A 72089-nucleotide genomic window follows, 5' to 3' on the forward strand; every position below is an offset into this window, starting at 1 on the left:
GATAGGTTGGCACAGATACAATTCTCAATGACATTTTTCCCACAGTAACGGAGCCGGGAAGCGAGAATAGGAATGGGTACAGCGAGAAGGGCATTTCGGGCCACAATGAAGACACCAGCCTTGGCCACAAACTGGTCAGTGATAATGGATGGGTACCGCAGAGGGTGGCAGATGGCCACATAGCGGTCATAGGCCATGACCATGAAAGTGCAGGACTCCATGGAGAGGAAACTGTTCATGATGAACATCTGGAGGAAGCAGGCAGAGAAGCTGATGGCCCTGAAGTCAAACCACAAGATGGCCAAGACCTTGGGGATCACGGTGAGGCAGAGCACGATGTCCAGCAGGGAGAGGAGGCAGAGCAGGTAGTACATGGGCTCGTGCAGAGAGGCCTCCATCCGGATGATGACCAGGAGAGTGGCGTTGGCCCCCATGGCCAGGAGGAAGAGGAGGCTGAGGGGCAGGGAGAGCCAGTGCTGCCAAGTCTGGTAGTTAGGGAAGCAGATGAGGAGGAATTCAGAGACTGGAACAGCAGAACTGTTGCTGAGCAATACCATGAGTTGAATCTTGACCTGAAAAGCCTTCACTTGACACTTTGTGTAGGCAGATACAAGAGGTAATTTTAAAAATTTCTTTCAAAAGTATCCCTTTCCCTTCCTCTTCAGGAAGCTAATGATATGTAGGAGACTTCCTAAAGGTAGAGTGCTAGGACTTGACAGATAATGCTGTAGTCTAGGATGAAAAATGAATCAGTGAAAAAACTGAGATGATTCGATAAAAGGACAATGACAGTGAGTAAGTTCATTACACATTATATTAAGAAGATACAACAAATTAGGCTAGTGTGGTACCAGCATAAGAAAACATTAGAAATACAACCTAGTTTCTGCAATAACCTAATATATTATGAAGAAGGCATTAAACTCTTGATAGGTGAGAAATTTCTTTAATAGGTTCTTTTGAGACAAGTGTTTACATGCTGGTGGGGTGGGGTGGACATCTAATTTGGGCCTCACCTTCTACGTGCACCAATACAATTTGAGATGGATAACTTTATTGGACACTTGCCCTAAGAAGAAAATAGAATGTATGCTTCTTAAGTCAGCTCTTTGCTAAACCCCAGTCCTTTATGAATGCAGCTACTCATTTTGCAGGACCTGCCCCTGAGCATCCCGGTGCTCATTGAGAGAGCCTATTACAACAGAAAAGGCTGCTTTTACCATGAATTTATCATCACCAACTTTAAATAGGTCTACAATTTTGAGTACCAACCTCCAAAGCTTCCCTGATCAACTTTCTCCTTTTACCAAGTCCTTTTCAAGCCTTCACCATTCTTTTAAAACCTAAAAACTACTTCTCCTGGAGGCGACAACAACTACTACCTTGTGGAGAAAACAGAAGGGGTCCAGTATGATTTTCTTCAAATTCCCAAGGTAAAACTTACAAATCTACCTCCTCATTCTCCCTTTTTTTTTTTGTTTCCTTCCATATTTTAATGGAGAATCAGTCCAGCCTCAAAATGTCAAACTTTTCAAACTACATTGGATCCTATTCTGCCCAGCCTTTATTCACACTATCAGCTGTCGATTCTACTTACCTAATTTTGAGCCCTATTTCCTCCTTTATTTGATCTGCTTTCAAATGTTCTTGTGTCTCTCATTTAAGAAAAAAGAAGCCTCTTTCTTACTCTGCCCTCCAGCTATTTTTCTAACTCTTTCCTGCCCTGCCCACCCAAACTTTTCAAAACTATTCCTATATTCACTATCTCCATTTCCTCACCTCAAATCCATTCCACAACTCACTTTGATTTGCTTCCATCTCCATTAATTCCACAAAACAGCTCTTGAAAAATCACACATCGCCTACCTGCTGTTGAATCTGGTGGAAATAGTTGAACAGTTAAATAGTCAAATCCTCCTCACCATAACACTCTTTGGTTTAATTTGCATCATAATCTCCTGGTTTAGCCCATACCTCTTGGCCTTTCCCCATTTTTTTTTTTTTTTTACATGTTCATTATCCACTATCTTAATGTTAATTTCAAAGTTTAGCCTTTGGTCTCTTTGCTTTTCTTCTCTCCCCTGTTCTCTTTTGTTCTCTTCTTTCTTTCTCTTCTTTTCTTTTGTCTATATTCTCCAACAGTTACTTTCTCTATGCCTATAATTACTAAATTATCTCTTAACTTGACCTTCTCAACAGCCTACTTGACATACCAACTTAAATCTCTCAAAAGATATTCAAAATTCCCAAATTCGAAATTAACTCATGAACTTTTCCCCAAACCTGGTCTTTTACCAAATGTCTCCTATCTTACCAAATAATACAAGTGTCTGTCCTGTTTGAGAAGTCAAAACCTAAAAACCATCATGAATATATCCTTCATTCTCCCCACCCATAATAAACCCCCCAATTTTCCCTTTTAATTATCTCTTTAATCCATCCACTTTTCCATCTCTACTATCACTATCCAAAACTAAAGTACCATTATCTCATGAGTATAAATTTTGAAATTGCCTGCTAATATATTCTAGGTCTCTTTATAAACCATTGTGTACATGGAAACCAGAGAAATATTGTTAATGTAAATTTGATCTTGTCACTCACCTACTTAAGATATATCAATGCCTTCTCATTACTAATATAATAAAAAGAAAACCCTTTATTTGAACTTTATTAGACTATAATTCCACAAAAGAATAAACTATGCCTGTGTTTTTCATCACTATATATATAGTTCTTGATAAGGGTTCATAGCCAACTGAATAAATTATTTAATAAATGAATAAATGCAAGGTCATATATAGCATGGTTCTTCCTTGTTTTCAAGCTTCATCTCACACGTCTCTATTCCTTACACCCTGAGCTAAAGTCACACTGTTCTTCTTCCAGATTTTCAATACGGCATGCACTTGTTGCTTCCACCTCACTTGGAAAGCTGTGCATCCTATGGCTCTACACAGCATCCACCTACTTTCCATTCATCCTTCAAATCTCAATTCAAATACTCCCATCTCTGAGACACTTTCTCTAGCCCCCTTCAGACAAGATCAAGTCATCCTATTTTATGTTCTCATAATACTTTATCCTACCCTCACAGTTTGCAATTTTATGTTTGTGTGATCATTTGATTAAATACCTCCCTCCTGCCCCCACTAGACAGTTCATTAAATAGGAAGTAGGGAACATGCTCACATCTGACACAATGCCTGACATGAAGTGGTGGCCAACAATGTTTGCAGAATGGATTATTAGGTTTAAAAACAGATGGTTGGGGGGGTACACAAAAGGAAATTTTCTAACAGTTTGAGAAGGAAAGGGGAAGCTTCCTCAGTTTGCTAACACCTTGATTGAGTATTGATAGAGGCAGGGGATTTATACTCACAAAAACCATGGATCATTTGTCTCAGGCATATAAACAGACCATGTACAGGATGGAGACGAATCTGAGAGAAAGTTTGGAGGGAAACTCTATTAATTAACATGGCTAAAGCCAAAAGAACAAGGGTGGGAAGGCAGAAAAGGGACTTCATAAATTAAAAAGCCAGATCATAAAGGACCTTTCCTAAGGAACAGATTTTGGAATTAATCTTATAGGTAAAGAGAGAACAGAGAAATATTTCCATTAGGGGAGACATAATTACATATGTGGTACAGGAAGATCATTCTGGTGCAAGGCTATGGATAAATTTTGGGTAAGGTGAAAGAGCAGGAACAGGAAGAATAGAAATTGTGATAGCTCAGAGGTTCAAGCTAGGAAAATGGGGAGAAGGAGCATATTCCAAATGGTAATGTAAACAGAACTTAGTGACAGATTAGTTATGAAAGAAAGGATAAGCAAGAAACCCAGAACAGCACCCTCTTTTCTGGCTTGAATATATGTGTAGATTCACCAAAATGTAAAACACAGACAAATGAGTAAATTTAGTGTGTTTTGAGATATATAGAGGCTAAAGCATTTGTATTCTCCACATAGAGATTTATCCTAGGCTGTTAGAAATGAGTTTGACTACATTAAAAAAGGCCATGGTTTAAGAAACAAATTCAGAAAGCATCAGCACACAGCCAATATGGTTAAAAAAGCACAGGGCTGAGATTAGAACTCTGGAAACTACCAACATTGAAAAGGGTAGAAAGAGGGAAAAAAACAGACACAAATGGAGAAGCTGGAAAAGTGCGAAGAAAATCAGAGGAATATGGTAACCTAGGGAAAAAACAGACACAAATGGAGAAGCTGGAAAAGTGCAAAGAAAATCAGAGGAATATGGTAACCTAGGGAAAAAAACTGGGAGGTGGGGGGCGGATTTTCAAGGGATGTATGACAACTTGTCAGTTAAGTGGAGATTTAATAATATGAGAGCAATGAATATTCACTGAAGTTAAAATAAGGTTGCCATTAGTGACCTGGGCAAGAGCAATTCACTGGACTTGTGGCGGTAGAAACCAGAATGGAGTGGAAGAGTTAATAAGTGAAGAAGTAGGGGTAGGAAGGTTGATTAAGGAGTTAAACAGCTTCATTTAAAGCTTGTAAGTGAAGAAAAGGCAGTTTAGGAATAAAAGATACTGCAACAGGCTTAAATGTTTAGGGAAAGAGAAGTATAATTGAAGTAGTTCGTTCATTGAGGAAGGAATTTTTTTCTTATTAGAATATTTTCTGTAACCCTCAGCACATATCTGTAGTACCTCTGTACCTCCCTCAACCCACCACAGAAATATCTGAGGTCACATAAAGTGCTTTTCCATTTTTATACACCTGTATTCTCTAACATTTCCTGGTCATTCTTCGATCTAGGTCCAGTATAGCCTGTGCTCCCCCCTTGGCCCTGGAACTTACAGAGGAGGCAAAAGGATGTGTTCTTATGATGCATCAGCTGTAGTGGTAACCATACTAGGTCTTTAGTAAATCTTCAGAGTTTTATGAGCACCATTACCTCATTTCTCTCCTTTGCTCAGGGCCAGAGGGAAAAGAAGGTGACTTAGGAAGCAGAGAATTGGGAGATGAGTTGCTGAGTCCTTTGGGAATGCTGGAGTTATGGCGCTTCTGCAGGTAGAGAGTTAAGATGTGCGGGATGAACTGAGTTTAGGACTTGCCTGAAATCTAGAAGATGATGCTCTAGTGCATAAGCCTGACACAAAACATGGATGAAAATGCAGGAAAGCAAACTATAGAGCAACCTCTTCTAAATTAATAATCCCAATGTTTTGAGATTTGTCTGTGTGATCTAAACTACTTAAGTTCTTTAAATATTTTTTCTCACAGAATCATCTCTCAGGTATGAAGGAGTAACTTTTTGGGGTAGGAACTATTTTCTCCACTGTAGGGATCAGAAAGATGGTGTCTTCTCCAGAGTCACACAGTTACCCTGCATCTTTAGCCATATCTATGTGATTCCAGGTCTGTGTTCTAAATCACTATTCTCTCCTGTCCAATATACTGATGATAGTGATTATAGGGTATTTACATGCTAAACAAATCCTAGCAAATTGAGTTCAGCAAACTGTTTATGTCATTTTAGAAACTGAAAAATATGTTCTTCTCCCAAAGAATGCAAGAAGAGTTCAATACAAGGAGATCTGTTAATAAAAATTCATCACATCAAGATTTTGGATAAGAGCAGATGAGTAAAATCATTCATATCAGATGCAGATTTAAGTCCCAAATCTGCTATTTGCTATTTGTGTGACCTACTCATTTAAAAATATCTGCTAATTACCTACTAGGTTCCATATAGTGTTAGATACCATATAAAATAGAGACTAAGACAAACATGGTTCCTGTCCTTATCAAGATTTCATTCTTGTTATGTGGTCCTGAAATGAAGAGAGGCCTCTCTAAGCCTACTGATATTAAATAATTTCTAAACTATATTAATTTCTAAACTATATATAAAAGAAGCATGACACAAAAATAGCATATGGACTGCTACATAAAATAATTATATGATGCTATACAAAGAAAATATATAAGTATATATTCAAATTGTCCTAAGCACTTTCTCTGATCATAACAGAATGAAGTTAGCAATTAATAATCACCAAAGAACCAGAGTTTGCACAAATATATGGAGATTAAACAACCCACTCTTAAATAATCAGTGGGTCAAGGAAAGAATTGCTAGAGAAATCAGTAAATATCTGGACATGAATGATAATGAGATACAACATATCTAAAATTTATGGGATTTGGCAAAGGCAGTGCTGAGAGGGAAATGTATTGCTCTAAATGACTATATTAAAAAGCAAAAATGGGCAAAAGTTGAGGATTTAACTGCTTACCTGGAAAATTTAAAGAAAGAATGCCAGACTAAAACAGAAATAAACTAGAGAGCAATAAAACAATGGAAAGATCACAAAACTAAAAGTTGGTTCTTTGAGAAAATTAATAAAGTTGATGGTCCCCTAGCTAGACTAACAAAGAAGAAAAGAGAGAGGACACAAACAAATGAAATCAGAAATGAGAGTTATGAGAAAGAAGTCCTTTAATCTTGTATAGATTATTGTAATGCCTGGAAACATCCTAGAGTATATTAACCAGATAATCAAAAAGTATCGGCAAAGTCCCCTGAAGGAGGGGAGAAAGACTATGGAACTATTAAACCTTCCCATCAAGGAATCCCCTGATACTGTGTCAAACTTTAGGGAAACCCAAATCAATAAGCCATGTCCTCGATCATGAGACTTACTCTTGTGAAGCTTATGTAGGTAGCATAGAAACTTAGACTACCTATAGGCATGCCTAAGAGTTACTTCTGGAGGACCTCTGTTGCTGCTCAGATGTGGCCTCTGTCTCTCTAAGCCCAACTCTACAAGTGAAATCATCGCCCACCCCCCTACGCGGGGCATGACATCCATGAAAGTCACCCTGATGACATGGAAGAGGACTCCCAAGGATGAATCCAGACCTGGCACAGTGGGATCAACAATTACATTCTGACCAAATGGGGGGAAAGAAGCGCAATTAATAAAGTATCAGTGGCAGAGAGAATTCAAATAGAGTCAAGAGGCTATTCTGGAGGTTGGTCTTATTCAAGCTTCAGGTAGACCTTGCTGTCTATTATAACCTGCCAACCCACAACCAGGAGCATTCCAGCCAATCCTAAAGAACACCTAGGGCAATTTATAAGATTCCTCAAGGGTTCTAGGTATTAGAGTAACTTTCCGGAAACCTACAACCTCCAGATGGGTCCCTGGATCAGATAAGTCCTGAAATTTAGCCCAGTCTCTCCAGAATATCAGATAGTTCCATCTCCCTACCCCATATTAGTGCACATCTTCAAACAGAATTGACATAGCCCAAACAACCCCAATGAGAGGTATGGAAAGATCAAAGGTGATGATGAAATTATACATAGAAGACAGGACTTAACAAATGAATATGAATGCTGAATCATTAAATTGATATCTCTTTTAGTCTCCAGTATTTTAGAACAGCTAGAAGTACAAACCTAAAAGTGTAAAATTGTAACCTATGTCAAAATCTGAAATATATTCTACAATTAATTGTGGTGCTGTGCTTGGACATTTATAGCTTTTTTATATATATGTTATTGTTCACAAAAAAAGAAGGAAAAAATAGATTGTCATGATAAAAAGTACTTAAGCCCTCTAGTCTCTTATATTCTGGGGCAGCAAAAAGGAAAAATATGAGAGGATTGTACTGTAGCCCATGATAAACTCTGGGATCTATCCTGTGGCCACTTTTTGATGAGTGCTTTGAAAACTATTGCTTTTTGTTTCTTTGATTTGTATATATGTTATACTACACAATAAAAAAGTTAAAAATGGATAAGAAATAAATAATAGGGGTAATAAAGAACAAAGAAATAAAAAATAGGAGGAAGGGATAAAGGGTATGATATGTATAAGATTTTTCTTTTTTCTTTCTTTTGCTGGAGAGATGCAGATACTGTAGGATTCCATTATTATGACTCTGATAAAGCCACCAGTGTTTTGGAGCAGCTAGATGGAAAAATCCGAGTTAGAGGTATGGTAGCCCACAACAAACTCTGGAATTGTTCTGTAGCTGCTTGTTGAAGTGTGCTTTGAAAATTTTGCTTTTTTTTCTTTCTTTTCTTTGTGCATATATATATATATATATATATATATATATATATATATATATGTGTGTGTGTGTTATATTTTACAAGTAAAAACTGATTTTAAAAAATATATAGGTAGTTATAGTAACATTTGATAAAATAAATTCCAGAAATCAAAAATTAGAAAATATTTAGCAACATAGCTCAATACTATAGCAAAAGCACTATTTGTAATAACTTTTTACTTGATATTTTGAGAACACACACTGTTTTGATAGTTGGTCAAATGGTATTTAGGATACTATTTAATATTTAGAGTTAAAGTAACTCTGATATTACAGATTTTATTCTTCCTTGTTCTAATTTTAAATTGGTTTATCAAACATATTGCACAAACAGATTTTTACAATGATTACTTAGACTTTTTTTTGCTATGCCTATGGAAAAGCTGACTAAGATATCCATTTTAGGCGGTTAAGATTTTCATATGTTAATTATAAAAATAATTGTATCTTCATATTTTCATGAAAATATTTAGTAACATAGGTCATTACTATAGCAATGCAGATATTTGTAAGAACTTTTTCCTTGATATTTTAAGAATATTCACATTCACAGTTTTGATAGCTGATCAAATGGTATCCAAATTAGTTTTGAATACTTAGAATTTAAGAACTTTGCAGTCTGAATATGTAGATTTTTCCTTGTTACTTTAATTTTAATTGGTTTATGAAGCTTACTTCACAAACACAGGCTTTACAATGATTATATGGATACTTTATTTAAATATGCCTATGGTTAAGCTAACTTAAATATCCATTTTGTGTGTGTGTGGTTCTAATAAAAATAGAAGGCATTGGGAGAACACAAGGAAGAACTCAAAAGTTTGAAAAAATGAATCACTGAACTCACAAGAATGAAAGGCACAATAGAAGAGATGAAAAACAATGGATCCTACAGCAGTAGATTTGAAGAGGTAGAAGAAAGAATTAATGAACTAGAAGGCAGGACATCTGAAATATGACACGCAGAAGAAAATATAGGAAAAAGGATGAAAAAATATAAACAATGTCTCAGGGAATTGAATGACAACATGGAGCACAATAATATACATGTTGTGGGTGTCCTTGAAGGAGAAGAGAGGGGAAAAACTAATGGAGGAAATTATCACCGAAAATTTCCCATTGCTTATGAAAGATATAAAATTACAAATTTAACAAGTGCAGCACAACCCAAACAGAATAAATCAAAATAGACAAACTCCAAGACACTTATTAATTTGACACTTTCTCAAATGTCAAAGACAGAGAGAATTTTGAAAGCAGCAAGAGAAAAGCAATCCATCGCATACAAGGGAAGCTCACTAAGACTATGTATGGATTTCTCAGCAGAAACCATGGAGGTGAGAAGGCAGTGGTATGATAAATTTAAGATACTGAAAGAGAAAAACTGACAACCAAGAATTCTATACCAAGAAAAACTGTCCTTCAAAAATGAGAGAGAGATTAAGATATTTTCAGGCAGCCACTGAGAGAATTTGTGACTAAGGAGACCAGTTCTACAAGAAATGCTAAAAGGAGCACTACAGGTAGACAGGAAAGGACAAGAGAGAGAGCGGTCTGGGAAAGTGTGTAGAAATGAAGACTATAGTATTGGTAAAAGCAGAAAAATAATATTAGATTTATGAAATTTTTAAAAAAATGATAGAAGAAAGTAATGCCTTTACATTACATGTAACAGTAATTGCATTAAATGTTAAAGGATTAAATTCCCCAATCAAAAGATATAGACAGGCAGAATGGATCAAAAAATAGGACTCATATGTATGCTATCTACAAGATTCACTTTAGATGCAAGGACAAAATGAGGTTGAAAGTGAAAGGTTGGAAAAATATATTTCATGCAAATAACAATAAGAAAAGAGCAGGAGCATCTGTTCTATTATCTGACAAATTAGACTTCAAATGCAAAATAATTAAAGGAGACAAAGGACATATATATTAATAAAAGGAACAATTCAACAAGAAGACATAACTATCATAAATTTTTGTGCACCAAGTCAGAGTGTTCCAAAATGCATGAGGTAGACATTGACAACATTGAAGGTAGAAGTAGACACCTCTACCATAATAGTTGGAGATGTTAATTCCCCAGTGTCATCAATGAATAGAACATCTATACAGAGAATCAATAATGAAACAGAGATTTTGAATAATATGATAAATGAACTAGACTTAACAGACATTTACAGAACATCACTCCCCACAACAGCAGGATACACATTTTTCTAAAGTTCTCATGGATCATTTGCAAGGATAGGCCATACGCTGGGTCACAAAGCAAGCCTCAATAAATTTTAAAACTTTCCCAGATCATAATGGAATGAGGTTTGGAAATCAATAATAGGCAGAGAACCAGAAAAATCACAAATGTATAGTGCCTAAACAATACACTCTTAAACAACCAGTGGGTCAAGGAAGAAATTACAACAGAAATCAGTAAATATCTCAAGACAAAAATGAAAATGACAACACAACATATCAAAATTTATGAGATGGAGCAAAGGCAGTGCTGAGAGGGAAATTTGCTGTCTTAAGTGCCAATATAAAAGAAAAAAGAAGAGAAAGCAAAAATTGAAGAATTAACTGTTCACTGGAAGATCTAGAGAAAGAACAGAAAACTAACACCAAGGCAAACAGAAAGAAGGAAATAATGAAGATTAGAGCAGAAATAAATGAAATTGAGAATATAAAACAATAGAAGAAATCAACAAACCAGAAGTTGGTTCTTTGAAAAAATCAGTAAAATCAATGGACCTTTAGCTAGGCAACAACAAAAAAATAATAGAGAAAAGATGTAAATAAATAAAATCTGAAATGGAATAAAGGATATAACCACTGACCCTGAAAAAATAAAGGAGGGAATGCATGGATATTATAACAAACTCTATGCTAATAAGCTAGACAACATAGATAAAATGAACTACTTCCTTGAACAGCATGAACAACCAGCATTGACTCAAAAAAATAGAAATAGATGACCTCAACAAAACAATCACAAATAAAGAGATTGGATCCGTCATCAAGAGGCTCCCAAAAAAGAAAACTCCAGGACCAGATGACTTCACATGTGAATTCTACCAAGCAATCAGGAAAGAATTAGTACCAATCCTGCTAAAAATTCTTCAAAAAAATTGGAAGGAAGCTACCTAATTCATTCTATGAAGTCAACATCACCATAATACCAAAGCCAAACAAAGATATTACAAGAAAAGAAAATTATAGACCAATCTCTTTAATGAATATAGATGCAAACATCCTCAAAAAATGACTTGCAAATCAAATCCAGCAGCACATTAAAAGAATTATACACCATGACCAGGTGGGATTTATTCCAGGTATTCAATGCTGGTTCAACATACAAAAAATCAACTAATGTAAAACACCATATCAATAAGTCAAAGTAGAAAAATCACATGACAATCTCAATTGATGCAGAAAAGATATCTGACAAAAGTCAGCATCTGTTCTTGATGAAAACACTTCAAAGGATAGAAATAAAAAAGAAGTAGCATGATAAAGGGAATATATGAAAACCCCACAGCTAACATCATCCTCAATGGGGAAAGATTGAAAGTTTTCCTAGGATCAGGAACAAGACAAGGATGCTCACTGTCACCATTATTTTCAGTACTGTGCAGGAAGTTCTAATCAGAGAAATTAGACAAGGAAAAAGAAATAAAAGGCATCCAAATTGGAAGGAAGAGGTAAAGCTCTCACTTTCTGCAGATGATATGATACTATATGTGGAAAATCCTGAAAAATCTACAGCAAAGCTACTAGAGCTAATAAATAAATACAACAAAGTGGCAGGGTTCAAGATTAGCATTCAAAAATCAGTAGTGTCTCTATACACTAGTAATGAGCAATCTCAGGTGGAAATCAAGAAAAAAATACATTTACAATAGCAACCAAGAGAACTTAAAATTTAAAAATAAATTTAACTAGGGATTTAAAACACCTATGCACAGAAAACTATAAGAAGTTGCTAAATGGAATACCTAAATAAGTGGAAGAGAATGCCATGTTCATGGTTTGGAAGACTGAGTATAGTCAAGATGTCAATTCTACCCAAATCGATTTATAGATTCAACACAATATTAATTAAAATTCCAACAACTTACTTTGCAGAAATAGAAAAACCAATGACCAAATTTATTTGAGAGGTCAGGATGTACTGAATAGCTAAAAGAATCTTGAGAAAAAAAATGAAGTGGGAGGTCTCACACAGCTTGGCTGTAAAGCATATTATAAAGTTACAGTGGTCAGAACAGCAGGGTTTTGCCATAAGATAGATATACTGACCAATGGAATAGACTTGAGTGTTCAGAAACAGACCATCTCATCTATGAGCAATTGCTCTTTGATAAGGCAGTCAAGCCAAAAATAGTGGGACAGAGCAGCAACTTTAATAAATGGTGTTTGAAGAACTAGATGTCCATATGCAAAAGAATGAAAGAGGATCCGTATCTTACTGCTTACACAAAAATTAACTCAAAATGGATCCAAGACCTAAACATTAGAGCTAAGACCATGAAACACTTTTTAGAAGAACATGTAGGGAAATATCTTGTAAATCTTATGATAGGAGGTGGTTTCTAGATCTTACAGCCAAAGTATAAACAATGAAAACAGAAATAGATAAATGGGATCTCCTCAAAATAAAACACTTCTGTGCATCAAAGTACTTTAGTCAGGAAAGTAAAAAGCAGCAATGGGAGACAATACTTGGAAACCACATATCAGATAAGGGTTTAGTGCCCAGAATATATAAAGAGATTCTAAACTCAACAACAAAAAGACAAATAACTCAATTTAAAAAATGGTAAAAGACATGAACAGACACTTTTTAGAAGAGGACATACAAATGACTAAAAGGCATATGAAAAGATACCGGCTATTAGGGAAATGCAAATCAGAACCACAATGAGATATCACCGCACACCAGTAAAAAGGCCACTATAAAAGAAAAACAAAAACAGAAAATGATAAGTGTGGAGAGAATGTGGAGAAAAAGGTACACTTATCCACTGTTGCTGGGAATGTAAAATGGTGCAATCTCTCTGGAAGGCAGTTTGGTGGCTCCTCAGAAAGCTAAGTATAGAACTGCCATATGATCCAGCAATCCCATTTCTAGATATATATTCAGAGGAACTGCAGGCAAGGACATAAATGGACCTTTGCATACCAATGTTTATGGCAGCATTATTTATGATTGCCGAGAGACAGAAACAGTCCAAATGTTCATCAATGGACACATGGCTGAACAAACTGAGGTAAATATATACACTGGAATATTAAGCAGTGATAAGACAGAATAAAGTCATGAAACATATAACAATGTGAATGAACCTTGAGGACATTATGGTGAGTGAAATAGCCAGAAACCAAAGCACAATTACTGTATGGTCTTATTAATATGAACTAACATTAATGAGTGAACTTTAAGTATTAAAGAACACAGATTATCAAGACATAGAAAGAGGGTAGAGATTGAGCATTTGGTGCCAAAGGATTACAGAATGTGAAACAGGACTGATCTTAAAAGTTGAGAAAAGATAGCACAATACTATCTGATGGCAGCACAATAATATAAGTGCACTGAATGAAGTTGAATGTGAGTATGGTTGAGGGAGAAGGCTGGGGGTACATATGACACCAGAAGGAAGATAGAAGATAAAAACTGAGACAGTAGACCTTAGGAATGTCTAGAGTGGACAATCATGGTGAGTAAATGTACATATACAAAAACGTATCTATATGGGGGTGAATAAATGAATGTCAGCATTGCAAAGTATTGAAAATGGGAAGGTATAAAGGAAAAAATACAATCAACGCAAGCTAGGGTTTATAGTCAACAGTAACATTGTAATATGTTCCCATGAATATAACAGGCATTTTGCCAAAACTAAATGTCAACAAATGGGTGATATGGGGAAGAGTATGGATTCTTTGCAGAAGAAAATGGAATATTTTCAAATAGATTATGGTGGTGAAGGCATAGCTATTTAGTTAGTTGGATTGTATGATGTGAAAATAAGACTCTTTTAAAAAGACAGAGACAAGCAAACAATAGAGAAAATGTGGGGAAAAAGATGTACCTATTCACTGGTAGTGGGGAGGCTGAGAGGTGTAGCCCCTCTGGAGGGCAGTGGGCTGGTTTCAGAGGAAGTTAGGAGTAGGGTTGCTTATGACCTAGCAACCTCGTTGCTAGCCACATAACTGGAGGAACTGAGTGTGCAGACAGGAATGGGCATTTGCACACTGGTGTTTATGGCATCACTGTTTGCAATTTGTAATGAATGCAGGTGGCCTAAGTGTACAATGACTGAGGAAAGAAAGGTGGAACTGTGGTGTATACATACAATGGACTACTGAGCAGGTGCAAGAAAGAATAAAGTTGTGAGGTATGCAACTACGTGAATGAAACTTGAGGACAGTGTGCTGAATGAGATGTCAAAAACAAAAAGAAATGTTATCATGCCTCACTCATATGGCCTAATTATAATATACAAACTCAAAGAACTGAAGTCGAGAGTATGGGTTTTCAGGTCAGGGCCTATTGTAAAGGGTCCTAGATTGGAAGCTCTTACAGTAGTCGCGTCCATTGTGGAGTTGTACTATTATTTCTAAATTTGAGATACTGAGATTTTGGTGTACAACGTGGTCATTCCCAGAAACTTTGGGTACTTATGTGACAGCTGAGACTCAGAGTTAGAACTCTGAAACCATGAACAGTATTACCCCATATGTCAACTGTTGAAAACATTGAATGAGTGATCAAATATGACTAGAAATATTGAAGTAGGGGAAACTCTGATCCACCCAAGAAAGCACATGAGCCTCTGAAAAGTGGACAATACTTTATTGCCAGCAGGCCCAGAGGATTCTCCGTCCAAAGTCTGAACCCTGAATATTCTTTATTTCTAGATTATATAGGCTAGTGAGCAAGGTAGGAGTTACTAAGGGAATGGGTGCTAAACACTGGAAAATTACAAGAGACAGAACTTGCAGGGTGGGAGTTACTCTCTGGCCTTTAGCTGTACTATTTTGTCCAACATAAAGGCAGCTCCTGGACAGGACAAGAAACAGGCCTGGCAGCCTCCCTGATTGCATACTGATATCTTCAGACATGCTTGAGTAAGCCTGGATGTGATTTACAGCACTGCAGACAGTAAACTTCCTTTGAAAAAGCTTATATTTACATACCTTTATGATGCATAAATTAATAGAGTGATGCAGACAAATACATAAAGTAATACGCATAAATGCATAAAGTGATACACATAAATTCATAAAGTTATACAACAATAAAACTTAAGTGATACACCTAAATTCATAAAGTTATACAATAATACCAAAGTTAAACTTGTTAACTGCCTCAATATGAATGAAAGTGATCTGGATAGGATGGGGGTAAATCAGAATACATGGTAAAGGATGATATGGTCACTATTTTAAAAGGTCAACTTTTGTGTGAGCCCAAAGGAGAGATGTTTATTTGGTGGAAAATTTATATTTGGGGTAATATATTATATAATTTAACTTGTATGGTCAGTTCATTGGGCTACCATAATTAGGAATCGAATAAGGCGTGAGATCTTATTGGTTTGTACAGGTTAGTGTGATGCACCAATATATCCCAGAGTAATTTAGGCAGAAAATGAAAAACTATTTACAAAGTCCCCTTGAAGGACTGGGGAGAAAGGAGGAAATATTCAACTTCCTTATCTGGGGAATTCATGATATTCTAGCAAGTGGTGGGGGACAACCTATTCAATAGGCTGAGCCCTCAATCATGGGCTCAGCCCTATGAAACTTATTCCTGAAAGGTGAAGTTAAGCCTACTTATAATTATGCCTAAGAGTCACCTCCAGAGAACCTTTTTTATTGCTCAGATTTGGCCTCTCTCTCTCTCAGCCAACTTGGCAGGTGAATTTACTGCCCTAACCCCATGTAGAACATGACTCCCAGGGGTGTAATTCATCCTGGGACAGGACCCCCAGAATGAGCCAGGACCTGGCATCATGGGATTGAGAAAGCCTTCTTGACTGAAGGGGGAAGAGAGAAATGAAATGAAATAAAGTTTCAGTGACTGAGAGATTTCAAATAGAGTCAAAAGGTTCTCCTGGAGATTATTTTTTTGCATTGTATAGATATCCCTTATGGTGCACTGGAATGGCTGGGGGGAAGCACCTGAAACTGTTGAACTATATTCCGGTAGCCTTGATTCTTGAAAGTGATTGTATACTATATACCTTTTACAACATGACCATGTGATTGTGAAAACCTTGTGTCTGATGCTCCTTTTATCCAGAGAATGGAGAGATGAGTAAAAAAATAAGGAAAAATAAATAAACGAATAATAGGGGGATAAGAGATAAAAACAAAATTGGGTAGATTGCAATACTAGTGGTCAATAAGAGGGAGTAGTAAGGAGTATGGATGTATGAGTTGTTTCTTTTTTCTATTTCTTTTTCTGGGGTGATGCAAATGTTCTAAAAATGATAAGGGTGATGAATACACAACTTTGTAATGATATTGAGCCATTGATTGTATATTGTATGTGTGTGAAGATTTCTCACCAAAATATAGTAAAATAAGTGAATTAATTAATTAATTAATATACTGTCATTTTCAAATACAAATAATGAAATTTTACATATCATTTAAAGTCTAGAAAATTCCCACTCATCATAAATAACTAGTATAAATAGTCTGTTGTGTATTTTCCATATATACCTTTCTGTGTTATCTATATATTAAAATTATGAGTGTATATATTTTTGGTAAATGGTATTATCCCATATCAATTTCACTCATATATATAAGTCTCTTACAAACTCATTATTCTATCTCATTCATGTGCATTACACCCAGCTGTTTCATTTTATTATCTGGTTGAGTATGACTTGAATCCTTTGTAACACAATTTTATTGAGATATTTTTATATTCCATAGACTCCACCCAAAGTGCACAATCAATGGTCTTTAGTTTAATCACAGAGTTGTACATTCACCACCACAATCAATTACCAAACATTTTCATTACTCTGAAAATAAAAATCCATACCCCTTAGCAGTCACTTTTCAATCCCTCTATGCTTCCCCAGCCATACATATCTATTCTAATTCTGTTTCCATAAATTTATTTATATTTACATTTTATGTGAATGGATTCATATAATATATAGCACTTTGGTTCTGATTTCTTTCATTTAGCACAATGTGTTTTATTCAATATTGCTTTCAATGTGGGGTTGTAGGTTTACAGAAAAGTCATGTAAAAAATACAATGTTCACACATACCCCCCTATTTTTGACACTTGCATTAATGTGGTATCTTCGCTACTACTGATGAAAGAATATTAAAATATCACTGTTAACTATAGCCCATAGTTTACGTTAGATGCATTTTCCCATGTGGTATTATGGGAAATCCCTACTATTAATACCTTGTAATAGACTTATAAATTTGTTATAATTCATGAAAGAACATTCTTATTTGTAATACTAACTTTCCTCATCTACAACAGAGCTCACTATCTTACACAGTTCTGTGTTTTCTTTTCTAACTTTTCTTCTAATAATTTACACCACCCATAATGTCTCCTTTCAACCATCTTCACCACCATAATTCATCACTGTTAATTACACTTATGACAGTATGCTATTATCACCACTATCCATTTACAAACATTTACAATCAACCTAAGTAGAAGTTCTTCACAAATTAAGCACCAGGTCCACTTTCGCTATTCCCATTCTATCACCTTGTCTAGTTTGGAACTTTTATGTACCACAGAAAAGCCATGTTTTTTTTTCTAATCAAATCTTGCAGGGGGGAGGAACACACCTATTTCATAGGTTGGGAACTTTTGATTGGATCATTTCCATGGAGATTGAAACACCCAATTGTAGTTGTGACCTTTGATTAGATGGAGATGTGACTCCACTAATTCAAGGTAGGTCTAAATTACTGGAATCTTTTAAAAGGGAAGACATTTTGGAGAAGGCTGAGTCAGATATTTGGAGAAGTTTGAAGTGCCAACAAGAGAGCAAATGCCTAGACATGAACATTTGGAGATATACTCCCATCAGACATTATCATGTGCATTCCCATGAGATGGTAAGTGTCATGGTTAGGGACATGTGTCAACGCGGCCAAGTTGTGGTAGCTGTTTATCTAATTGTGTAAGTACTGGCCTGTCTGTTGCAATGAGGAATTTCATAGGATTAGGTCATGATCACGTCAGCTGCATCCACAACTGATTCCATTTGTAATCAGCCAAAGGGGAGTGTCTTCTACAATTAGTGTTGCTAAATCTAATCACGGGAAGCCTTTTAAGGATGACTGAGAGGAGACAGGCCCCATTCCTGCTTCAGCTGGTGATCCTCTCCTGCAGAGTTCATCCAGACCCTCCATCAGAGTTATCGGCCTCACAGCCTGAGCCGGTGGATTTGGACTCTGCATTCCTGCAGTCACTTGAGACGCTTTTATGAATTTTATATTTGCAAGTGTTCCCTGTTGATTCTGTTTATCTAGAGAACCCTAACTAATACAGTAAGCAACCTAGAACCCAGAGATTTTCCCCAGAGAAACTAAGTGAAGGCCCACAGATGCTTAGAGAGGAAGCCACTGGAATCAGGAGCTGGAAGCAACACAATCAGGAACAAAGACCAGCAACTGCCAGCCATGTGCCTTCCCATGTGACAGACAATGGCCTTTCTTCAGAGACAAGTTATCTTTCTCTTGATGCCTTAGTATGCTGGTTTGAATTTTTGGACCCCATAAAAGCCATATCCCTTAATTCTCATTCAGTATTGCTGGGTGGGAGTTTTTAAATTGTTCCCATGGAGATGTGACTCACCTGATTGTGGGTATTAATTTTTGATTAGAGGGAGATGTGACTCCACCCATTGCAGGTGGGCTTTGACTGGAATCCTTTAAAAGAGAAAATTTTTTGGAGAAAGCCCCTTTCTAGAGCCACAAAAATGACAAGAGCCAAAGCCCACATTGCCAGAAACCTTTGGAGATGAAGAAGGAGTACATCCCTGGGGGAGCTTCAGGAAACAAGTGGCCTGGAGAGAAAGCTAGCAGACGTCACCATGTTTACCATGTGCCTTTCCAGTTGAGACAGAAAGCTGAACTTCATCAGCCTTTCTTGAGTGAAGGTAACCTCTTGTTCTGCCTTAATTTGGACACTTTTATTGACTTGCTTTAATTGGGACATTTTCACAGCCATAGAAGAGTATACCAGCAATTTTACGAATTCCCCTTTTTAAAAGCCATTCTGTTTCTGGGATATTGCATTCTGGCAGTTAGCAAACTAGAACAGATTAGGACATTTTTGAAGGCTTAGAACTGTAAACTTGCAACTTAACAAATCTCCTTTAGAAAAACCAATCCAGCGCAGGCCACTGTGGCTTAGCAGGCAGAGTTCTCACCTGCCATACTGGAGACTCAGGTTCAGTTCTTGGTGCCTGTCCATGCAAAAATAAATAAATAAATAATAAAATTTTTTTTAAAAATACAACCAATCCATTTCTGATATTTTGCATTCCAGCATCATCAGCAAGCTAAAATACCCCGAGTAACCTATATTCTAGATTCTAACTCTATGAGTTTGCTTATTTAAACCAGTTCATCTCAGTGAGAAAATAATATATCTATCCTTGTGTGTCTGGCTTGTTACACTCAACGTAATGCCCTCAAAGTTCATCCATGTTATCACATGTCAGGACTTCATTCCCTCTTACAGCTGAGTAATATTTCATTATATGTATATGACATATTTTTTAAATCCATCCATGACATTTTTGGCAATTGGGAATAATGATCTATGAATATTGGAGTGCAAATCTCTTTTCAAGTCGCTGCTTTAAGTTCTTCTGGGTATATACCTAGCAGCAGGATAGCCAGATCATATAGCAATTCTATACTTAGCTTCCCAAGGATCTGTCAAACTGTCTTCCACAGTTTTGCACTCCAACCAACAGTGATTGAGTGCTCCTATTTCTACACATACTTGCCAAAACTTGTAGTTTTCTGTTTTTCTTTTTTCAATACTCATTATCCTATTGGTGTGAAATGATATCTCACTATGGTTTTGACTGCATTTTCCTTATAGCTAGTGATGTAAAGCATTTTTTTTCATGTGCTTTTTAATCATTTGTGTTTTCTCTTTGGAAAAATGCCTATTCAAGCCTTCTGACAATTTTTTTTTGAATTAGGTTGTTTGCCTTCCTGTTGTTGAGTTGTAAAATTTATTTATGTATTCTGGATATTAAACTTTTATCAGATATGTGGTTTCCAAATATATTTTCTCATTGAATAGATTATCTTCATTTTCTTGACAAAGTCCTTTGAAGCAAAAAAAGTTTTAATTTTGATGATGTCCCTTTTATCTGTTTCTTCTTCTTAAATGTGTTTGTTTTTATGAACCTTTGATCTTCCATATACACTTTAGCATTACTTTTACAAATGTTCCTCTAAAAAACTTACTGGGATTTTCCTTGAAATTGCATTGAATTTATCAGTTAATTTGGAAGGAACTAATATTATTAAAATGTTACTATATACATTCCATATATTGTTTATCTCCATTTTACTTACATACTTTAAGCATAAATTTAAAATAGTATCCATTAGGATCTAATGTATTCATTATGATGCCAATCTAGATATTAGATTTTTACCTATTGTAAACAATATTTTAATTTCTAATATTGTGCTGATTTGAAGCTGTTGTGTACCTCTGAAAAACCATGTTCTTTCAATCATAATCTACACTTCTGGGGGCAGACCTATTGTTTAGGGTAGAAGCTTTGTTTAGAGTGTTTCCATGGAGATGTGATGCACCCAAATGTGGGTGGGACCTTTTTGATTAAGTGGTTTCCATGAAGATATATCTCTGCCCATTGAAAGTGTGCCTTAATCTGCTTACCGGAATCCTTTAAGAGGGAACCATTTTGGAAAAAGCTCAGAGCTGACACTGACAGAGACATTTGAAGATGCAGAAAGAAAATACCCCTGGGGAAGCTCTTTGAAACCAGAAGACAAAGGACCAGAAGATGCCATCTACATGTCTTCCCAGATGATAGAGGTGTTCAGGATGCCATTGATACTTTTTCAGTCAAGCTATTTTTCTCTGTATGTCTCTTAGTTTGGCCATTTTTATGACCTGAGAACTGCAAACTTGTAACTTAATAAATTCATTTTATAAAAGCCAAACAATTTCTGGTGTATTGCATTTCTGGAAGCATTAACAAACTAAAGCAGATTTTGGTAACCAGGAGTGGGGTGCTGTGGTTTGCAAATACCAAACTTGTTGGAATGGCTTTTTAAATGGATAAGGGGAAGATTCTGGAAACGTTGTGAGGAACTTGATAGAGAAGGCCTAGAATGCTTTGAAGAGACTGTTGGTAGAGATGTAGACTCTAAGGATACCTCTGATAAGGGCTTAGACAAAAGTCATGCATTACTAGAAAAAAAAGTAATCTTTATTTTATAGTGGAAAAGAATTTGGCAAAATTGACTACTGGTATTGGATGGCAAACAGAATTTAAAAGACAAAAACTTCAATGTTTAGCTGAAGAGATTTCCAAATTAAATGTAGAAAGTGTGGACTGACTTATCCTTGCAGCTTATATCCAAACAGAAATTGATGGCCTGGAAAATTCTGGGCTTCCAGAAATGGAGACCCCAGTGTTTAGGGCTCCACATGAGGATTTAACTAAATGTGGAATTAGACAGCCATGTCAGGGAAAAAGCCAGAATTGGAAATGAAGTTATTCAGAAAGGATTTATGAGAGGTCCTATTATCTGATGGGTGTGATCCATGCATACTGCATGGAAAACAAACACCTTTCTTAAGAGACTTTTATAAACAGAACCACTGTAAATCTGGACTAAAAAGGACAGAAAAGGGACAGATTGATGAAAAAATTACTTCAAAGGCAGAACTGTGAAAATTAAGGTCTGAAGTCAAGAAATCTCAGGAAAGGAGAACAGACCCATATATGCACTTGGAGAGGATGAGTTGTCCCAAAGGTAGAGGGCAGGCTTTTCACCTCAATGTTCAGGAGTAGCTATGGTGCCTCAAAACACAGAGAGAGTGTGTTATATTCCTTGTGGATTGTGGAGAGCCTCGGTGTTGCCCCACTGTTATGCGGGGGGTGAGCATGTACCCCAAAGATAGCAGAGAGACCAGATGCTGCCCCAATGCTTGGAGAGGGTGGAACTAAGAAAAAGGCTAAGTTCCCAAAGGTTGCAACCCTCACTCCAACATTTAGCGAGAACAAGACCACTGCATATGCCCTTGGAAAGGGTTGACCACAATCTAAAGCCCCAAGGATTAATGACACTCAGATTTTAAATCTAATGGAAATTGTCCTACAGGTTATTGGACCATTTGGGGTGGTGACCCCTGTTTTCTTTCCAATCTCCCCTACAGTAATGGGATCATTTATCCTATGTCTGTTCCTCCTTTGTATATTGGCAAGAGATAACTTATTCTGAGTTTTACAGAGCCAGAGCCAGAAGAGAATTTTGCCTTAGGACAAAACATGCCTGTAACTGACCTTAATAAGATTTTGCACTGGTTTTGAAATGGTCTATTGTGATGGAATGACTGCATTTTGTATATGGAAAGAACACATATTTGGGGGTCCAGAAAGTGGAGTGTGTTGGTTTGAGGCTGTTGTGTAAGCCAGAAAAAAACACGTTCTTTCAATCCTGATCTATATTTGTGGAGGCAGACCTACTGTTTAGTGTAGAAGCTTTGGTTAGATTGTTTCTGTGGAGATGATCCACCCAATTGTGGTTGGGACCTTTTGATCAGGTGATTCCCATGGAGATGTGTCTCTGCCTATTCCAGGTGGACCTTAATCCACTAACTGGAGTCCTTTAAGAGGGAATCATTTTGGAAAAACCTCAGAACCAACACAGACAGAGGTGTTTGGAGATGCAGAAAGAAAATACCCCCAGGGAAGCTGCTTGAAACCAGAAGCTAAAGGACCAGCAAATGCCAGCCACCTCTCTTCCCAGATCAGCCATTCTTGAGTCAAGGTATCGTTCTCTGGATGTTTTAGTTTGGATATTTTATGTCCTTAGAACTATAAAAGTATAACTTAATAAATTCCATTTATAAAAGCCAATCCATTTCTGGTATATTGCATTTCTGCCAGCATGAACAAACTAAAACAAATATCTTAGGTGGTTTTGCTGGTATAAAATAAGCTATTGATTTTTTTAACTTGATCTTATCTCTGGACATTGTGATGGTTAGTTTTACCACTAATTATGGTTAGTGTTCATTTAGCTTGCTATAGTACCCTGTTATTTAATTAAATACTGTTCAAAGTTTTGCTGTAAAGACATTTTAAAGATACTTTAGCATCTACAATCAGTTGACTTTCAGTGAAAGAGATTATCCTCAATAATATGGTGGGCCTCATTCAATCAGTTGAAAAGCCTTAGAGAGAAAAACTGAGGTTTCCCTGAAAATGAAGAAATTTTGCCTCAAGACTGCTGCTTCAGCTCCTACCTGATAATTTCCAATTTCCTTTTCTGCCCTATGAATTTTAGTCTTCCCTGCACTATAATCTTGTAAGCTAATTCCTTGAAATTAAGTATTTCTTTTTCTCCCCACTCCTCACCCTAATTTATCATTAATTCGAAAGCTATTTATTCTTTTTAATGATCACATTATTTATAAATGACGATAGTTTAATATCCTGTATTCTGATACTTAAAACTCTTCTTTCTTTTCCTTGTCTTATTGTGTTGGCCAGTTCCTCCACTTGAAGGTTAAACAGTTTGTCCATTATGATAACTATGAGATATTTGATGGATATTCATTACCAACAAAAGAAATTTCCCATAGTTATCAGAAAGTTTCTTTAAAATCACAAATAAATACAAAATTTTATCAATTTTTCTCTATTTCTATAGGTAATCATGTCATTTTTCTGCATTATTCCATTTATATTTCTGGTATTAAAATTGTCATACCTCCCTGGCATGAAATTTAAATCATCAAAATGTATCATTTGTTCCATTTTACTGTTGGAGTCCACCAACAAATGTTTTATAGAGATACGCATGTTCATAAATGAAATGGGGCAATATTTTCTATGCTGCCATTATCTGGTTTTAAAGAACAGAGTAATACCCAAGTAAATTGGTGAAATTCTTTTTATAATATCCTGAAGAATGTATACAAGATAAAGATGATCTATTTCTTGAAATTTTCATAGAATTCACTAAATAACCTATAGTGTCTTGGAGCTTTTGTGGAAAAGGTCTTTAGTTAATATTTCAGTATTTTAATAGTTTTTGTATATTTTAATTTTCTATTACTTTAGTTACCAATATTTTCAATATTTACAGAAACCAATTATCCATTTCATCCATGTTTTCAAAATTATCATCAAAATTGTTCAAAACATTGTACATAATTTTGTTTTTCTTATCTTTCAGAGTCTATTGGTTGCCTATCCGATACCCATTGCTATCTCACTATCACTGCCCTGATTTATTTCAGGTATTTATCCCCTCATGTCCTTGTGGAAGGAGTTTGTTCTCAACCCCAAAGATCTTATCACAACAATTCCAGGACTGGATACTACACACCACCTGGAATTCCCCTTCAGTATCTCGCTAAGGGAATCCAATCACTGTTCTCACCCACAAAAGAGAAGTTTATGAAATATTCCCTGAAGAACCAAAGACTGGAGATGGCAGAACCCACCAAAGTCTTGGCATGCTAGCTTCCAACTGTAGTGATCTACAACTCTCCACTCCTACCTACTCCACACATCCAACTGATAATCAGGTTATGTCCAACTTTTAAAGAAATTCTTTTAAAATCTTTTTTTTAAACACTTTTTTGTGCTTTGACATTAAAGAAATCAGGGGACTCCCTCATCTCCCCACCTTTCACCAAACTTGTGATAAACTATAGTCCCATATAGCATATCTCTCTTCATTCATAATTTACAATTTTCTATTCACGAGACATTTCATAGAATGAAGAACAGTGTATTTGAGAAAAGCAAGGAATTAGTACTCTATACATTTCAAATGTCTTTAATTCACTGAAACCAGTGTTTAAGGATTTTTTAACAGAGTGGCCCTTAATTTTGCCCTATGGAATTTTGCAAATAGGAACTGTATCATTCCCTGGCTGAGGTTCTTCAATAAGCCAAAAACCTCAGTTTCCCACGACCAAAGTAAATAATGACATCACTGTCTGCCAACTGCACCCACATATTATGTTTCCTCACTCAAATCCCCGTATACAGTACTTATAATCCCTTAATGTGGGGTTCCTGGATGCACATCCAGGCCATTTATGGCATGGCTTGAATAAACAGAAGGTCCCCTATAGCACTCCAGTCAGTTTCACCATTTTCCACAATACAACATTTCCCACTCCCCAACTCTTCCTCCACTTGGGCGCTCAGTGTCTGGTCTGGGCCTTTATATCAAGAGATTGAAGGAGTGTGAGATAGAAAAGAAGGCTTCTGCAAGGCATAGACTAACACTATTATGAATATTATTTTTTGTGACAGAGATCTGCACAGTGAAGGTTAGAAAAGGCAGTGATTTTTTTGGGTTCTGTGCTTCTATCAGTTCTTTCTGACTCTGAAAAGGGAAGGTCTAGAGAAAAGACACCAATGAGCAACAGCACATTTGCAAAAACAACAAAAAAGTACATGGCCTGAGGGCGGGCCACAGTGGCTCAGCAGGCAGGAATGCTTGCCTGTGATGCTAGAGGACCCTGATTCGATTTCCGTGTGCCTGCTCATGTAAAAAAAAAAAAAAAAAGAGGTACATGGCCTGAAAAGAAGAGGTCGGGTTTGAACTATACCTGAGGGAGCAGTGCTGTGTCACAGAAAAACTCCAGAGTCAGAGAGTCCAGGACTTGAATGGATTCCCCACCACTCAACAAATGTGACTTTGGTCAATATAACCTCCTTCATTTTGATTTCTAAAATATTAAGTGGAATAATAGTTATTGTCTGGCATAATTGTGGTGAAGATAAAATAATAAAAATTCGTAAATGTCTAGAATCAAACTCAGTTTTTAAGAATGTTAGTTACCTGAAACAGAGAAAAGAAATTGGGTTAGGCCCAAAGAAATCCATCTAAGCATTACTTTACTATCTGGAATCACAGACCCTGAATTAGAACTAGAAGAAGGAGTAATATGGACTCATTGGAGAGTCCTTTCTGTGTATTCAAAGTCTCCTCTGCAGCAACCTGTGAAACCCCAGGTTTAACTCTTTCCTTTGAAATCCATAAACAATGGGATTCAAGGTGGGGGGATGAGGTGATGAAGGACATTGAGCAGGATGAGAATGTCCACAGGAACCCTCTTTCTGGTCACATTTGTCAGCACCACAACCAGCAGGGTGGGTGCTGAGGGAGAGGATGAAGTAGAAGATGCACGTTCTCAAGGCCTTGTCGGCAACCCCCTCTGACTTGAGTCTAACTACAGGTCCTAGGATGAAGGTGCAAGGGGGGAAGACGAAGATGAAATCTGAGCTCAGCAAGATCCAATCAGCCACATATTGGTAGATTCTGTTAAGTGTGAAACTGTCACAGGAGAGCCTGGACACAGATAGGTTGGCACAGATGCAATTCCCAGTGATATTTTTCCCACAGTTATGGAGCCTGGCAGTGAGAACACGAATGGGTACAGCGAGAAGGGCATTTCAGACCACAATGAAGACACCAGCCTTGGCCACAAACTGGTCAGTGATAATGGATGGGTACCGCAGAGGGTGGCAGATGGCCACATAGCGGTCATAGGCCATGACCATGAAAGTGCAGGACTCCATGGAGAGGAAACTGTTCATGATGATCATCTGGAGGAAGGAGGCAGAGAAGCTGATGGCCCTGAAGTCAAACTGGAGGCGACCAAGACCTTGGGGATCACGGTGAGGCAGAGCACGATGTCCAGCAGGGAGAGAAGGCTGAGCAGGTAGTACATGGGCTCGTGCAGAGAGGTCTCCAGCCGGATGATGACCAGGAGAGTGGCTTCGGCCCCCACCCCAGAAGGAAAAGGAGGCTGAGGAGCAGGGACAGCCAGAGCTGCCAAGTCTGATAGTTTGGGAAGCAGACGAGGAGGAATTCAGTAAATGCGTCTGTGGAGTAGTTGCTGGGTAATATCATGAGAACAATCCTATGCTGAGGAGATTTCACCTGGATTTATATATACTAGGGTACAGGTATTACGTTAATAGAAAACAAAGCCACCAAAGTGTTAACTGATACTTACTCATCCAAAAATTGATGCGATGTAGATGACTTATTTTAGATGAAGGGTAAATTCAATGACTGTAAATATGAAAGGGGAGGGGGCACTTCGCAAATTATTTCTAAATAATTTGGAAAATTCATGAGGTAGACAATCTGAGGGGGTTAGAAGAAAAATAATAAGGAGAACTAACCTCAATGAGACATACTATAAAACTGTAAAAAATATGCCAAGTGATACTGATATGAGACACTGACAACAAATTGACTAAGTATAGATCCCATAGACCAAAAGCACTCACTAGCTCAACAATAATCAAATATTAGTAAAGGTGTCATAAAAATCATATTCAACAGTATTCAAGACTTTTCAATAAATATTGTTAACAATTTGTTAGAGAGTAGTAAAAAAAATACTACGTTTTCTCACTCTTAATCATACTTAAAAATAAATTTGAAACGGGAGATTTTATATCTCCCAACTCCTTTTATAAACTGGAAGCAAATAAAAGTAAGCTGATTATATAGAGAAAGGGTTCCACAGAATCCCCTATCATTCTGACTCATTGTGTTTCTAGCACAACCTACCTGAACATAATTAACCCAAATTATTTCAAGTGCAGTTAAGTGTTCCTATAGAAAGTTATGCTCCATGGCAGTTTTTCATGAAATTTATGACCAACAGACTTGAATGAGCCCTTAGTATGCAGGTGTATTATAATATGCTTTTCTAGTTAATTTATTATACCACCATCTGCAAGAAAATTTGCAAAATTTTAAAATCCTTCTCAAATGATGACTTCGCTAACTGCCTGAAAAAACAAGCTGAGAGCACCAGAAGGCAATTTCTTCAATTTCCATAATAGACTCATAAACCCATCAACATCCCTGCATTGCCCACCTCTTTCCATTTTGTAGATTAGCTCTTTCTCCTAAAACATTCCCTCCATCTCTCACTTCCATTCCATCCACATTGACCTGCCCAAGAACCTCACAATATACTATTTATTAAACACTTCCTCTCGATATCCTTTCCATGGAAATTTGAAATGTTCAAGTCTCTCATATGTTATTGAATTTCTTCCTCTATTCTTTATCCTCAGCTATAAATTCCCTCAGCTAAGTTTTTCACAACCATACCAAATACCTTCTTCCACTCTCTCCCAGTCTCTCTTTCTCTCTCTCTCTCTCTCACTCTCTCTCTCTCTCATACACACACACACACACACACACACACACACACACACACACACACACGAGACCAGAAGAGGTAAAGAGACTAGAGAGGGCATCTAAAAGAGAGACAGGTGGCTTCATTAGTCCAGACGAGAAGTGATCAGAGTGTGAATAAATGTTGTGGCTCTGAGGATGGATGGGGGAACTATTTTCGAGGTAAAATGTTCCGGCACAGACAGAGAATGAGTAGTTGCATAGAAGAGAGGATAAAGACTTCCAGAAGTACATTGTTTCTTCTTGTTCAAATGACCAAGTAAATGTCACAAAAGAGTCCACTGGATTTTAAAAGGTTTGGTGTATGTTAAGGGTACATAGATGATGGATCCAGCTTTGATATATTGAGTTAATAAAGTTTGATAATTTTATCAAATATATATATATAAGAAGGCACTGTTGGATAAAGGGGTTTGAATTCACTTGAAACCTCATGGCTAAAGAAGGAGAATTAGAAATCATCAGCATATCAGGTGGAGTTCAAATCATAGGACTTAAGAAATTTACTTGAGAAAATGTATATTAAGAGATGAAGAAGCATACAATAGAACCCTAAGAAACACCAACCCTTAATCTTAGGACCTGAACTGGTAAACACACTATAAAAAGAACTAAATGAATTACCAGAGATGCAGTAGAAAATCAAATGGAATTTTATGTGCCAAGATGGAGAATTTCAACTATGTAGGAAAAGAAATTATAGAATGCGTTTGGCTATTAAGAAATCATTAGTGACCTCTAGCAAAAAAAGTTCCTTGAGAAAAGAAGCAGAATGAAATAGAAAAAGAAGACACCATGATGTGAGTAAGTGGAGACAAGGGTTACTGATTATTGTGCCAGAAGTTTTCAGTTTAGCAAATAGCTCTACATGAGAGAGAAATAGAACATGGAAGAGGGAGAGATCCATGTGTTTACAGGAGGGATTTTGTTGGGGTTTTTTTCACATAGAGGAAATTTTAATGTGTAATATAAGGGGAAAGTGATATTTTAAAAAGAATAATAGTGAAGAAGACAAAAGGAGATATTAAAGTGACAGATTCTTGGGGAAAACAATTATTATTAATGTTTGAATATCGTTAAGCGTCACTGTCTAACTTTCCTCTCTCTTTTTCCAACCTACTTTAAAATCTTTGAATGTATTTTCCATCTTATTATCCCATACTGTGTTTACACTGCCTAATGATCCATAGATACTTAATAAATACTTATGGGATAAATAGTTCAACTTAAGGTTTTTAAATTTTAGTTAAAAGAGTCAAAAAATAAAAGTGAAATGAAAAATAGTAACCAAAAATTCTAAGTGAACTGTTGTGGGAATTGGGGCAAGCTACAAGAAGAAGCTCAAACTATGATGGGAAGAGAAAGAGCTCTGGGCCAGAGATAGTGATTGGTGATGGCATTAAGTTCTTTTATAGAGCTTAGGATATAAAGCCATTCCATTTAAGGGTTCTCCAGCACACACACACACACACAAAAAAACCTTACTTTTGATGGGTGGGAAACCTAATGGGTGTTTTGCCTTCATTCATACACTAGCACCAAATGATCTTGCAGTTCCTTCTATATGAAAGAGAAGTACCATGGACATTTTACAATATCCCATTGTAGACCCAAACCCTGCATTATTCTTATTTCTTGCCCTCTATTTTTTCTCTTATCCTGTCTTATTCTGCCTTCCTTTGAACATCCATCCCTTAATTCTTTATTCTGTTTCCTTCTTCTTATGTGTAACTTCTATCCATGATTATGCTCTATAAACCCCAGCCTCCGATTCACTCTCCACCTTGTCCTCCTTACTTCCTCATCTTGTAGAGACATATTCTAATTAAACTTATCCTTCTGCTACACTCTAAACTATAAACACTCAGGATACCATCTCACCTTTACTTACCTAACATAAAAGATAACAGAGGATGGGATAAAAACAGAAGGGGTTGAGAGAAAAAGCAGACAGATGCCTAAACGCATCATCAGATGGAAATAATGACAGGAATTTGAGTAGATATTTCAATCCATTTAGTTCATAAAAGGTATTGGAAACTTACTCTATAATAACAAGCAGAGGAATGAGAAGAAAAGTGATGACTGGCCTATTCTGTTTTGCTCTGGTTCAACCATAACTAGAATATGGTGCCAGGTTTGGTGTACCTTGATTTAAAACTTTATCATCTGACAAAGGTATTCAAGATAAAGAAAAGTTAAATTGGAAATGCTAGGAATATATATATATTTTACCCAAGTTATGCTCCCAGATATGTGACTGACTTTAAGGGCAAGAGATATAAATGGAGTCACCAGAAGACAGTTACAGAGGAGTATTTCCTCATTGGCTATCAATCCTATCATTTAATCCTATCTTGTTAAGGCCATCGTACTGGACCATTATGGGCATATGTTGCAAATTGCCTCATCAGCTCTTTTCTTGAGCTTCATGGACCAGGTGCCTGGTGTCACATTAAACTCAAAGCACTCTCTCTGTCCCGTAACCACACTCTCTTGCTGGGATCCCTAGACTGATTTTCTTACATTCCAGGTGTATTTCAATCACATACTTACTTAAAGTTTGTAGCCAAAGAACACATGGCATCCCTTGGAATGAATGAAATAAGATTGCTGAAACCTTTGAAGATAAGTCCATTCCAGAAAGAACTCAAGATTTCTGAATGTTCATGCATCTATACCACCACTCATGGCCTTCTTTCCTCTTTTGTTATGAGAGACCTAACACAGGAATAAGAAACTTTCCTGTACTGAGTTTTCTGGTAATCCAGCTGCTCCTGGCCCAGCCCAGCCTTGCTCCCTTCTCTTTATCTGAAATTCACAGAGGATGCAAAAGAATAGGTCCTACTTGTTGAGTCAACTGCCTGCAGACAGCAACCAAAGTTGGAACTGCTTCCTTGGCTCTGGTGAAAAAAAATATAGAGGATTTTATTTATCTGCAGCAATTTCCTCACACTCTTCCCCACATCTCCAAATGAGCCAGGAGCAGTGATGGCAGGGGATCCTGAAACCTGGCAGCTGATGGGTTGGATCTCCTGGGATCCCTCATTTACTGGGTGCCAACAATTGAAATATGGCGGACAGAATTTGAAACTAAATTGAAATTCAAATCTGAATCTATCTGCCTGAATATGCAGACCATCCTCTATAGCATTACTTACTCTACTTTCAATATCCTGTAATGATGTTTTATTGATAAATTTTCTTATTTTGAATCTTTCTAGAATTTCTTAACAAAAATACATTATTTTCTTGTTTATACAGTCTGCTGAATTCGATTTTGTGACTTGATTTCTGTGTGAACTGGGGCAGTTAATTTACCCCAAAAAATGTCAGTTATACAATAAATATTTATTTTTTATCAATTATATGTCTGCAACTGGGTCAGTCACCTAGCATAAAACTTGAATAAATTATTCATGGTCTCTCTCCATCAAGATTACATTATAGTAATAGTATCACATTATCTTATCAATGGCTTTGCATAGTTCACAAAATACAACCAAATATCTTAATACTTAAGACTGTACATGAACTGGACTATACACTTAACACACCCATGTTAGTTTGGGTCATCAACATTGTGTCTAACACAGTGTTCAAAATGTAGTTCCCTGAACACATGTTTGCCTAATTAATAAATTCAAGGGTAATTACAATATAAAATCTGGCTCCTTCCTACCTCTCCATATTATCTGCAATCACTTTTCTGTGTGGGTAATTTTTCCAGATACAGTCATTCTTTTTTTTTTTTTAAAGGAAAGACAGAGAGAAGGAAGGAAGGATGGAAGGAAGGAAGGGAGGAAGGAAGGGAAACATCTTTAAACATTTTCTTGTTTTATTGTATTTTGTTTTTTTGTTTTGTTACATGGGCTGGGGCCGGGAATCGAACCGAGGTCCTCCGGCATAGCAGGCAAGCACTTTGCCCGCTGAGCCACCGCGGCCCGCCCAGATACAGTCATTCTTGATCGGCGCTTTAGGATTTGTGATCATGACCGTAATGTGAAATGAGTCATGTACATTGTATGATTTTTTTCCTGTACTTCTTAGGTAAAGCCATAGAAAGGTAAATAGTTAGGCTCAAATCAATGTGCTATCTGTTCCCTGTTTGTCCCCAACAAAAAAGTGATATTATTTTGTACCCTGTTACAAACTTTTTACACATCATAAAGGATTATTCTGTGTATGTGCAATTTATTATTAAAGAGAACTTGTTTTGCTCTTTGAGATGAGTTTAATGAAGAAGCAAAAGGTTTCAATTTTCAGCATGAGAGGTTTCCCAGAAAATTAGTTTAAGAAAATTGAAATGAAAGAAAAATTGTGCAATTTCATTTTGTTTTCTGAGCACATCAGTGCTTTACATTTACCTGTATTGGGGACTGTTCTAGTTGCTTTACATTTACCTGTATTGGGGACTGTTCTAGTTTGCTAGCTGCCAGAATGTAATATACTAGAAACAGAATGGCTTTTAAACAGGGGAATTTAATAAATTGCTAATTTACCATTCTAAGGCTGAGAAAATGTCCCAATTAAAGCAAGCCTATAGATATATCCAATCTAAGGCATCCAGGGAAAGATACCCTGGTTCAAGAAGGCTGATGAGTTCAGGGTCTCTCTCTCAAGTGAGAAGGCACATGGTGAAAATTTCTCTCTCATCTGGAAACGCATGTGCCAAACACAGTGTCATCTGCTAGCTTTCCCTCCTGGCTTCCCTTCACAAAACTTCCCAGGAGGCATTTTCCTTCAACATCTCCAAAGGTCTCTAGCTGATGGACTCTCTGATTCTTGTGGCTATGTCATTCTGCTCTCTCAGAAATCTCTCACTTTCTCCAAAATGTTTCCTCTTTTATAGGATTCCAGTGAACTAATCAAGAACCACCCAAATGAGTGGAGACATGCTTCCACCCAATCCAGCTTAACAGCCACTCTTGATTAAATCACATCTCCAGAGAGATGATCTAATCACAATTTCAAACATACAATACTGAATAGGGATTAGAAGAAATGGCTGCCTTTATAAAATGGGATTAGGATTAAAACATGGCTTTTCTAGGGGACATACATTATTTCAAACCAGCACAGGGACTGTTTTCCTATTTTCAGACTTAGAAGATCAGCAGCTGTTGCAGTTGCTGATTCTGTTAGAATATGAAACTAAATAAAACATGAAATGCAAAATCTTAAAAATCATCCATATCCAATGTGCTAGGCAGTATGCTGGGTATTTGGAATTGAAAAGTGAATGAAGCACATATGATACCAGCCTTTCTAGAGCATACAATCTTGCATGGAACATGTATACAATACAATATCACAAATAATTATTAAAATAAATTGAATCATTATGACTCAAGAAAATATTATTTACTCACTCTTACCATAAATCCCCAATAAATGATTAAAAATAATGAAATTGAGAATAATTCAATAACAGTACCAAAATATGTGTAAGTATGCAAGGATTGGACCAGAAATTGTGAGAAATTTCTGGAATTCATAAGTCAGATTGGATTGGGTTGATAGAGAACAGAATGAAGAAACCTGCAAACCAGTCAAGGTATGACATGTGGATGGTAGGGATTTTTTTTTAGGGACAGAAGATTTGGGAAAATTGAAGCTTGGTGCAGAGGTGGAAATAATCTTATTAAGAGATCCAAGGAATACCCCAAGCTTAGAATCAATACAAACCATTGCAGAAATGGAAAAACCACAATATTCAATTTAGGAGTCAATTATTCTTATACTGCCAGAGCAGCTGAGGCAATTTAATATTCTGTGCACACAAGTTAGCTCCCCATGTAAAATGAAGGCTATGTTTCCATATCTTCAAACCTTGTCATTGCAGCAGGGCCAGAGAGAAACAGAGGCAACTCCAAGGAAACTTCGCTTCTCCAAGTCAAACATAGAGGCAAAGAATGGAAAGGGAGCTCCACCAATAAGCTCAATATATTATAGCATCTCCAGATCCCAGTATAAAAGCTTTTCTATTTCAGCAAAAAGAGGAGGGAAAACTGCTCACTTATTCATTCTCCTCCCAACAGCCTGAAGGGAATTCTACCTGCATGCACATCCCTGCACAGTGGCCCACAGAGTCCTTCAGTCAGGCTCAGCAGCAATGACCTTCACAGTCTCGGAGGTAACTCACACCACTGCCCACATGGAGTAATACTCACCTATAAACAGGGAGATAAGAGAAAGAATCTATAAACAATTGAGGACAATGAACATCATGTAAAGGAAGTACCAGGCTAAAGAAAAAAAAATAATAATCCCTTACAGAAAAGAATAAAATTAGAAAATAAAAAGACATTTATAAAATTCTACAGGTTTTGCCCCACATTCCAGAAAACTTTACACCCACAAGATAAGAAGAGGCTGCAATTTTAAGCCGTCTTGGAGGACAAGAAAAGTATATTAGAATTAAATTCAAAGTATTTGAAATAAAATATTATTTAGAGAAGGCTCAATTAGAATAGATTAAACTGAAAACAAAAAGTTTCAATCCTTACCATTTTGCACTTATTTGTCCAGACAAAGCACTTCTACTAAAGCACACAAAAAGCATTAATCCAAAGTGCTAACTAACATTTAGCTGAGTAGCTGTACCATTTTAAATATTGAAATGTTTTCATAAAACTGATAAATCTTTAACAGTTGATGGCTGATAAAGGAAAAACAGAGAAGGCACAATAAACAACACTAGCAATGAAAGAGAGGACATACGATGAGACAGTGGAAACCAAAATATAATTTTAAAATTATATAAAAAACTTCACGATAGTTAGTTTGAGGTAGAGTAAAATAAATACATTATAAGGACAAGCAAAACTGAAAATCTTAACAAAAGATATTCTGTAAAATATGCTCTGTCAGAGGATATTTGTTTCATTTGGAATATTTAAGATTTTTTTAAAAACATACCTTTTAGAACACAGGTCACTCTACTACAACAAAGAAACAAAAGAAGGTAGTAGTTTAAAACAGACACAAGTTTATTTTTGACTCAGATTTCAATGTCAGGAACATACGGTTTTCTATATTGCTACTCTCCCATCTTCAACACACGTTTCCACCTTGTGATCCAAAACAGCTGCTCCAGATTCAACAAACACACCCACATTTGAAGCACCAGCAAGTGAAGTAAATGGAAGAGAACACACTACCTCCTTTAAAGGCACGGCCCCAAACTTGCATGTATCATTTTACTCACATCCCATTAACCAGAACCTAGGCACATACCCAAATCTAGCTGCAAAAGAGATTGGAAAAGGTAATCTTCAGGTGAATTTGCATATGTCATTATTATTACTGTTAGAAAGGGGGAAAAGGCCACATCACAGTTAGAAGTCTGGCATGAGATGTAATGTTGAGCCAAGAACATAGCAAAATTATGACTAAAGCTAAAAATAATTGATCACAGAACTGTACTAGTAATAATCGCATAATAATATGAAGTTTAAGAAAAAGATAGTATTAAAATGCATGAACATAACATAAGTTAGGATCTGATTTATCAGAGTTGACATATTCTAAAGACATAATTATTCAGGAAGTTAGTAAACACAATAATTAGATTTATATTTGATAATTTAAGTATCTGCATTAAGGTTTCTAGGGTCACTTGTAAAAGAATATAATAAAGTGTATAATTTTCAAATGGGAGAATTTTAAACCTAAAACAAAAAATAAGAAACACAAGAAAAATGGGCAAATAGGAAGTTATAAATAAATCCAAACTTACCAGTAATTACAATAAATATAAGTAACCTAAATGTTCCAGATAAAAGACAAATATTATCAGAATATAAAAATAAATCAAGCTATGTGTTATTTACAAGAGTGCAAGAGAGAAATCTAAACTATTAGGTCACAAAAAGGTTGAAAATCAAAAGATAGGGAAAATATGAGGCAAGTATTAATCAAAAAAAGTAACAAATTAGACTTTAGGCAAAAAGCGCTTCTTGTGAAAGAGAAACTATCTAAAAATAAATATGGAATTCACCAGGACAACATAAAGCATCTATAAAGCACTGCACCCAAAATTTAAGAATATGCATTATTTGCAAGCATAAACACCAATGGTTTACTAAAATTGACTACACTTTGACCCATAAACAAAATCTACAAAGAAGTCCACACATTGGTATGTTTTAAACAGTGTTCTATGACGGGAATGTCATTGAATTAAAAGTAACAAAAATGTACCTAGAAAACCTCCATGCTTTTGTAAATAACTCCTGAGCTAATAAAGAATTACAGAAAAAAAAATTAGAAAGTAAAACTAAATAATAGCAGAAAAAATCTAAGTATCAACTCTATCCAATATATCCAGTTAAAGCATTGTTTAGAATAATATATATATTTATAAGTATATATTAGAGGATAAGAAAACATTAAACGTAGAAGCTAGACAAACAGAAGTAAGAATAGAAAGAAGGAATAAAGAGCAAAAATAAATACAATGGAAAACAAAATCATATTATAAGTCAATACAGAGAAAATTTAGAGTTTGAAAAAACTAAAAAGAGAAAACTGTCAAGTTTGAGCAGAAAGAGAAAGGGAATAAAATTTTAGAAAGGATAAAGTGGGGATAAATATAAGATGCACTGTAGAAATTAAAAATAATAATAGGATATTAAAAGTAACTTTAAAAGAATCAATTTTAAAATTCACCTGAAATGGAAAGAAGAACTAAAAATATGCAACATACTAAAACTTTGTTACTCTAAGATCAAGGAAATTGTTTTCGAATGGGAGGAATATAACATAGCCTTGCCTTCCCAAACCACTTACAGTAGATTGTGCACTAGACACAGAACGAAGTTCATAGGTATTTGTAATTCCTCTTGCTATAAGAGCATCTCCTACCCGTCTAACCCACCCATGTTTCAGTCAAATTCAGAATCTGTTACAGTTAAGAGCAAAACTTACAAAGAAAAGAGAAAAAGTAGAAGCCCAACCATTCTTTTGATCCTTTCTACCGATAGAGAATCCCAAGATGGGGTGCTCTCTACCTCTGCAACCTACCTCAAAGTAGCAAAGATGTGATTTCTTCCAGGACTGTATAAAAATTCTTGCTTTATAAGAACACAAAAGAATTAAGCAAGATTGTAGTACAATATACAGGATGAAATACACCACTTGTGAGAGAGCTTGGAACTGGAGCCAGGTCCTATTAGCCAAAATGGGGATCTGTTGATATATCTCTATATCCAACATTCGAAATTGGCAAACTAATTTCACATTTCTTAAAAAAAAATATTCATCACATAAAATTAGCAAATTTTATTATTGGTAGAGGTTGTTAATTACTTTTGTTGTCAAGTTAAAACAAAAAGAAATGCATGTATTCAATACTTGGCTTTATTCTTACTTTATCCTAAGCAAAAATGTAAATAAATAAATCCAGGCCTATATATATAATTCTTCCTTGAAAACAGAGATCATATATTATTATTCCTAGAACTCATTACACCTGCCCTACTTAAATTTATTTTACATAAATGAATAGCAATCACAAGTTGCAATAAAAGATATTCTCTCATATTGTGGTTCCCTCAACTGTTTTCAGAAAGACACCACTACCTAGGAGCAGAGTGATCTGAAGCTCAGAATAATAACTTGGAGGGCTTCAAAACATATTAAGACTGAAATAAAGTGAAGACCTAGACTCTTTATTCCCATTTCAGATTATTCTACATGGTTAGTCACAGAGTGAGGGCAAGAAAAATGGCATATCCAGACCTTTCATCTATTTCTCCCATCCCCAAGTGTCTCTGGTACAAGGAGTTGGAAAATGTTGGATTCAGGAACAAAATAAAGGACGGGGAAAATATTCACAAATCTAACTAGCCAGGTATATAGTAGGTTGTGGAGCCAAGTGCCCATAGCTGTCCTTTGCCACAGGACTACTATGACCAGGACACTTCACTGTGGAAGGCTTTTATCTATATAACCTAGACCATCCACAGGCTCCTGGCTGTGTGCCTGGCAGGAATGCATGAAGAAGAGAATTCAGATACATTTAGATTTACTCTTTTATGTAGAGCACCTTGAGAACCCGCTGGCGGATCTGCCGAGTCTTCACTCCATAGACAAGAGGATTGAGAGCAGATGGCACCAGGAGGTAGAGTGTGGCCAGAAGAACATGGACATGATGGGGCACATGGTGGCCAAAGCGGTGAGTAAGGAAGGAGAACATTCCAGGGACATAAAAGATCAGAATAACACAAACATGGGACCCACACGTGCTAAAGGCTTTAAGTCGGGCCTCACCCCCTGGTACCTTTAGGACTGCTTGGAGGATGAGGGCATAGGAAATACCAATGGCCAGGACATCCAGCCCAACCACAAGCAGGGCCACAGCCAGCCCATAAGCTCGGTTCACCATGGCATCTGAGCAGGCAAGTTTCACCACAGCCATGTGCTCACAGTAGGCATGGCCTATGATGGTGGCCCGGCAGAAGATGAGGCGCTGCAGCAGGATGGGGAAGGGGGTGAGGAGAAGTAATCCACGCACCAGCACTGCCACTCCAATGCGCCCTATGATCCCCGGATGCAGAATGGTGGAATGGTGCAGAGGGCGGCAAATGGCTACATAGCGATCCAGAGCCATGGCCACAAGCACACCTGACTCCATTGAGGAAAAAGCATGAATGAAGAACATTTGGATCAGGCAGAGCATGTACCCAATCTCATGGGCATGAACCAGGAGCACTGCAAGGAGTTTGGGTGCAGTGGAGGAGGTGAGGACCAGGTCAATGACGGCTAGCATGGCCAGGAAGTGGTACATAGGCTGGTGCAAGGATGAGTCAGTCCATATGATGAAGAGGATGGTGAAATTGCCCACTACGGCAAGAAGGTAAAGGATACCCAGGGGCAAAGCTATCCAGTGCTGACTTTCTTCCAACCCTGGAATACCTACCAGGAAAAAAGAAGGCTGGTGTAGATTCCAGGTGGAATTGCTAAGGGCCATCACCAGTGCTTAGAATAGGTAGAGGGAAAACAAGCCAAAGTCATGATTTTCCCATCCCTGATGAGATCTCACATTGTCCAGAGCTAGGTATCATCTTCTTGAGAAGAATATAGAGGCTTAAATCATAGCACAGAGAATAAAGTTAGATAAAAGAAAGAGAATCTCCTTTTCTTAGGAATAATTTATTTAAAGGCAAGACATCCACATATCTGAATTAGGACAGGTCTAGTTTTATCTACAGATAAGAGTAAATATATGCTGCATTTAGAGATATTTAAACCTTACAATGCAGTTATACATATGTTGGAATGTCAACTCCAACAGATTCTCCTTATTAACCTCTTGGCATTACTAAATACTATATAAATCCATCTGTCATTTTTTAAATTAGTTTCCCTCAATTCCTGTGATATGACATTACTGTGCAATTATTCCTCCTCGGTCCCCAATCTCAGCACCTCACTCCTTGTAGGATATTCCCCACTGGGCTATCTGTCACATGTTATTGATTCCTGGGTTCCATTTTCGTCTCTCATCTCTATTCTGTACATTATCTCTGATTGAGTTGATCCATTCCCATAGTTTTAACTCTTGATGTACTTTCTTTTCTTCCAAATCTATGTGTCTAAGTAAAATAGGGTTCTGAAACACAAGTCCACTTTCCCATTTTCCTCCTGAGCTACTATAACCCAGTCAACGTATTCAAGACTGAATTAACTCACCTACCCTCCCCAAATTTGTCCCATCTCCCATTTCCCATATTTTTGTGAATTTCACCACTACCTAACAAACCCAATCTAGAAAGTTCACAACTATCCTTGATGCATCTTACTTCTCATCCCTCTTACCAATTCACCAATACTTATTGACTTTTTTTAGTCTCCTCTATGCCCACTCCTCCCTCTATGCCCACTACTCCTTCATATCCTGTGCCTTAGTTCAAAATTCCCAAGTGCTCTCACAAGGATTGTTTCATTATATTTTTCTGTCTTTCCTATTAATTCCTTCACAGTCCACTCTCCACCTTAATGTTAGAGGAATTTTCCTAAAATTCAGGTGTCATCATATAACTCCTATGGTTACAGCTTTCAGTGAATTTAATCAGTAGCATAAGTTCATATAAGGCTTTTTAAGGCTATTTTTTGTCTTTGCCTGCTATATTATACTTAGCATACTTTCATGTTCATGTCTTATTATTTTACAGTCAGCATACTCACATGCTTTGCTTTAGCCATTCTAATATTCTTGGAATAAGAGAAATACACCATCCGATTTTATATATACCTCTATATATTCTTTTCTCCTCCTCTTTTTTGTTCAGAAAAGCACCCTTTTTAAAAAACTTTATACTGTAGCAACATATTACTGGAACTGGTCCTTTTCATCTTCAAGACTTAGAATAATCCACTTCTCCTATCTTTCATGGGATTCAATGACTGAAGTAGGACCACACTGATTGCATTAGGAGCACTTTATTTTATGATCTTCCTTAGTTTGTCCACAACTTTCTGCTTTATATCAATTATAGAAAGCCTTTCAGTATTCTGATGGTTTGTTTCAAGAGAATGGACCATATCACATTAAACTGTGTAATTATAAGCAAGCAGGGTGGAAGCTAAAACAATGCAGTGGAAAAACACAAGCAGTGAAGTCATACAGACTTGGGTTTAAATTCCCGCTCTTTCATATTCTAGAAATGAAATATGCATGTTACTGAAACTCTCTGAGCCTTGATTTCATCATCTGATAATAGAATAAATACTACCAATCCAACTGGTTATTGTAAAGATTAAAATATTTAAGGTAAAGTTTATTTAGATAAAATGTTGATATATAAGTTATTTGTTAATCATAGCTGTCATTAGCATTAACATTAATTAAAAAATGACTGAATATGAAATAATGGGCTTTGTTCATTTTTGCTTTATCTCCAGCTCTGGTTCTCTGTTTTATCCCATGTCATACTAAATAAATAATAAATGTTCTATTTCATCTTCCCTACATGATTCACTCCTTGAGCATTAAAAAAAAAAGGCTTAAATTGGATATGCTTATAAATGTGTGTATATATTTAAAGACATAGACTCGGAAATAATTTTATTTTGTACGTGAGTGGGGGGTGTGTGTGAATGTATATGTAAAGATAAAGAGAGTCAGGAGTGTCTCAGTTCTTGTGAATTATACATCTATAGATCATTCAGAGTGTCTGTTTCATAAACCAATGATGACTACAAGAACTCCCCAAAACTCTGAACATGGTAGTACAATCTCCAAAATGCACAGTGCACATATATACCCAGTCTTTGTTTTTTCCTCCAGATTCCAATCCACTGATAACCTCAAGTGAGAGTGATATATTCTAGTGAGACCTCCAGGGAGATCCTATAAACGTAGAGAAACTCACATTACAGTGAAATTTCAAATGGTGAGAAAGTTAATTCTCTTTCTTCATTATCCCCCTTCTGCCGCAAGCTTTAGGCCACTTGTCAATTTTAGGGGCTGAGGAGTAAGAGAACACCTGTGTAACGGGGGAGAGCCACGTGTGGCTTTGGTAGGAGCAGTGGCAACGGAGCAGTGGGAACTCAACCCACACTCTGGTAGGTAAAGGAAAGAAGCAGAGACATGTATAAAGAAGAAGAGTATAACCTGCCGCTTTTCTGTTTTGAGTGGTTTGTGAGTGTGCAGTAAAAGCCTAAAGCTGCTTATTAAGAATTAACTGTTAAAGTAAACAAGAGGTCGCCCAGTAGCTTTTCTGGGAAAAGTAGATCAAGTTTTATTCCCAAGAACCTACTAGTAAAGATGTATTTAGCTATCTTTGGCCAGGAAGCAGACAAACTTTAGGAAAGAATTGATGTTCAACTCTTTCTCATTCATGCAGATTTGACTCAAGCAATATTTTTTGTGAATTTGTCTGCCAATTAAATAAGGCAGTATGGCATGTCTCTCCTTTTCTTCTCTACCAAAGCCCTTTTTCCTGCCCTATCATTACATTGGTTACCTCGCACTTTAAAACTTTTTAATGCTTCAGTCCTATAGAGTAGGGACTGTGCCTTGCTTATTGTTTATTGCTGTAATTTCAGGGCAAAGTACACTGCCTGAAATCTAATTGGTACTCACTAATGTTTGCTGAATAAATAAACATCAATATGATTAAATTAAAGAATTGATAAATTAGTGGGTAAGGGTCTTAAGGAACCAAGAATCACTGGAACTGGACAAGGCTAGGAATGAACCTAGAGGAGAAGCAAGACAGCAGACAATGGGTGTCTATCAGAGATGTAATGAGCCTCAATATTAATTGCCTTAAGTGATGCTCTGGATACCTCATGGCTGCTGACTCTCTCCATTGTTAGAAATTATGACAGAAACCTAGGTGTCTGTTTGCAATAACTGATCACTTCTGTCACTGCCTTTATGAGGCAGGGACTGCTCTGTGGCACATAGCTTCTCCTCCTCTTCTTAATCTCCTTCTTAATAGTGTATAATGGTAAAAAAAAAAAAAAGGCGGGGGGAGAGACAGGGGCACAGGGAGAGATAGTAGAGGATGCGTAAATAGTGTGTCCATGATAATGACCTTGTAGGAGAGGGAGAAACAGAAATAAAGCATCAGATGCAGAGCCCCATCTGAGACACATGATCGATGAACTATGCCAGGCATGGGGACACGGTTCTTTTGGTCTCTGGATTCTCTGTGAGGATGGCATGCTTTAAAGTCCTGAGTTAGACTTGAGGAAGATTCAGCAATGTGGAAAAAAAATTGCAAAATGAGAAAGTTGCCACACACAGAAAGGTTACACAATGCCCCTCCCCATTCAGCTCCAGAACAGCCCCAGTCCCCAGTTCAGTCTCCATAATGACCTTCTGCCCCAGCTTGGTAGTAACAGTGATGAAGAGGGTGTTTTATTCATAAGGGCTGCATAGCAGTTTTTGAAGCCAAAGAGGAAATCAAGCACATCACTTAAGGTCTGCACAATTGAACTTTTCCCAGGATATGAACACAAATACCGGCTCAGGCACAACTTGGGAAAAGGTGGTAAATCAGCTGTATCTAAATGGGCCACATGTGATAATGAGGCTGTCAATTTGGGGTCATGCTAAATGCCCCAGTGAATGCTGCAAGCAAACTCAGAAGGTTCAATGGGATTGGTAGGTACCTGTAAGGTCACAGGTAAGTTTGAAGCAATGTGTGATCTAAATGATGAAAGGAACAAGGAAGAGAAGTTTTGAAAACTCAGACCTGAAGACACCAGCTACTCAGTCATAGGGAGAAAGCTCAAGACCATGAAGAGGGGTTAAACTAGAGATATTGGGAGACTTGAACCTACATTAACCAGACTAAGAAAGAAATAACCCTTGATACAGGCCAAAGTCAGATCTCAACAGTCTTCCCCAAACTCTAAATCCCAAGCCTAACCTCATTTCCACACCTGAAATTCCATGAATCAACTTGTAGCTGGTTCTATATTCTTCACGCTGTAAGGCAAGTCCATTCCTGATACTTGTTCAAGGCACTGTTAGTGTCTGTGAACAAAGCACTGGGTAGGCAGGTCATTATTATCAATTGAAGGTCCCAGAGGATTCACAGGCACACCTGAACAGAGATGAAGTTAGCCTCCAGATTGACTAGAGGTACATAAAGCTGAAGAGACTGCCCCCAGGGATGGGAGTGGAGCAAGAAAGGCAGAGCAGGGAGTGGCACTAGAACCCGTCCAGGTAACCCACATCTGCCCAGTACTAATCATCAGCCCTAAGCCTGTACATCCTGGTGGCTGTGCTAAGAATCTTCATGCTTTCACACTGCTCTGGAGTTCAGACTTTTTCTTCCAAAACAATCTTAAGCCCCAACAAAATCTTTAATTGATGCTGTAGTTTGATGTGCTAATTCCTCCAGGAGCTAGGAGTATTGGCTGCTGGAGGTTCAAAACTGATTCACTCTCCTTTGGTGTAAGGCAACTGCCTCACTCAAGGTTACATTATCTCCCAGCTATACCTACTGGCAGTGATGGGTAAACATAGGAATAGGATTGAACCTGACTCTCTTAGTTCTGTCTGGGAAAAAACTGAGGACCATCGCAGCTCAACAGCTCCTCAAGCAATCAGCTGAGTTCTCTAGGGCAACTCCATCACAGTTTAACCTCTTCTTCTACCCAATCCAGTTTTCCTCACTCACTGAGGGGTGTTGTTCCCAACTACATTTCCTAATATATATTCTATATGTAAATATCTGTCTCAGAATCTGTTTCTGGAGATCATAACATAAGACAAATACCTGCCTCAAATAAGCAGAGCACTCTGCTTCTACACTAGAAGATTGTGACTGCTTTGAGGATACCTACCCAGGTCATGGTGAGTACAGGACCAACAAGACCTCTCAGAGTTCATTCAAGCAAGTGTGCAATGAGATGAGGTGAGGCCTCCACTTCCATACACCCCATCATCAAACAGGCCCTTTCTTTGGGGGCTGAGGAGTAAGAGAACACCTGTGCAATGGTGGAGAGCCACCTGCCTACAGGTGTCAACAGAAGTTACCATTCCACCCCCAGTAGCCATAATCTCCTTGGCAACAAAGCTTCAAGTGCAACAGGACTTTCACTTATCCAATCAATAAAAATTTCATTCACAACTGATAGGAAACCTCTTTTATTCATGCATTTAATACATATTACTTAAATATTTACCAATTCCAAGTATTCTACAAGGTGCTGGATTAATTAATTAACAATTAATATGATAAAATGGTCCTTGCCTACATGAATCACAAGATGATATATATTAAGGACATGATCACACACATATTAATAGTGACTTATGAGTGTCATAAATTAAAATTACAGAGTTTTAAAAGTATACAATAGGAAAACTTGCTAATTTGTAGAGTTTAGGAAAATACTCCCTAATTCAAATTAGTGAACAGAAGGATTGGTAGAAAATGAAGGGAGGTTTGGGGGCAGGCTAAGAATACAAAAGCCTTTAGGCAAGGGAAATCTTGATATTTTCAAAAACCTGAAAGGAGGTAAGCTTGGAGGTAATATTTTACTCAGGGGAAGAACCTGGAGGTATAAGCAAGAACTGGAGCCTGTAGGACCTATTAGGTCATATTTAAGATATTAAGGGCAGTGGTCATGAAGGATTTTAAGCAGAGAATTGAAACATCATTACATTCTTGTTATAAATATATCATGCTAGGAGAATAAATTGGAAGGAGTTAACAGATGATCAGTAACCTTAAGAAGACAAAGGCAGTGATAGCCACAGAGATTCAAAGATATGACACAGGATCAGATACATAAAGTAGGGATCTTTAGGGATGAAGGAATCAAGAATCTGAAAGGCCAGAGTGTTCATGGATCATCTATACAAAGACTGAAGCCTCTTACCAGGTATGCTGGCAGCCTAAAATAAGAGATGAAGATTTGACCAAGTCATGATTTTAATGAAGGAAATTAACCAGGAGAGACAAAAGTAACTGAAAGTGGTAGAGGATGACATGTATGAATAGACTGAGCTTCAGAGAAGCACCAGCCCATGCTTGTGTTCTGCTCATCTATTTGTTTTAACAGGAAAGATCTGGAAATTGCATTTAGGAACAAGCTCAATGAATGCTCCCTAAAGCAGAGGTAAAAGAAGAATGCAAAAAAAACGGTTCCCACTTAAGAGGAAGCGTAACGTTTTCTTCCTAAGTAAAGGGGGAATACTGATAGCACAATATTGATTTCATGACCATTAAATAAGAGAGTGTATGTGCAAAGGTTTTACCATAGGAACACAAGGCAAAAAGGAGTAAGAGCTGAACACATAGGGGCTGCTCTTTTTATCAAGATTTCCCACAAATACTACCTATCAGACTAAGATTATTCAAAAACTAGTTTGCCTAAAGCATTTAGAGGCCTCGAAACTCATTAGAAATAACCATTACTCAGCCTTCCACCCATATAAGTAATCGTTCTCTGGAATCCTGAGTCATTTCCCCATCTCCTGCACATCTTTGCTTCCCTTCTGCCATTGAGCAGAGACAAAGGTAAGATAGAGCCCCACTTTCAGTTCCTAATTTAAAGAGGTATATTCTTACTAATAATATTAATAAAATTGGATGGAATAGTAATGACATCGAATATCAACATTTAAAAGGAAAAAAATGGGATTGTGTCTTATGGCTTAAGGCAGAAGCCACTAAAACAGCAAAATTGGAATGGGCCCCCAAAAGTCTAGCATGGGGCCCATTCACCCACCAGTCCAGGCCCATGTTCTTCTGAACCTTGGTCATCCATTTCACCCCTTTAGCCCAACCAGATCCATGTGTCGCCTCTGGCACTCAAACCCCAGTGGAATTAATGCTCTTTTCTTCTACAGCCCTTTGTGACTTAGAACCAATTTTTACCACAGCACTGTCACAGTTTCTCATAATACCTAAATTTTCAAACTGATCTCCCCATTAAACTTAGAGCTCCAGTAATTCCAGAGCCTTGTAAATACTCAAAATATGGGGAAAATATTGAAGAGAAAAAGGAAAGCAAATGTGAAAAAGAAGACAGATGCTATTTTTCTTTCTGTTTGTTCAATACTTACATACAGCATTAGGTCTGCCTTGTTATAGTAATCATGCCAATGCTTCTGCACTGTGTCTAAAAATTGTATTTGAAATAATAGCCCTTGAAACACTACATTTAGGTGATATTAGTTGTGCTGTTGCTGATGAAGACAGTAATGTTAGCAGTAACTGCAATGGCAATGGTAGTTTTGTAACAACAAACTGTACTACACATCTTCAATAATAATGTATTGAGAGCTTACTGCATTATACTAAGGAGAGTTATATATTCATATATTCAAAAACATACTACATTAATGTGATGGATGAAGATATATGTTAATGATGATAGCCCATTTAAAATAATAAGATTTATTTATTCAGCCAACATTTACTAGTAACCTATCATGCCAAGTACTATGCAAGGAATACAATAGAACTCACTGTCTAGTCAAATTGTAGGACAGAGATTATTTAATAAAGCAATTATATAATTATAAATTATAAATTATGATGACAATTGGAAGAAACATACATTGTGCTCTGAGATCAGAAAACAAGTGACCTGTTCTAGTTAGAAAAGGAAGTGAAGTCTGAACTGAGTTTCAAGTAGGCATGGTCAGGGAAATATACTCCAATTAGGAAAAATTCAGACAACCTATAGCTGGAGGGAGCATACACACTTGAGGAAAAACAAAAAATATTTTGGTATATTAAGAACACATAGCACTGAATAAAACTACTGTATTACAAGATACATTATATTTAAGAACACACCCAAACATATTAAATTGAATGTCAATGGTGGGAAGTGGGAAAGAAATAAGCAAGAAAGTTAGGAATGAGAAGAGAAAATAAACAAGAATTAGAACTATAATTATTATGTGTAATAAATTTAGGAGCATGATAAAATCAATCTCTATACAAAGAAATAAAAGAAGATACCATTAATCTCAAGGGTTAAAATATATAACTCCATAGAAGTCATAGATGGTCTTCTTTTTCCAAAAATAGCCTAAAATCAACATCAAATGAAAAACCCAACCATTACCTACAATTCTGGAGTCTGATCAGGAATGGACATTTTAAAGACTCTTCCATAAACTTTAAACCATCAATTATTTCCACAGTTTGCTACTTATTTCCCCTCCCCCCTTTTCTGAAGCCAAAGCTTCTCAGGTAGAGGAAAGATCCACATGCAGAGACTGGTTTTGTGAGTGTCATGATGGCTGCCAGTTAGGCTGCCAGGTTTCTCCCTTCTCTGAACTACTTTCACTTGAATCCAGGTCAGTTAAACTCTTAATTAGTTCTTAATTCTCTGATGCATTTATCTTATCAAATTAAGTAAATCATAAACTTTTAGAAGAAAAGGATATCAAAAAAATTACTTGCTGATCAATCAAATGAGATTCCCCAGCCCTTCTCATTTTCCATCCCAAAATTTAATACCCCAGGCACCAGAATAGATTTCCCAACTTCTATATACTGTCAGTGTAACTTTATTTGCTCTCCCTTCACTCTCTCTACCAGATGTATTATTTGGGCTGTGGGAGTCCCACCCCACAAGGGAGGGTCAACTTGGACCCTGAGGTCCGATGGCTGGGAGCAAACCTAAAGTGGGGTCAATCCGTTTGGGGCTCAGAATTTTGACCAGCTGCTCCCAGATCTGCTTGGTCTTAACCCCATAGACAATGGAGTCCAGTGCTGGAAGAAAGAGCAAGTAAAGACTTGCAAAGGACGACCTTCGTGGCAGAACCTGTGGGTGGCCCAAAGCACTGTTTGACCACAGAAAGAAAACAAGGTCCATATAAGAAAAGAATGACACAGACATGAGCCACGCATGTGCTGCCTGCTTTAACATGTGCCTCGGATGAAGGAAAATGTAATACGGTCTTCACAATCTGTCCATAGGAGTAAGCAATAAAGGTCACATCCCCCACACCAAGAAAGATTGCTGTAGCAAAGGCATAGAGGTTGTCCACAGCCATGGCCCCACAGGCCAGCTTCACCACAGTCATATGCTCACAGTACATATGGGCAATAAGGCGTGAGCCACAGTAGGACAGCCAATGAGCCAGGCTTGGAAAAGAAATGGTTAAACCCACATTTCACAGCACCACCAGGCCTCCGATCTTAATCATCACTGGATTAAGGATGGTAGCATAACATAGTGGGATACAGTTGGCCACTAAGCAGTCCAGGGCCATGGCCACCAGCACCCCGGAATCCATAGCAGAAAATATATGCAAGAAGAACATCTGGGAGAGATAAGAGTTGGAGCTGTTGGCTATAGCAACCAAACCAGAAAACGGATAGCCTCTTGGGCAGAGTGGAGGAGTGGACCAGGTCAACAAAGGAGAGCATGGTGAGAAAGAAAAATATGAGCCGAGGAAGACTGCCTTCAATCTGGGTGACGAAAAGCAGGACACCGTTCCCAATCACTACCAAGAAGAACATGAAGCAAAAGAGAAGTGATATCCGAATGTGGGTAGCAGTCATCCTGAGATGCCAGCCAAGAAAAAGTGTGCGGGAACAAAGGAGAATCATTGGAAAGAATCACAGTCATCATATCACTTAGAACAGTGAAGGTCCACTGAAGAGAAAGGCAGGCAGGTTAGATTCAGTGATGCAGAGGTTGGAGCTCAGGATATATGGTCTCAACTAAAACCACTATTACCCCCACCATAACTACCACTCGTACCCGCAGGCTTAGAAAACAGCCTGAAGTAATTTCCTATTTAATCAATATTTCTGCAATATATTTAAAGCAGAAGAGGCAAGTCAAATATCCTACTATAAGCACAAACTGAGTTATAACCAGATTTAAATGGATGCTTGCATTCCCAAACTCCATGTACTGGTCCATGATGTAATCAACACTGACCTCAGATGGTCCCCTAGTCTTACCCTAAATCTTAAACCGCACCAAATCCTAACATCTAGAAAATGCTTTTATTTGGACACACCTCACTCCTCCAATATTCTACCTAACTGCCAAGGTTACAGAATGAATGGCCACTGATGGCACCAACATTTATCAGGCTCTTTCCTGGATTATTCCCCATCCATTTTACAAATGTACATTCTAGTTTCTCACCCAGTATCTTAATGGCTGCCTTCTTCACCACCTTCTTTATCTCCCCCTCCTTCAAGGTAGTCTGGTACAGGGCTAGGCACAAAGTTCAGAATTATGGTGACCTGGAGTACAAACAGAAGCTTATGGTAATAACAAAATTGTGAAGGTCAAAGAATGCTAGATCATAGCCACCTTCTTGTGAGCAGGAGAGAAAGGGGCAAGCATGCCCTCAAGCTCTTTTCAAGTAGTCACACTTGTTGAAACTACTTGTTTTCTTTCTGTGGTCAAACAGTGCTTTGGGCCACCCACAGGTTCTGCTGCGAAGGTCATCCTTTGCAAGTGTTTACTTGCTCTTTCTTCCAGCACTGGACTCCATTGTCTATGGGGTTAAGACCAAGCAGATCTGGGAGCAGCTGGTCAAAATTCTGAGCCCCAATGGATTGGCCTCATTTCAGGTTATTTATAAGAAAATACTTATATCTCCAACATGTTCCGTATCCAATACAACATTTTATAGGTTGGAGAACTGAGATCTAGAAAGAAGACAATTACATAGGGTCACAGATAAGTTAGTGACAGAATCAACTGCAACTCACACCCACTGACCCCCAAACCAGGAAGTCATCATCCTATCTCCATGTTGACAGTGGCAACTGTGAGGCCAGGAAAAAACCTCCAGTGTTGCGTGGACATGGATGGGTGGATGGGCAGCCTGGAGGCTTCAAATAACAGGAAAGATATGGAATACTTTAGGGATTATATGTCTCTCCAACAGCTCCCAGTCTCATGAGTACCAAAATCTTCTCATGTGAGTGAAAAATGTGAGAACAACCTGATACCTGGTTCTAGGGTCTGAGAGGACTTTGGAGTGTCAGGGAAATTCATATATCAGGTAGAAAAGGGGCAACAAGGTTGACCTCAAAGTCCCAGTGACAGCAAGAAGAGCTCTCTAAACATGAAAGAAGGGAGCAAAAGTTGGCTCAGCAGCATGTCCCAAGAAAGAAGAAACAGCACAGTTTCAAAATGGCCAAGGAAGTTTTACTTCTATTTCCAAGAATAACTATGTAATTATTTCCCAAACCTTTAATTGTAGCTACTAAAGAAACTATGTGATGACAGCAGAAGACAGGAAACCGAGGAAATGGGAGATGCAAGTGAATCTCATAGTTCTGGTGTTATGGGATAAATATTCTAGACCAGGAGTCAAGGTCCTGCTTTAAGGTGCTATTTCAGCCATGTGTCAGCTCTGTGACCTAGGCCAAAGCATTAACCACTTTCAAGGCTTAGTTTCCTCTTATGTAAAATGAGTGTACTAAAACCAACTTCACAGATTCATTGTGAGAATCAAATGAGATATAATAGGTGAAAATCTTTTGTTGAATGTTAAAATTATTATTATTACTGTATGATTATGATTTCATTCTCTGAATTATCATAAATAAATGATGCACTGGTAGCAGCCAGGTTAAGAACAACAGAAAATTCAGAGATTGAGAGATCTTTGGTTTGGCAAAATATGACATGATAGATTCATCCCATGGAAGGGGAGGTGTCAAGAAATAAGGTTCTGATCACCTGAGCACCTGCTTCAAATTATCCTCAGAGAAGTCATTTTTAAGCCTGCACAAACACACACACACACGCACACACAACACACAACCTTGTGGGATATAATGGTGTTCTTCAGAACAGTCTAAGGAATTATTGCTTCTGATGTACCAAGTATCCCCTCAGGATCCAGCAAATATCCTTCCTTACATCCTTCTCCTTCAAGGAAAAGACTTACTCAATAAGCTCATCAAGTGTACCCCAATTAGGGGGGTAGGTAAAGAGAGGCAAAACTACCCAGGAACTGGGAAGACCACAGTTGCTCAGCAGGCAGAATTCTTGACTGCCATGCTAGAGACCCGGGTTCAATTCCCAGTGCCTGCCCATGCAAAAAAAAAAAAAAAGGAAAGTACCCAGGAATGAGAGGAGCCTGGACTCTCAAGATTTAGATGCCTCAATAAATAATTCCCTGTAACTCACCTTATGGATTTGAAGAGGAGCAAACTTCCAAAGAAGCTACTGTTGACTGAGGACAGGAAAGATATTTGCCTGCTTTAGAGTGAGGATCTCACTCATCAGATCCTGCTCATGTCCATATCACCAAAAAGCCAGATACTCCCCTGAAAATATACACAGCATTACCCATGTTTCCAATTTTCTCCAATGAAATAGAAAGCATGCAATTGTGTCTCAGATAACCTGTCAAATTGTATAGATCTTGTGTGGATAGAGCCTATATGTATTTCTTTTCCTATTCTTAGTCATTACCCACCAACAATGCATTAATTGACTAATAAGTTAAGGTATCAGCAAGGTACCAAGATTAGGGTATTTAATGAGTGCCTTTTCAGACATAGCCTGCTGGGACCCAGGGTACAGTTTCCACTACCTAGAAGCCAATTAGTACTTCTCTAGTCTTAAACTAAGTTCTAACAAGGTCTGTTTCTCTCATTAGTGCCCCAGGCAGCAGCTCTAGCAGAGAATATTTTAAACAGCATACTCCAAGGGTGCCTTCCTGGAGGGGAGCCAAGCCTTGCAGTCAGAATCAAGGAGAAGCTTCCTGTCAAGGGGAAGGGGATACCTGGCTTGATGACCCAACAAGATCTGATCTAAGGAGGGTGAGGAAGAAGGCAGGGGAATGCAGAGGGGCAGTGTCAGGATCACCATAGGACATTACCATAGAAGACACCCCACAGTGAGAGAAGTGGAACCATGAGGTAAGAATGGATCAGTTTGTGGTAGCCTTTATGATAAGAGAGAATCTAGCCAGGGAAAAAGTAAATGGGATATAAAACTCCTATTCCTAGACTTGAAATGGTGGCTATAAGGTTGGATCAAGTCTGGAACTTTGGTCTTCAAATATTGCAGTCCAGTTCCGGAGAAGATGGTGGCTTAGTAAGACGCGCGGGTCTTAGTTCCTCCTCCAGAAAAGCAACTAAACAAACAGAAACAATACAAAACAGCTCCCGGAGCCACGACAGAGACCAAAAAGACAGCGTACCCCATTCTGGAACGGCTGAACGGGCAGGGAGAATCCGCTGCGGTGAGATACCCGAGGGGCGCGCGTTTTCCCGGCCGGGGCGGCTGGCGACTGGGGTCCCCTCCATGCACGTGGCTCCCCGGTCTGACTGGGAATGTTGGATAGCAGGGCCCTCCTGCCACGCTTGGCGTCTCAGGCCAGCTGGGCAATTTGGACCGGCACTCCCCCAAGCCCCGGCGGCCGGCGACCCCCACTCCACGCGCGGTTTCCCGGGCCGACTGCGAGATTCGGATTGGCAATTTAAAGGAGCCACAGCATTTTTTACTGGTGGGCCCCGCAGACAGACGAGCGCCATGAGCGCCACCTACTGGGCAGGAAAAGAAAAACAGAGCCCAGAGATTTCACAGAAAAACCTTTCAACCAGCCGGGTCCCACACCCAGGGAAATCTGATCAAATGCCCAGACACCAGCAGAAAATAATGGATGACGCTCGGAAAATTGAAGATATAGCCCAGTCAAAGGAACAAACCAATAGTTCAAATGAGATACAGGAGCTGAGACAACTAATGCTGAATATACGAACAGAAATGGAAAAACTCTTCAAAAACCAAATCAATAAATTGAGAGAGGACATGAAGAAGACATGGGCTGAACAAAAAGAAGAAATAGAAAATCTGAAAAAACAAATCGCAGAACTTATGGGAGTGAAGGACAAAGAAGAAAAAATGGAAAAAACAATGGATACCTACAATGGTAGATCTAAAGAGACAGAAGCTACAATTAGTGAACTGGAGGATGGAACATCTGAATTCCAAAAAGAAACAGAAACTATAGGGAAAAGAATGGAAAAACTTGAGCAGGGGATCAGGGAACTGAATGACAATATGAAGCGCACAAACATACGTGTTGTGGGTGTCCCAGAAGGAGAAGAGAAGGGAAAAGGAGGAGAAAAACTAATGGAAGAAATTATCACTGAAAATTTCCCAACCCTTATGAAAGACCTAAATTTGCAGATCCAAGAAGTACAGCGCACCCCAAAGAGAATAGACCCAAATAGGCATTCTCCAAGACACTTACTAGTTAGAATGTCAGAGGTCAAAGAGAAAGAGAGGATCTTGAAAGCAGCAAGAGAAAAACAATCTGTCACATACAAGGGAAACCCAATAAGACTATGTGTAGATTTCTCAGCAGAAACCATGGAAGCTAGAAGACAGTGGGATGATATATTTAAATTACTAAAAGAGAAAAACTGCCAACCAAGACTCCTATATCCAGCAAAATTGTCCTTCAAAAATGAAGGAGAAATTAAAACATTTATAGACAAAAAGTCACTGAGAGAATTTGTGACCAAGAGACCAGCTCTGCAAGAAATACTAAAGGGAGCACTAGAGTCAGATACGAAAAGACAGAAGAGAGAGGTATGGAGTAAAGTGTAGAAAGAAGGAAAATCAGATATGATATATATAATACAAAAGCCAAAATGGTAGAGGAAAATATTATCCAAACAGTAATAATACTAAAAGTTAATGGACTGAATTTCCCAATCAAAAGACATAGAATGGCAGAATGGATTACGACCCAGCAATACCACTGCTAGGTATCTACTCAAAGGACTTAAGGGCAAAGACACAGACGGACATTTGCACACCAGTGTTTATAGCAGCATTATCTACAATTGCAAAGAGATGGAAACAGCCAAAATGTCCATCAACAGACGAGTGGCTAAACAGACTGTGGCGTATACCTACGACGGAATATTATGCAGCTTTAAGACAGACTAAACTTATGAAGCATGTAATAACATGGATGGACCTAGAGAACATTATGCTGAGTGAGTCTAGCCAAAAACTAAAGGACAGATACTGTGTGGTCCCACTGATGTGAACCGACATTCGAGAATCAGCTTGGAATATATCATTGGTAACAGAGACCAGCAGGAGTTAGAAACAGGGTAAGATAATGGGTAATTGGAGCTGAGGGGATACAGACTGTGCAACAGGACTAGATACAAGAACTCAAAAATGGACAGCACAATAATACCTAAGTGTAATGTAACTATGTTGGAACACTGAATGAAGCTGCACCTGAAATATAAAAAAAAAAAATATTGCAGTCCACATATTATCTGACATTGGCAAAATTATTCACCAACTCTGGATCTTCTTAACTCATCTCCCTGCATTTGACCATCCTCTCAGTCACCAGATCTACTCTTAACAATGGTGCCAGATAAATCCATTGAGGATATTCAAGACTATAAAGGACCTAGACATTGCATTGTGTGAAAAGCAGCTGGAAAAATTGTGTGTAATGCTTGAGGTGACATGCCTGATTCTTCATGGCTTCTTCAAATCCAGGAAGAAATTCCCTGTGGGGAAAATTTTTTTTAATAAAGCTAAAGGAAAAAGTAAAACAAATGCATGCAAATTTATAGTTCAGAACTCAGCCGGACCTGTGTCTTCGGAATGATAATCGTTCATCAGAGAGAAGGAAGTCTGCACAGGCAATATTGGAAAAGTAGATTGGGAATGCTCAGTACCCAGAATAAGGCCATCCACTGAGGAGAGTTAAGTGCTAATTCCTGGCCCAGTTCTAGAGTAAATAGGAAACATAGCAGAAGAGTTCAGGTAGAGACAATACTCTGAACCCTAACAAGAGGTACCCAGTTTTCTGACAGAGAAGCCAAGCATGATAGCAGTAAGCCTAGGATAAATGAAACTATGAGATCTCTGAGTAATAGGCATCATGAGGTAGCAAAACACCATCCCAGATGCCCAGAGGAGGAGGAAGATGACGGTAGTACAAGCAGCAAAAGCAATACAAAGTTCAGTCCAAGATGAACTGAGGAGGTGGTCAGAGGAACTTAGGCCAAGAAAGGATAGAAAAATCTTAGAATGATATAATATTAGTTATGAATGGGCACCACAAGACTGAAGCTCTTAAACCCTCCCAAAAATAAAAAAATATTTAAAAGGCCAAGAGATCAGAACTAGGCTAAGCCACCATAACAGTTAAGAGTCCTTGGATCAATAATATAAAATCAAAAAATAATTCTGAGTGCCTCTTAAGGTGCTGTGGAAAAAATTAAAGAGATTTTCAAAAGGTTCAGGAAGAAGACACACATCAAACCAAGGCAAAGCATCCCCAAAGACAAAGCAAAATTACAAGAAAAGATCTATGACTACACCTTGGAGAGAAGGAAACACCTTGGAGAAGCCATCTAATGGTCTCTCTTCTGAAGAGCACTACGTCTTAAATGAGAAGTCAGGAAAGACAAGAAAAAGACAGAAACAGACAAGGAAGGTGTTTGAACACGGCAATGGCATTAATAGATTAGAGCTTTAATAGATTTCTTTCATACTGTTCTGGGCATAGCAAGAAGGAGGTAATATTAGTGTGAGTGAGAGTTGATGTAACCCTGGAACAGAGTAGTCGGAATGCAGGGTAAAGGAGGAAATTGGATCAAGGCTTTTCTGTGAATTCTATCAAACATTTGTGAAGGAAATAACTGTCCTACACAAATTTTTAGAAAAGAGTGGAGGAGACAGCACTTCTCAACTCAATTTATGAAGCTAGTATTACGCTGATAATAAAATCAGAGAATGACATTACAGAATATGAAAATAGAGATCAGTATCCCTCATGAGTACAGACATAAAAATCCTTAAATTATTAGCAAATCAAACCCAGCAATATATTAAAAGGATAACCTATCCCAAGTGACATTCATCCTAAGAATGCAAGGTAATTTGTCATTCAAAAATCAATCAATTTAATTTACTATATTAATAAAAGAGAGGAGAAAAATCTTAGGTAGAAATCAACAACCATTCATAATCAGAAGAAAAAAAAAAAACCCTCAGCATACTGGGGAAAATAAGGAACTTCCTAAACATGATAATATCTATGTAAGACCTATAGCAAACATTATACTTAATGGTGAAGTGAGGCTTTCCTCCTAAAATCAAGAAATATCTACTTTTACCCTTTTTACTCAACATTAGAACCATTGAAATAAGACAAGAAAAATCAAAATAAAATCAGGTCAGAATAAAAAAATAAAATGTTATCACTGCAGACCACATGGTTCTATGTAGAAAAGCCTAAGGTTTGTTCTAATGACTGAATTTAGCATGGGCACAGGATACAAAGTAAATACAAAATCAATTACATGTCTATACATTTGCCACAAAAAATGAAAAATGAAATATATAATTTAATTTTTATTTATAATGTCATCAAAATATATAAAATATACTGTTTAATTTTATAAAGTATTGCTACTCACTTCACTTAAGACAGAAAAAACACTGCTGAGAGAAATTAAAGAAAAATTAAATTAATGGAGAAAAATACCATGCTCATGTATTGGAAAACTCAAAATTGTTCAAATATCAACTCTCCCTAAGTGGATCTCTATATTTTATGCAATTCCAATCAAAATACCAGCTGATTTTTTATTTGGAAAAATTAAAATAGTAATTCTAAAATCTATATGAAATGTAAGGACACTAGAATAATCAAAATAATTTTAGAAATCAAAAAATAATCCAAGTTGCAGGACTTACATTACCTGATTTCAAGATTTGGTATACAACCTATAAAATCAAAACAGTTTAATATTGACATACGTATCACTGAAACAGAAAAGACAGTCCAGAAACACACCAATATATTTTCTCAATTTTTTTTATTAAGGTGGCAATGCAATTCAATGGGAAAAGGAAAATTTTTAAAACAAGTGGAATAAGCTGATATCTATGTGTAAAAACATAAACTTCAACCCATCACACAAAAAGTAACTTGAAATGGATCTTAAACCTAGTGTAAAAGCTAAAACTATGATGATTTTTCTTGAATAAAACAGTAAAAGATCTTTGCAACCTTGTGTTATACAAATATTTCTTAAATAAGGCACAAAATAAATGTACCATAGAGAAAAAATGAATTAGAGTTCATAAAAGGTAAAATCTTCTTCTCTTCATAATATACCATGAAGATGGCCTCAATGTGGAGAATGGTTTAGTGGTAACTCAGAAAGTTAAGTATAGAATATGACATGAACTGGAAATGTCACTTCTAGGTATAAAGCCAAGAGAATAAAAAGTAAGGACTTGAACAAGTATTTTTATAATAATGTTCATAGTGCCATTATTCACATTTGCCAAAAGATGGTAATAACTTGTGTCCATCAACAAAGGAATGGATAAAAAAATATGGCAAACACTTAGAATAGAATATTATTCAATCATAAAAAGGAATGGACTTTTGACAAATATTACAAGATAGATGAGGCTGGAAGGAATCATAAGTGAAATAAGGCAGACACAAAAGGACAAATATTGTATGATCTAACAGATCTGAAATAATTAGACTAAGCCAACTAACAGAATCTGACACTAGAAAACAAGTTGTCAAGGGACATGGCAGGGGTAGGGAATGGGGAGTTAATTAACTGGTACAGAATTTTTGTTTGAAATGGTGGAAAAGTTAGGATAATGGATGATAGTGTTGGTAACTATTTCAGCTTGTTAATGTTGCTGGAATGCAATATACCAGAAACGATTTTTTTTTTTTTTTTGCATGGATAGGCACCAGGAATCAAACCCGGGTCTCCAGCATGGCAGGCAAGAACTCTGCCTGAGCCACCATGGCCTGCCCAGAAATAAGCTGTCTTTTATAAAGGGGATTTAGGAAGTAACAAGTTACAATTCTAAGTCCATGAAAATGCCCAAATTAAGGCCTCATTAAGAGGATACCTTCACCCAAGAAAGCCAAATCCTATCTAGGGTTTCTCTGTCACATGGGAAGTCACAAGGCAAAGTTTGCTGGCCCTTTGTTCCCAGGACTCATTGCTTTCAGCTCCTGGTTCCAGTGGCCTCCTCTCTGAGTTTCTGTCTGTCTCCAAGCATCTCCAAACAACTGTGTCTAGGCATCTGGTCTCTGTATAGGTTCTTTTAAAGACTCCATTAAACTAATTAAAACCCTCCTTGAATGGGTGGCGTCACATCTCCATCTCATCAAAAGGTGCCACCCACAACTTGGTGGGTCACATCTCCATGAAAACAATCTAATCAAAAAGTCCCACCCAACAATAGATCGGCCCCCACAAGACTGGATTAGGATTAAAAGAACATGGCTTTTCTGGGGTACCTAACAGTTTCAAACCAGCACCTTCCACTCTCTAGACTCTCCAAGGACATGTTCTTTCTGTATACAAAATGCATTCATTCCACCACAATATCACAAAAGCCTTAGACCATTCCAGTAACAATACAAATACAATACAAAGTCAAAAACACTACAAAATCTCATCAGGGACAGTTACAGACATGGTCTGTTCTAAAGTAAAATTATTCTCTGGCTCTGGATCTGTAAAACAAAAAATAAGTTAGATTCTGCCAAGATACAAAGGAGGAACAATCATAGGATAAATGATCCCATTGCCATAAGGGGAGTCTGGAAAGGAAAAGGGGGACACGAGATTCAAATATTTCCAAAAATCTGCAGGACAATCTCCACTGGTTTTTTTTTCCCATTAGATTTTAAGGTCTGAGAGTCATTTATAGAATGACATTTCCTCCTTGGGGCTTGAGAGAGCAACAGACCCACTATTTCTAAAGGTTTATGCAGTGGCCCTGTTCTCTGCAAACACTGAGTTCCACATCAGGGGGCACTGAGGAGACCACCTTTCTATCAGCACCACCCTTTCCAAGCAGTGAGGCAGCTTCCAGAGTCTTTGCCACCTCAGGGGCACAGGCTCAATCCCTTCAGAGGTTGCCAGGCTCCCCCCAATCCCCAAGAAATGTACTTCACCCTCCCTGAGACCTGGTGCACCAGATCTCTTCCTGAACATCAAGTGGAAGGCATGCCTTCTGCCTTTGGGAAAAACTCACCCTCTCGACATGATGGGTGCATCTGCTCTCCTGGCCTAAGATTTCCTTGGTAAAGAACATAGCTTCCATAGTTCTGCCTTTGAAGTCATTTTTTCTTCATTTGTCCCTTTTCTGTCCCTTGTAATTCAGATTGGTAGTGGTACTATCTACACAAATCTTGCAAAAATTTGTTCATTTTCCATGCAACAAACAGGTATAACAACCATGAGATAGTAGTGCTTTCCACAAATCCTTTCTGAATAACTCCATCTCCAATCCTGACTTGGGCTGAAATGGCTGATTGGTTCTGTGTCTAGTTAAATCTTCACATGGGGCAACATTCTCTGGGGTCTTATTTTCCAAAAGCTCAGAACTTTCCAAACTATCAGTTTCTGGTTTTCTTTGTACCCAAGAGTTCACTTCTCAGCTTATCTATTTCCTGTCACATTTTACTAGAAGGTGCAAAAAGAAAATAGGCTGCATTTTCCACATTTAGTTTCCTCAGCTAGATATCCAAGTTCATCATTTTCAAATTCTATCTTCCATCCAACACCAGTAGTCAGTTTTGCCAAATTCTCTGCCACTTTAAAACAGAGGGCCACCTTTCTTCCAGTTGGCAGTGCCCCATTCATCGTTTCATCTAAAGCCTCATTAAAAGTATCTTTAGAGTCCATATTTCTACCAAAAGTCTCCTCAAAGTAATATATATACCTCTTCACAATTCTTCCAGAATTTTTCCCTTATCTGTTTAAAAAGCTATTCCAATATATTTGGTTTTTATAAGCTGCAGCACCCACTTCTGGTACCAAATTCTGTTTTGGTTCACTAATGCTGCCAGAGTGCAATACACCAGATATGAAGTAGTTTTTTTAAAGGGAATTTATGAGCTACAATTCTAAGGCCAAGAAAATGTACAAATTAAGGCCTCAACAAGAGATCTTTCTTCAATAAAGAAAGCTCAATTCCTGTCTGGGTTTTCTCTGTCACATGGGAATGCAAATGGCAACTTTTGCTGGTCCTTTGCTCCTGGGTTTCACTGTTTTCAGCTCCTGGTTCCAGCAGCCTCCTCTCTGAGTTTTTACTTTCTCCAAGCATGTCCAAACAACTGTATCTAGATGTGTGTCCCCGTATTGGCTCTTTTAAGGACTCCAGTAAACCTACCTTAATGGTAGGGTCATATCTCCATCTAAACAAAACATGCCACCCACATTTGGATGGGTCACATCTCCATGGAAACAATTTAATCTAAGGGTCTCATCCAACAATAGATCTGCCCCCATAAGACTGGATTAGGATTTTTTAAAAATGGCTTTTCTGGGGTACAAAACAGTTTCAAACCAGCACAGTAACACATCATTGTAAATGCAATTAACACTAATGAATTTTGTATAAAGTGGTGAAAATGGGAAATTTTAGGTTGTATATATGATGCAGAATAAAATGCTTAAAAATGATAGAACTGTACAACACAAACAGTGAATCCTAATGTAAACTTTGAACTGTAGTTTATAGTACGATTATAATAAAATTCTTTCATTAATTGTAATAAAATACCACGCACACAAAGGGATAACAACAAAGAAAACAGTGTATATGACAGGGAAGTATGGAAACTCTGTCCTTTCACATGATTTCTGTAAACCTATAATTTTATAACAATAATAATAATAAAAGCTAAGGAGAGTCTAAGGGAGTGGAATGAATGGGAGTAGGGAGAGTGGGAGAGATGAAGTCAGTTCTTTAGGATGTAGAAATAAAAGACACCCAAAAATCAGTAGTGGTTCTATACACTCGTAATGAACAATCAGAAGAAATCAAGAAAAAATTCCATACAATAGGACCTAAAAGAATCAAATATTTAGGAATAAATCTAATCCAGAATGTAAGGACCTGTATACCGAAAATTACAAAACATTGCTAAAAGAAATCAAAGGAGTTCTAAATAGATGGAAGACATTCCATGGATTGTAAAACAAATATTAAGATGTCAATTTTGGAGACATCCCAGAATATAGTGGAATAAAGTCAGGCAGAACTCATTCCTCCACCAAAAACACCTGGAAAACAGGCAGAAACCGAACAAAGTAGCAGTTGTGAGGCTCAGGAGATCAGGGAATGACCACTGTAATTTACAATGAAGAGCTGGATGAAGAATGGAGAAACTACAACTGAGAAATTGGGGTGAGTTAGCATGACCATGGCCCTCAGTGCCCATCCTTCACCCCGAAGCCAACAGCTGTGGCTCAGCCTGGTTCTCGCCCAGCTGGCAAGAGACAGTGGAGTCCTGTTCCAACTGTTGGTCAGAGAAGTTAATCCACTTGGTCCAACAACCCAGAGCCTTTCCACGTGGGAGCCCAGGAGCCCATGGCTCCTTTATTTCCACAAGCAAAGAGACTGCAGTAGAGAGATTATCTCTACTAGGGTCCCTGGTGCACATCCCCAGCCCCAAGGCCAGCAGCTTTGGTTCCACCAGCTGGCTGCTGAAGCCTAGGAGAGACAGGGAAGTCCTTCCCTCAGGGAAAAAGGGCATCGTGAAACAGTCTGATTCAACTGTTGGTCAGCAAGGGCTACCCCTTGGGTCCTGCAGCCTTGAATCTTTCACAAGGAATCCAGGCCACTAGTGACTCCACTATTTCCACAAAGAGAACCTGCTGTAAGGCCCACCATTGCTTAGTTCTGATCTAACTGTTGGCCAGCAAAATAGGACAATAGTCTCCCACAGTTTGGGTCCTTTTTGAACAGGGATCTGCAGTACCAGGGGGCCTTAGAAAAGGAGCCCTGTGTCAGGCTGTGGGGAATAGACTGCCAGGGAGCACCATCTTCTGGGGAGACTGGGAAAATGCAGTTTGAGAAGCTGCTTTCCTGACCCCCTCCCCAGAGCCCTTTGAAACTGGTCTGCATCCCCTGTGTAGGACCATGGCCCTGGTCTGGCTGGAAATACTGGAAAATCGAGTGCCAAAGGAAACCTTCAACATGAAACTAATAAACAAGAAAATCTTAGACGAGAGAAGGAAACCAACTTGAAAAATAATCTTATCAAAATAATCAGATGCCAGAAACTAGCAAAAATATTACAAGGTACATTAAGAAACAAGAAGATGTGCCCAAGACAAATGATCAAATTAAAAAGTTAGAGGAGATACAGAATTTGGTACAACTAATCAACAATATTCAAATATGCCTCCTAAATAATTTCAATGAGATGATGAAAGAGATAAAGGATTTGAAGAAGATACTAGGAGAACATAAAGAAGAATTTGAAAGAATACATAGAAAATGACAGATCTTATGGAAATGAAAGATACTGTATAAGAAAATAAAAATACACCAGAAATTCACAACAGCAGATTTGAAATGATAGAAGAAATGATCAGCAAATTAGAAGACAGAGAAACAAAATCAAACACACAAAAGAACATGTTAACAGAGAAAAAAAATAGAAAACTTTGAGCTAGGTCTCAGGGAAATTAACAAGAATACAAAGTGCACACATATACTGTCATAGATGTCCCATAAGAAGAGAAGGGTAAAGGGCCAGGAGGAATATTTGAGGACATAGTGGCTGAAAATTTTCCAACTCTTATAAAAGACATAAGTGCGAATCAAGAAAACCCAGTGTAATCCAAATAAAATAAAACCAGATAGATCCACTCCTAGACACATACTGATCAGACTGTCAAATGCCAAAGAGAAGACAACCCTGAATGTTGTTCTCCACTGCTTACAATAACATTTAAAGTTAGTGGATTAAACTCCTCAGTTCAAAAGACACAGATTGACAGAATGGATAAAATATATATATATATATATATATATATATATATATATATATATATATATATGTATGATCATTATATATATGCTGATTACAAGAGATTCATTTTAGACCCAGTGATATAAACAGATGAAAGGAAAAAGATGGAGAAAACATTTCATGCAAGCAGTAACAAAAAAAAAAAAAAGGCTAGGGTAGCTATAGTTATATATCACACAAAATAGACTATAGATGCAAAAAATGTTATAAGAGACAAAGAAGGACACTATATATTAATAAAAGGGACAATCTATCAAGAGAAAAATAATCATAAATGTTTATGCCCCTTATCAACGTGCTGCAAAGTACACATGGTTAATGTTGGTAAAACTGAAGGGAATAATACACATCGCTAAAATAATAGTGAGAGACTTCAACATAAAGTTCTCTCCAATAGATGGAACATCTAAATAGAGGATCAATGAGGACACAGAGAACCTAAATAATATGAGAAATGAACGAGACCTAACAGGCATATATCGAATATTGCACCCCAAAACAGCAGGATATACATTCTTCTCAAGTTCTCATGGAATATTTTAAAGGATAGACAACAAGCTGGGGCAGAACACAGGTCATAATGCATTTTACAAGAGAGAAATTATGCAAAGATACCAATCCTACCCTATGTAGGATACATTCAATGAAATCACAGTCAAAACTCTAACATTCCTCTAGCAAAAATGGCCTAAGCCATTTTGGGAAAAAAAAAAATGAAGTTAGAGGATTCACACCTCCTAATCTTAAAACTTGTTATAATGCCACAGCAATCAAAACAGCATGGTCTGACACAAGTTTAGAATATAGAGCAATGGAATCAAATTGAGAGTTCAAAAGCAACACTCACATTTGCTTTGGCCAACTGATCTTTTATAAGGATAACAAACACACTCAATCAGAAAATAACAGTCGCTTCAACACATGTGTGCTGGAAAAACTAGGTGTTCAAATGCAACAAAATGAAAATGGACCCCTATACCAAAACATAAACAAAAATCAATTCACAATGTATCAAAGACCTAAACATAAGAACCAGAAGTATAAAACTCCTGGAGGAACACATAGGGAGGCATCTTCAGAGCCACAAGTTAGACAAAGATTTCTTAGAGTTTACCCCAAAAACCTCAAGAAACAAATGAAAAAATAGATAAATGGCCCCTCATCAAAATTAAAAACTTCTGTGCATCAAAGGACTTTATCAGGAAAGTAAAAAGACAACCTATACAATCAGAGAAAATATTTAGAAACTACATATCTAATAAGTGTTTAGTATCCAGAATATATGAAGAAGCCATACAAGTCAACAAGAAAAAGAGAAACATCCCAGTTAAAACATTGGCAAAACTTTTGAATACATAGTTCTTTAAAGACGATATAGAAATGGGCAAAAAGCATAACATCATTAGCCATTAGGGAAATGCAAATCAAATCCACCTTGAGATACAATTTCACATCAACTAACTTGGCCACTATTAAATAAACAGAGAACTACAAATGTTGGAGAAGATGTGGAGACATAGGAATTCTTATTCATTGTTGGTGGGAATGTAAAATGATGTAACCACTGTGGAAGACAGTTTGGCAGTTTTTCAGAAAGTTCAGTGCAGATTTTACATACGACCCAGCAATTCCACTTCCAATTCGATACCCCAAAGTATTGAAAGCAGAGACTCTACCGATATTTGTACAGCTATGCCCATAACTGAAATATTCACAATTACCAAAAAATGGAAACAACCCAAGTGTCCATCAACCACTGAATGGATAAACAAAACGTAGCATATACATACAATAGAATGTTATTCAGGTGAAAGAAGTAATGAAATTCTGATGGATGTGACAGTGTAGGTGAACTGGAAAACATTATATTGAGTGAAATAAGCCAGAAACAAAGGGCAAACATTGTAAAATCACAATGATATGAAATCATTCAAATAAGTAAATTCACAAAGTAAACTTAGAATATAGGTTGCTAGAGGCTGGAGTAGGAGGGAGGGAATGGGGAGTTAATGCTTACATTGTACAGAGTTTCTATTTGGGGTGACGAAATAGTTTTGGTAATGGATGATGGTGATGGTAGTACAACCTTGTTAATGTCATTTACATCACTGAATTATAATTTTGACTGTCATTAAAAGGGGAAATCTTAAGTTTCATGTATGTACTATAATAAATTTTAAAAACAATATAGAGCTTTGCAACACAAACAGTAAACCCTAATGCAAATCAAGGACTACAGTAAATACTATAATTATAATTATATTCCTTCATCATTTGTAACACATTTACCACAATACTGCATGTCGTTAATAAGAGAGGGTATATATAGGAATGCTGTATTCACTGCATGATTTCTCTATAAACCTATAACTTCTCTAATTAAAAAAAAATAAAGATAATAAAGGACTCTTAAACAGCATAGCTCTATAATTTGTAGCATTAATAAGAGAGTTGAATAAGAAGTTGTTTTGAATACCAACATCTTCTCTATATACCAACATATATATTTAAATACGGAGAGAACACTGTTGTGGCAACAGGAGAAGATTTTATGGATTTTAATATTTGTTGAACATCTACTACCAGCCAGCCTCCCTGAAAGATACTAGGAATGAAACTTAATTGAAATAGCACAGGCTCTGCTTCAATAGTATAAAATAATGGTGAGAAGGACATAAAGGTACTTTCAATTCCCTTTTATAATTGATAAAAAGGTAAGTACATGATACTATACTAGCATATGGGAATGGTATCTAAACAACTCTAGGACAATCAGGGAAGTCTCCTTAGAAGAAGTGGTTCCTGGGGTCAGTTGCCAGTCTAGAGAAACTTGCTGAAGGCAGGGGGCAGGGGTGCATTATACATGTGTAACACAAAAAGTGTTCCATGAAAAATCAACAGCTCTGAAGGCCTAAAAGCAAGAATTTAAACTATGTATTTGAGGAACTAAGATCAAGAGAGAAGTGCTAAAAACTCCCATGCGATTTAATGACATAAAGTGTGATAAAAATGGAGATGGGTTTCCCTCTCCCCTTTCAGGGAAGGTCTATTCATCAGCTTCAGTGAGTACAGGTAGCTTTCAGCTCCCAGCTTTGCAGGTACTGCCTCAGCTTCAAAAAGCCACTGTGCCCAAGGTTGCACTTTTCCCATGGAAATTCCTCATCCACTCTCAGGATGAGGTGGGGACATAATGGCTAGGTCATTTTGGTCTGATGTGGAAAACTGATGGGCAATATTCACTCCAGAGCTCCATGTCAGGTTGGCTTTTATCAGTTCTGCATTATATTTCCTCTTTTTCCCAGTCTTTCTTCCTCCCCCTTGGGTCCAGAGCTATGGATCCCTAATAAACTTCTAGCATCATTTCCCTGTCTTACCATCTGCTTCCCCAACCCTGACTGCAGCATGAAATTAATATATTTTGGTTTAATATGCAGATATCAATCACAAGATGGCAGGGAAGAGTATGGAAGGTGAGGAATTGGAAGCAATAGATTGAAGTGCACAGCTGTGTTCCAAGAAATTTGTTTTTAAAAAAAGAGAAAAAAGTAAAGCCAAATCAGGAACAATATTCATAGAGGGTGATATTCAAGTCAATATGTTGGTTAAAAATGGCACATGCTCAAGAGATGACTGATGGGCATATAATGAAGAGTCTATTTCAAAGAGGCGAGCAGGATTAAGAAAAATGAAAAAAGGATAGTGAAATATACAAGAGCAGATAATCTCAAAATCATTACTATCCCTACCTTTGAGGAGCAATGGAAGGAAACAGCTGCCAGAATCAGCAAGACCAATAGAGAATACACTTGATGGAGGCAGTGGCCTTGGGGAGAGGAACACAGGAACTGTCAAACTGGATCAGGAGAGATTCAGAGGAATAAATCCCTCGACCTGTCCTTCTTGCTCGTCTCTCACATCCTGCCATGGCTCCCACTGACCAAATCCAACCAAAAGCAAGAGGGCCAGGGTGCCCAGTTGAAGCCATCCAAAGTTTAAGCCCTCTGTGTACAGAGCAGAGTGGAAAGCAGATATGGAGGGGTAAAGATGAGACAAGACAACCCATGAGAAAGGAAGTGGTGAAAGATAAAGCAGAGGGGGAAACTGCTACAATATAGCCCCTGAATTGGCTAAAGGGGGATATATGAATTAGAGGTTAGGGAGGGGTAGGCATCCAGGGATTAAAACAGAGCATCTCTTCCTAATCCTTCATCAAAGCAGAGTGTTCCAAGGGATCGAAGGCTAAGGATTCTATTCTCTGAGCTGACCTTGATGTGCCTATAAAATCACTAGGGACCATTTAGAGTTGCAATGAACACACCACAGGCCATGGGCACACAGGAAAAAGATTAGAGAGAGCCTCATGGAAGAACTTGGAAGTAGCATAAAATGTGCTGGGCATACCTGGGTTCAATTTGTACAACCACCCAGTTCCCACGGGAAAGGGAGAGTTGTATTCGTAACAATGAAGGCATAAAAGAGAGGTACAAGCACGAGGATAAAAGCAGTTATAAAAAGGAGTTCCAGCTGAAGAGGGTGTTTCCTGGACGTTCCTGCAGAAGAACAAGAGGCCAGAGGTGAGGGGAAGGAGGTGATTTTCTGATTCTGTGCTTCTTGGTCTCTGTCCTTCTTACCTCTGCCTCTCTTTACCTCCTTGGTTTTCTCAGTTTGCTTCCTACATTGTATCTTTCCAACTCTGGCCCTCAGTGCCCTCAGGATCTTCACCTGAGCAGAAACTAAGCCTTATTGGCTAGAGAACATGTGCGGAAAATGAGACTGAGCTCTCCTCTGCAATGTGAGGAGACTGGAAATCGTTAACAAGGGAAAGTGCAGCAAACCCTTTCTTCCTGGGGCCTGACATAGAGGGGTGCTCTGAAAATGCTGGGGGTTGGGGGGATGGTGAGAGCACGAGGACCTTCCATCCAAATTATAGAAACAAGACTCCAGAAACAGGACATCATTGAGCATACCCATTGCTGATTAGAAAAAAAAAATGCAGAACTAGAAATAGACATTGAATCACCTAAACTGATACAGATCATTTACAGAAATGCTTATGTGAGAAGTCTAAGAACATTCTCTTAAGTCCATAGCTGGACAAGGATTATGACTACCGCTCGTTCTTCACATTGCTTTGAAACTTCTAAACATTTTAATAAGATGCAAAGTAAAAATAATAGCTTATACCATTCAAACTTACAATAGCTATATAATATATATGTTATATAATATTTGCCTCCTTTAGGAAAAATAATAATAGCTGCAATAAAGCAATTAACTTTGGCAAATACTTCTGTAATGCAGCTTTATTTTGGAAAATGATTTTTACAAATTACTATAATAAGGTTGCTTAGGTAACAATGGCCAATTAGAAAATATAAAGCTTGAATAAACTAATAAATTAATGGAAAGAATACAAGGATGTCTAGAAATATATTTTTCAATTGTGAGTTATATGAAAAAAATGAAAAATATATTATATTTCTGCATATGAACAGTTAATGGTGTAAAGATAACAATTCTTCCATAATTAATTTCTATGTTTAATAAAATAACTTGGAAAATCACAATCCACCCTTTTATTTAAAGAAACACTTCAAGTCATTTAATAATATTCTCCCCTATTATATGGCATATGCACAAATTCATCTGGTACTGGTATGAGAAACAGAAAAGTTTACCCAGGTAGTAATCTCTGACTTTATGCTCTAATATAACACAGGGCATAAAAAGGCATTGCAAATGAATGGGCAAGGATTGCTTTTTTATTGAATGATGTTGGAACAACTGCTTAAGGATTTCTGAAGCAAAATAAAATTTAGATACTTTCCCATTCCATGTCAGATTTCAAATGGATTAAAAACATTATTTGAAAATAAGCTTCTGTATAGAAAAAAATGCAAGTAAATGTTTATTAATAAATATTTTGTTACACCTGATTAAAGCTTAAAATTCATGAAATGATTTTAAGAAGCCAAATTGTTATAAAGTTTATATGTAAATACATATCTTTTTAAAAAGAATCAATAGAATTTAAAGGAAAGTGAATGTATCTCCAGAAAATTCAACAACTACAGGTTATATCTTTAAGATATCATTAAACTCATATACATTAATAAGGTTGTGCTGCCAGACTCCACAATAAGCACTTTAAAACATTCTCATTTAATACTACCAGACAAGTTGAGTGACTACCAAACGCTCCATTCAAATAATCATGGCACTTTTCTGTCAAGCAGCCACCCAGAGAGGGGTGGAAATTCATCTGACCTCCAAATACTTGAAAGATTTTATTGACAAGACAATTCACTCTAACAATATTAGTCAAGCTGTGCCCCAATCTTAAAAAGACTCTATAAACTCCAACTTGCAAATTTAATCTCCCCTCAACTAGAGAACCCACAAAACCCAAAACAATAAACACGAAGGTTAATATCTGCTGGATGTAAGATCTATGCATCATTTTTTACATCCTATGGATGAAGAGCGAAAACTTTGGTAAATGGTCCATTTCTAGACTCAATTATCCATGGAGCACATCAAAAATGATAAATTATCCATAGGCTTTCCCTTTAGTAATTTAGCATAATATTTTTTTTTAATTTTTTTATTAATCAAAAAAAGAAAAGAAATTAACACAACATTTAGAAATCATTCCATTCTACAAATGCACTCAGTAATTCTTAGTATCATCACATAGATGTATGATCATCATTTCTTAGTACATTTGCATCGATTTAGGAAAAGAACTAGCAAAACAGAAGAAAAAGATATAGAATGTTAATATAGAGAAGAGAATTAAAATAATAATACTAATTATATATATATATATATAAAGGAAAAAGAAAAAAACAAAAACAAAAGATACAAACACACAAACAAACAAACAAAAAACCATATTTCAGGTGCAGCTTCATTCAGTGTTCCAACCTAGTTACATTACACTTAGGTATTATTCTGCTGTCCATTTTTGAGTTTTTGTATCTAGTCCTGTTGCACAGTCTGTATCCCTTCAGCTCCAATTACCCATTATCTTACCCTGTTTCTAACTCCTGCTGGTCTCTGTTACCAATGATATATTCCAAGCTGATTCTCGAATGTCGGTTCACATCAGTGGGACCTTACAGTATTTGTCCTTTAGTTTTGGGCTAGACTCATTCAGCATAATGTTCTCTAGGTCCATCCATGTTATTACATGCTTCATAAGTTTAGTCTGTCTTAAAGCTGCATAATATTCCATCGTAGGTATACGCCACAGTTTGTTTAGCCACTCGTCTGTTGATGAACATTTTGGCTGTTTCCATCTCTTTGCAATTGTAGATAATGCTGCTATAAACACTGGTGTGCAAATGTCCGTCTGTGTCTTTGCCATTAAGTCCCTTGAGTAGATACCTAGCAGTGGTATTGCTGGGTCGTAATCCATTCTGCCATTCTATGTCTTTTGATTGGGAAATTCAGTCCATTAACTTTTAGTATTATTACTGTTTGGATAATATTTTCCTCTACCATTTTGGCTTTTGTCTTATATATATCATATCTGATTTTCCTTCTTTCTACACTTTACTCCATACCTCTCTCTTCTGTCTTTTCGTATCTGACTCTAGTGCTCCCTTTAGTATTTCTTGCAGAGCTGGTCTCTTGGTCACAAATTCTCTCAGTGACTTTTTGTCTATAAATGTTTTAATTTCTCCTTCATTTTTGAAGGACAATTTTGCTGGATATAGGAGTCTTGGTTGGCAGTTTTTCTCTTTTAGTAATTTAAATATATCATCCCACTGTCTTCTAGCTTCCATGGTTTCTGCTGAGAAATCTACACATAGTCTTATTGGGTTTCCCTTGTATGTGACAGATTGTTTTTCTCTTGCTGCTTTCAAGATCCTCTCTTTCTCTTTGACCTCTGACATTCTAACTAGTAATTGTCTTGGAGAATGCCTATTTGGGTCTATTCTCCTTGGGGTGCGCTGCACTTCTTGGATCTGCAAATTTAGGTCTTTCATAAGAGTTGGGAAATTTTCAGTGATAATTTCTTCCATTAGTTTTTCTCCTCCTTTTCCCTCCTCTTCTCCTTCTGGGACACCCACAACACGTATATTTGTGCGCTTCATATTGTCATTCAGTTCCCTGATCCCCTGCTCAAGTTTTTCCATTCTTTTCCCTATAGTTTCTGTTTCTTTTTGGAATTCAGATGTTCCATCCTCCAGTTC

The 72089-nt window shown here is 37.4% G+C and overlaps 2 protein-coding genes and 2 pseudogenes across 2 annotated transcripts in view; all 4 read right to left on the reverse strand.

The window, feature by feature from the left end:
- Positions 1-557, reverse strand: part of LOC143643612 (olfactory receptor 56A1) — a 945-nt gene extending 388 nt beyond the window's left edge. Inside the window, exon 1 of the mRNA XM_077112221.1 lies at positions 1-557. This exon is cut by the window's left edge and continues 388 nt beyond it. Within this exon, the coding sequence (XP_076968336.1) occupies positions 1-557 (557 nt within the window).
- Positions 558-26341: 25784 nt separating this feature from the next.
- LOC143643613 (olfactory receptor 56A1-like) lies at positions 26342-27278 on the reverse strand (annotated as a pseudogene).
- An 11344-nt stretch (positions 27279-38622) lies between these two features.
- Positions 38623-39611, reverse strand: LOC143643614 (olfactory receptor 52L1-like). Its single transcript, XM_077112222.1, is given in 2 exon segments — positions 38623-39575; positions 39578-39611. Coding segments are annotated over 2 exon segments (987 nt in total).
- Positions 39612-48668: 9057 nt separating this feature from the next.
- On the reverse strand, positions 48669-49594 carry LOC143645212 (olfactory receptor 52N4-like; annotated as a pseudogene).
- Positions 49595-72089: the final 22495 nt, after the last annotated feature.

Source organism: Tamandua tetradactyla, chromosome 8, assembly GCF_023851605.1.
Source record: "Tamandua tetradactyla isolate mTamTet1 chromosome 8, mTamTet1.pri, whole genome shotgun sequence".
In the NCBI taxonomy this organism is placed as follows: Eukaryota; Metazoa; Chordata; class Mammalia; order Pilosa; family Myrmecophagidae; genus Tamandua; species Tamandua tetradactyla.